The sequence below is a fragment of the Oncorhynchus clarkii genome, chromosome 29 (assembly GCF_045791955.1).
Source record: "Oncorhynchus clarkii lewisi isolate Uvic-CL-2024 chromosome 29, UVic_Ocla_1.0, whole genome shotgun sequence".
Classification (NCBI taxonomy): domain Eukaryota; kingdom Metazoa; phylum Chordata; class Actinopteri; order Salmoniformes; family Salmonidae; genus Oncorhynchus; species Oncorhynchus clarkii.
The window spans coordinates 15,549,696-15,621,784 of record NC_092175.1 but is presented as its reverse complement, the minus strand read 5'-3'; the positions used below and the strand labels follow the sequence as shown (position 1 = coordinate 15,621,784).

The following is a 72,089-nucleotide window of genomic DNA, read 5'->3' as shown; positions in this document are numbered from 1 at the left end:
CTGCTGACATGCTAAACTGAAGGCCCAGTTCTGGCCGCTGCTCAGTAAGGAGCACTGTAATAGGAATGGAATTAAACGGTGTCTCCTCTCCTCCTCCAGAGAGCTGCCTACTGAAAGGCTTTAACTCCAACATCTCAAACCTCCAGAGAAAGCATCTCATGCTCAACCAACTGTCATGTCAGCATACTTCAAAGAGTCAAATAGGCCAAACAAGGCCAAATTACTCAGATTAGCACCAAGATCACAAATCAACTATGATGATTATGGTGAAGACCTATGCAGGGACAAGAAACAACCCATAACATGTTCTTGTTTGCCTTGCCTTATTCTGTCTCATCTTCACTCATGTACCCGGCCCATCTCTTTCAATACTAGCTGCTAATGCAATCTTCCTTCAGCAGCACGAGACAAAAACAAACAAAGGATAAAGACAGCAGACACCATGAACCAGACCAGGAAAACCAAAAACAGAACAGATACATCAGACAGAAGATAAAGAAGAGGACACATGCAGTTATACCAGTGGATCCACCTTTTCAAACCGACAGGTTTTCCTGTGTTTCTGTTTCTGTTACACGTCTGAAAAGCTCAGAAGAGGAAGCAGGTAAGGGGGATCCACAATGGGAGGAAATTCACCATCTTCCCCTTCCCCGCTGACGACCCAGGCCCGTCGCAAAAGCTCTCACTACCAATTGGAAGCCCCATCAGACACCTGCCTCTAAAGCCACCACAAAATGTCTGCCTAATGTGGCTCTAACAACAAAATATGCCCTTCTCTCAGTCTCCACCAGGGGAGCCATTACACAGACAGTCTTATGTGGGCTAAGAGTGGGAAGGTTGTGCAGTGCTTTGGTATTGGAGGATATAGCCTAGCATCAGACTCCATCAGCTGTCCACGGCCACCTCCCCTACAGTCCCCTCGGCCAGAGGATGGCTCCCACCTCTTGGCACCCTGCCACCATCAGGAGCTGAAGAGGACCTATTAGATTGGTTAGATGGAGGCCTCTTGTTTCAATGTGTCCTTCAGGATTAGCCTGGCCAATGCCTGTCAGATTAAAAGGCACCTCAGCCTAGCTGCTAGATTTGAGGGAAGAGCAGAGTCTGACCGACAAACTCAGGAGAGCTTTTGACATGAAACCCTGCTCTGGAGCTCCACCTGACAGAACATTGAGCCAAGGCTGATAATTCACAGTGGAAATCAAGTAAAATAAACTTGAAAAGTAACCCAAACAATGGGATTATTTGTTTTAAGTCTAAGCAAAGGGATGTGTGAATTGTCTAAAACCACTGACACCCCAGTGGACAAAGACACCGGTGTCCTCTGTCAGGCAGATGCATGTATGTCTTGACAATGTAGTGGCCTCTCTGTAGCTCTTGCCACACATAACTCAGTGGATCCACAGACAAATCCATTGGTATTCTGAGCACTCTGCCTTATCCTGCTCTCTCCTCTCGGTTATGAGAGAAATGTCTTCGATTTAGAGATACTTCGATTTATTAATGAAAAAATAAGAAATCGCAATCACATAGACTAAAGTCTTCCAACATCAATCAAACAGAAAGCAATTGAGCTTTTTCAACAGTTACGGGAAAAATTGGTCATGCTTGTCTGAAACACTTGCTCGTCTAAGCCACTCGCACCCAAGAGCAAGCTGATAACTGTCAGAGGCTGAGGCTCCCAAAGAAAAAGGATCTCTGAGGCATTCTCACATGAGACCAGGTAGAAGAGAAGGGGTTCCAGAGACAGATTCCAAGGTGTGTGGTCAACACAGGTATGAGGGGAGAAACCCTTTCATATCCCTTCATAGATTCAAGAAACCTTCTCTAATCGTGCTTCTCTATGTCCTCAGTTCTGCCCCTAGTGGGTGAAAGTTGCTCATTGGAGAGAGAAGGAGGGGGAGGGAAGAGAGAGAGAGAGAGAGGGCCGTCTGCAGATCTCCGCCATTTCGTAACCAGATTGTTTACTGACACAACGTGGCCAACGCTGCATTTTTCCACTAGGTGGGGGACATGTGGCCAGGATTTACGTGGATGGGGGATGGGAGCTCCAAGGCAGATCCACCTATGGGTTCTAATAAATAATTAGCCAACATGAGAAAAGACAAATATATCAGAATCATTACAAAATGTAGGCTACACAATGAAAGCCTGTAACAACAAAAAAAAGGACGTAAAAAAATTATACTGTAAAAAAACAAAACCGACTTCTAAATGTTAATATCAGACACTGTCATTTAAAAATGACTGCATCTGCCCACCATTTCTTTCTAAAATAAATTGAATGGCAGTGAGGTCAGTGCACCCTATAGCTATTAGAACACTAGCTACATGACTAAAGTCTATCTTGGGTTGTGGGTTCTGACGCCAGCCCCCTGAATAAGGCTTGTCTAGCTATTGAAAGGCTGTGAACGATTAGAAAACATCTACTAACATAACCTGGAAAATGTAAACAACAATCTAGCTTCCTCCTATCACAGGTGTTACGACTGCCCAGCGCCCAAGAAAGCAACACCCTAAACAAAAGACGCATTGACAAAAGGGTAAAAAAACAGCTATTGAGCAATGACCATCGACGCCTTGAAGATCGCCTCCTCTTTCCTCGAAGATGGATGATTTGTATCATTAAATTCACAAGATGGCAGCGTGAACAAAAAGTGAGGAATTTGGACTTGTAACAATGTGGGGGAAAAAATAAACTACTGTTGCAAAGCCATTATGGAGTGCAAAATGCAGGTACCATCACACTGGATACTGAAGATGGTGCAGAACAGCACTGAGGCTACGGTATTGTAAGACCTGAGTCTGACTATCGCACAGGATTATCCTGCAGTCATTCATCCTTCTTCTGTTTCTCTCCAGTGTGTATTTTACCATATGGGACATTTTCACTGCAGTACCTCCTTGGCCCTTTCCTGGAGGAGAGGGTAGGGCTGCAAAGAGAAAGAGGAAGGAAGGAGAGAGAGGAGTGAAACGAAGATGGGTCTGAGTCCTGAAGTGCCTGCCGGACAGTAAGGGAGGAACACCATTTGAGAATTCCAAGAAGTCGGACCACTGCCGAGTGCATTCATCTCCAGCCTACTGTAGCATGCTCCTTTCCCTTATGCCAATGCTCCAAACACAGCTAGTGCATTACTAACCACTTCACCATAGGGGAGTAGCAGCTTGCTGCCATATGAAATGATGCAGTCACAGATCACATCAGGCTGAAAAAGCCTTGATTACTGATCAAACTCTCTGTTCAAGCCTGCTGTCATGGACTCTGAAGACTGGCTTCACAGCCCAGAATAGGCTACTGTCCCCTTCCCTGTGGTAAATATGTACTTGCAGTAGGCATCATACCTGCTTTCTCCTGATGGCCTCCATTGAGGAGAGTGGTGGAGAGGGAGAGAGCGTGTGGGTGCTTGAGAGGAGCGGGAGTCTCCAACAGATTGTTCCTTCTCCTTTTCCTCCTCGCATGCAGACATTCAACTCGTTGGTCATGTGACCCAGCAGCTCCCTCGGTCCCTCTCTTCAGAGGTCTTCCACAGAGCATGCGCAGTCAGTTCGAATCAGTGGCTCCTCTTTTTTTCTCTCTCGCGACCTGTGCGCGGATGAATGTGGACAGCCATTTCAGGAACAGCAACAACCAAAAGTGAGAAACGGTCGCTAAGCAAGGGGCCAAAAGAGGAGAGGTGTGTGCGCGCGCGTCAGCTTCTTAAAAACTCAATCAACACTGTTCTCCTTTAAAACAGAGCCCGCGAGAGGCAAAAATGGAACTAGCATGGGAGCGATTCTCAGCCATCTCACCTCTACATTTGCATTCTAATCTTTTAGCAGACGCTCTTATCCAGAGAGATTTACAGTAGTAAGTGCCTACATGTATTACATGTTCATACTGGTCTCCCGTGGGATTTGAACCCACAACCCTGGCGTTGCAAGCACCATGACCTATGAACTGAGCCACAATTGGCCATCAGGCCAAGCCAACTCTTCAACAGATAGGCCTACTGTAATGTACCTGTGGAAATGATGGATGCCAACTTCACTGTATCGGCAAGGAGAGGTCAGAAAAGGCATCTAGCGAACTGTTCTATGACATGACCCTTGAAGCAGACAATCTCAAGTGAATTCTAAATCAAATAAAATGACGAACAAGCCATAGGAGAAAGCTTGGGGGAAGCTAGACTATAACCAAATCAAAAAGACGTCGAAGTATGTGGACTGCCGATGATGTCGCTACCTTTTGGCGCAATCATTTTTCTGTTTGGTTGTAATTCATAACAGAAAAAAAGGATCTAATCCAATCCCATTGCTTCAATAGCTTGTTAAACACTCAGGCAACAGTGACTCGGATCTTGTTTCAGTGGTGGAATCTTTTGGCATAGAACTACGTCAATGCCTACGTCACTACTTTATCCGCTTGAATAAAATACGAAATAGCAGCAAGCAAGATTGATAGCAAACTTTGGTTTTTAATCACAACGCTCTGGCATGTCTGCCTTCTGATTTGTTGGGAGAGTCCCCAGGATAGTTTTTTCTTATCGACATAGGCAGTGACGTAGTTCTTTTAGGCCAAAAGAGTGAATCATTGAAACCAGACTCTAGTCACTGTGTCACTGAGTCGGGGAAACTAGCACACATATCCCAATCATACAGGCCAGGGTCCTTCTCTGATTTGATATGCACACATCCACTATTGTTTTCCCCTCCTCTCCAGAGTGATGCATTTTAATTTGTTGTGGTAAATGAAAACACAAATATGAATTGTTTAACGCCAAGCTGAAGTGGCAAGGGTGTCAAGGGAGGATATGAAAATAGGCTATCAATTTATCAGAGAGAGTTTGATAAGGACACACCAGATCTGGCACATAATCATTTCAGAATGTCAGAGCTATTCTGAGATTCCCTGTTACAATTGGAGGCTTGAATTTCCCTACACATTTTATTAATGACAAACCGCTCTCCAGAAAATGTTACGTTTATTAGCTACATAGGATGGGAACTCAATCGTGCTCATTGCTTCTACAGCCCTGTGTTCACACTGCCCTATTGTCAGGCCCAAAACATGGCACCACAAGGCAGTGAGGCAGTCTACCGAGCATGCTCAGTAGGCATCTCAGCCATTTTGAAGCTATATGAATTAGCTAAGTTGCAGGCAATGGAGTAAGATCTCAGCAGTCCCTTTCCACAAAAAAAAAATCAAACAACGATCTTAAACCCACACCATATTTCGAAATCTTACATCCCACAAAGAAAAATCTGTTTCATGTTTTCTGTTGGACAGGAATCAATGTATTTTCTTATGCCACGATAGAGCCGACGCAGGAAGAAAACGAGAGCAAGAAAGAAAGAAAGAATTCAGCACTAAACAGAAACTGAGGCCATAATAGGAGTTCTGTTAGTCTACTCGCAGCAGTGTATGCTACCACACGCCCACGGAAAGCCGGGGCCCACTGCCAGTGAGACATTTAGTCCTCATCTCTTCTGACTATGGCCACTAAAATTAGTACAACCTATGCACACACACACGATGAGAGGCTACCAGAAGTCACTAGTACTCCACAATAAATTCTCCAAAAACTGGTGTCATGCTAACAGCCTTCAAGAAAAGGGCTTGACAAAGACTTCTACATTCTGACAGTTTCCATCCCACTCTAGTCTGCCACCACCCAGGTTAGTTAACCCCTCAACTCCAACAGAATACCTTTACAATTGGTTGATTCTCAGGATTACAATGTTCAACAGACTGTATTTGTGGACAGCGTACACTAGATTTGTAAACAACATCAATGCTGTTCATTCGGAACTAAGGCCTTTCCCAAATCAACCCGACTAATACAAAAGACAGAATGCCTGATGTCCTCATTAACTAATCCAAAGAGTCAGAGGGGAACACAGGGCTTCCGCTTCCCCGTCCCTGCTGAGCTGAGCTCCTGGGGTGGATATGGATTTGAGGCCCCTCTACATGTACATGGAGCGTTCAGAGGATAGTCCCTCAGTCATTCACAGGAATATGGTTTAGCCAGACACATACTAGGCTATCGCCAGCTGATCAAGTCTTGCTGGGCATCTCGTTCTCTTGATTGATAAACCTGAGCGTTTCTGGTCTACAGGTAAAAGACATGGCCAAGTCTGTGGAACCTTGACACAATTCAATCGATTATCTTAATTAATTAACCAATCAATCATGGGGTTTAGCTTCCAAAAAAATACAGAAATTAAGGAGGCTGTCAATTCCCAAACTATTTAAAAAGACAACAGAGATCCATCTGAGCAAGCCCCATTAGAAGAGAGTCGAGACATAAAAAAAATGGAGATTGTAATAATCCCATCCTTTTCTTTCAAGTTCGCCCCCAGGCAACCATTGAAGTACATGGATAAAGCAGTGAATCACCATCGATGGGGGAGGAGGAAAAGGGAAAGGGCGAAAGTAGAGCTCCACACTCAACATCTAGCTTCCCACACATGCACTGTCCCAGCTCAGGTCACATGACCAACTCTCTGTAGAAAGCTCTGACATGGCATTTACTGGGCATGCTCAGATGGAGCCCTGCTTTTTTTCATGGAGAAGGAAGAGGGAAAAAAACATTGCAGCCATTTCGTGAAACGATATCAAGAGACAACAATGGGCAATGGGAAAACTGTCAAGGGGTTTACCACATTTCAGAATGTGAACGTCTAGTTATAAAATCATCAACATTTACTGGATGATTTCAATCACTGGCATCAACCGGTGACACAGTCCAAAATATTATTTACTGCAAAGGCCTAATCACATCAACAAGATTTACAATATTTTCTTTGTCGAAAATTAGGGAAACAGTTTCTCTGGCCAAGTCTCTGATACTCGGCCTTGCGTACATTTGCAGGTAGCATAAATATTAATCACGTACCTAACAAGAACAGATTATTTTGGTACTGCACCGTACTAAAACAGTAAGCTATTACCTTCTTAGGAACAATGATTTCCCTTTAACAAAGCACAAAAATACTAAATTATACCACCCTACGTCAATCTTAATGCAAGAACCACTTTCCAGTCACAAACTTGAACTCCTCACCCACCAGGGGCCAGCTTCCCAATTCGTCATAAAAAATAAAAAAAATTAAACACTGGATAAGCTGTTCTGAGGTAGGCCTAACACTAACAAGGAGTCCATATGGGTCATTGTCTGTTGTTTTGTACAGTTTAACACTAAGTGAATTTATCGCCCACCAACAACCTGAATGGTGTTGGCAACAGCATTATGATCTGTTCTGACTGCATCTAACTCAAATTACATTGATGAAATTGTTTGCATTGCAATGCAAATCATCTGCAGAACACAGCAGTATTCACTTTCCATTCAAGTATTGCACTGCTGCTGGACTTATTTAATCAGAATAGCCTGAACTAAAGAGGCCTACCCATCAAATAAGTGTTCCACCGAACAGAAGCATCACATGTTTTCCCAACAAGAGTAGGATCTTTGTAGATGATAAGTTGCATGCTCCATCATGACCCAAAAACAAGGAAGATCAGGGTTTTTCCCTTCACAGTCTTCTATCCAATGAGAGAGAGCACAAGATGCATCCCAAATCGGCCAGTTCACCCACTCCTTCACCATTTGAGAGATAAGTCGAATGCACTTCAGCCACCTCACACTGGAACTAGCTAAACCCATATCTACACATATCCTACCTGCACATCGCAAACAATAGGCTACATACATACAGCTTGAGGCCAGGTAGCTATTAAATGATTTACCAGTTGCCTAACAAATTAAAAATAGAGATGAAAGAAATACTGTGATAACTACAACATGAGTGATGCATAGAGAAATAAATAGCAATGATTCCCCTATTCCACTAAAACAGAGTCAGAGGATCAGTGTAAGGTTGCAGTAATGTGGCCCCCACCTTGTTACTCCCCCCTTACCACAGTGCACCATACCTTTGTCAGCAACAGAGATGCCGTGCCTTCAAGGAGCCGAGCTGACGCCATAAAGAGCCGGTCGTTCCTGTTAAGGCCAGAGGCCTAGTTGTCAGCTCTGCCCAGTACCCTGTCTATCCAACAGGAGCAGCAGAGCTCAGCTCAGTGCTGAGCATGCTCACTGATGCCCAACAACTGACAGAGGGAGGGAAGACTGCAGGGAAGAACTAGCGGCTAACGATGAGCAAGAAGTGGAATTTGCCAGTCCAGAGGCATTCACGTTTACCCAGACCACCGCAAGTCAACAGTTCGAACTTCTTGTATCATCAATCCGCTTCTCCTTCCAACATTTTTTACTTCTGTAAAGAACATTTGGGTTGAAGAATAATTTGTTTTATAATTCTCTCCACTAATGCTCTCCTCCAAAATGTCTGCTAATGGCTGCAACAACTACCACAGGGTCAAAATAAAGTCAATTTGGGATAAATTAGGTCAGCCTCAAACAACAAAGCAGGCTCTGGGACTCTTCTTAGAGTGCCATCACTAGGGACTTTAATCACAATTTAGGTCTACACACTCACAATACTAATATTCAAAGCAAAGTCAAAAATAAGGCAACACGTCAGTAAACCATGAACTATCTATTTGATTCAGGGGCCAGTATAAACAAACATTAACAACACCCATTCCTCTGTGTTCCCTGCCAAAGCAAATGCAATGGGCATGATGTGTGTGGTTATTACTGGCATGTGTAGGCTATTGTCTGCAAGAAAAAAAACATATGTTGGCTATGTGGCTCTGGAGCTATAATGAATGGATCTTTGGGTGCAGAAGGCAACAACCTCAGATTAGAAGATTCCTCCCTGTCAACAAACCAGATGCATGTTGTCCCTCACAGAAGTGACATCGGCATCTTCAAACAGATCGAGAGGACTGAGGAGTGGTACTTCTCAATAGAAGGAAGGGAGTGTTGAAGGAGACTGTCCTTAAGTGAAACATAATTCGAACTCCCTGTCGGATAAGAGCGGATTGTCACAAAATTGCAAATGAAATGTACATGAGAGTTCTTGAGTAGATATTACCAGTGGTCTAGTGGAGGGTATATGCAGGTACAGGCCGTATACCCACTTATTCAGTGGGCATTACGTATACTCACTTCTTAATCCCCACTGATATGTATCAAATTAGTGTAGTGGCGGTAAACACTATCAATGTATAGGGCTGATGGAACTGATTGGACAGTTTAGCTTAAAAAGTTGATCAAATTTTATTTATTCACATAATTAGGCGCAGCAATGTACACGTGGCAGTAGACCTACGCTAATGCGCACCACACATGCAAGGGGTTTCATGCAGAGATGGAAATGTCCAATAGAAAGAGGGGGGATTTAAAGATGCTATAACTATCATGGGTTGCTAATATGATTAGGATAATTCCTTTGGCTGCTACACAATGAAAGAAAGTTGAAAGTAAACCAATAGAACACATCCCCATGTCAGAATTATATAATTATTTACATTAATCCAGTGGACATTTTTTTGCAAACTCACTCATGTGCTACAAAAACACTGCTAGCCAAACCGTGCTAGATGCCTCACACTTGAATTAAAGGGTAACTTTAGTAAAATCAACATTTCTTAGATTTTTCCCTAAAAGTGGTCTCCTGATCTGGTTTAAGCATTGGACTTAGAACATACCATTTAGTTTTTCTATAAATAAATAGTGTGACTAGGAACAAAAGCCTGAATTTGGGAGGGAAATCTGAAACCTGTGGATTTCTGGACTCAGTTTATCTGTCTCAATAATAGGTACTACTATTAGCCTACTGCACAGTACATCTTGGGTTGGCCTGACTAAGACCAATATGGGATATATCATTTTAGGTCAGTCAGTGTGTGTCACTGACTTTTTCACACAGTGCATCTTTCCTTCGCTGGGCGTGCCATTGGGTGTTGAATGTACCCACTTCTCCAGGGACCACTTGATATTACCGAAGTCTGTTTACATATTGATCAAATTACATTTCTACGACCCGTGAGTGAGCTAATCATGCGACCTTGTTTGTTGAGTCAACACTGAGGGTGTTGGGAAGTGCGTGCAACAATGTTACCAGCTGCAGTCACTTCTGGCTTCATTTGAACAAATCCGTATGCTTATGCTTGTTACTTTGTTTCGTCCCGCAACGAGCCACTGTCTGCTGTGGACTAAGCAACTTGTTACTGTACTCAAGTTTATTTGGCTACACTGTACATAGCTAGCTAACAAACCCGTATACTTCCCTGTGCATACTACAAGCGTTGCTCTTCTGTGGCGTTACCTTAGCTATCCTTTTAAAATAAACTAGATTCCTTTCATAGTTGTGTTGGATCTCACATGTACTAGCTGGTTAACTGGGGATTAGCAGGAGTTCCAAGCTAGCGAGCTCCATTGTCGAGCTGTAGTCAACTTTTGATGTATCGTGCAGCCAACACCAGCTATGCTAGTCGCTTGATTTGAGAGGGAATTTGAAATTATACACTAACCGGAATAATGCTAGTTACTTCGATAATATACGTTATTGTTTTTCACGTTTATCAACGATAGCTACATCCTTGGACCAGAGCCCTGTTTGGACCCCAATACAGGTATCCAAGTTCGATTCATAAATAACGTTAAGCAGCGCGTTAATATTACAAAAAGCTAACTTGTTAGCTAACGTTAAGCTAAGCAGCTAGCTAGCAGCTCCCTGTATATTGTGGGAAACAGTGTGGGGGGGGAAACAGATTACTCTCGCAATAAAAAATCCCATAAAAAGGGTGTAGGAAAATAATGTCAATAGTTATGCAAGAGTTAAATCAATTGCAATAATGTGAGTTTGTGGTTTGTACAGGTAAAACACTAGCTAGCTGAAGTGCCGGATGGCGACAAGGCCCTGGAACTTGTATGACTGAACAAAGCTGAATGCATCAACATGCACAATTCAGATTCCGGGGCAGCGCATCCTCCTAGCGATACAAGCACATTCAATTGCCCTACCGACACAAAAGCAGGGTTTCAGAATTGACAGTACCGGGCGGGCAGTTTGAAATATACTGAAAGCAGGTCTCACAACATTTATCCTCGTTTAAGTTTTTTGACCTAAAACTACAACATTTGTTGAAACGGGCAAGCCCACAGTCATACAAAAACACACAGCTGCAGGAAACCAATCTTGATGTAAATATGCCCCTCTTGCTTACCTCGGCTTGCACGGAAGCCATGGTTCCTTTTGCCTGACCAGTCTCCGCCCACTTAACTCATTGCGTCATCACATTCATTTCTTTGACGTGCTCAATAGCGGTCTGCTATAATTGAATTCAATATAATCGGTATTAAGTGACGCTTACATTTTACTCAAGCAGGCTACATATCCGTTCTGGGCATTGCATCCTATGTGTGCACTGTATAGTATGAGCGAGAGTTCGCATTTCCACTTGCAAAATGGGACTATAGAATAGTCGTATTGAACTGCTTTAAAAAAAATCAACATCATGAAAGACGATGAAATGTCATTTGTGCAGTCAAAATACAAAAATAATCACTATTTGTTTATCAATGTCATCAGAAATGTATCAAGGCAATTGCATGCGCTATTTCTAGAGGTGCATTAAATTGTGAAATCAAAAAGGTGAAGGATCTCATCTATTTTCATTGTATTGTTCAACCAGAAAATACTACGAAGGTAAGAAACTATGGTCTCTTGGATCCAATAACAACTCAAAGGCAAAGCCTCTCTCTATCTCTCTCACACACACACACACACACAATCTATCTCTGTCTGACTCTCCCTCCATCCCTTGGCAAGTATTTTTTATTTTATTTCACCTTTATTTAACCAGGTAGGCTAATTGAGAACAAGTTATCATTTACAACTACAACCAGGCCAAGATAAAGCAAAGCAATGTTAAACAAACAACAACAGAGTTACACATGGAATAAACAAACATACAGTCAATAACACAATAGAAAAAGTTTATATACAGTGTATGCAAATGAGGAAAGATAAGGGAGGTAAGGCAATGAACAAGCCATAGTGGCGGAATAATTACAGTTTAGCAATTAACCACTGGAGTGATAGATGTGCAGAAGATGAATGTGCAAGTAGAGATACTGGGGTGCAAAGGAGAAAAAGTATGCAAGCAGACACAGAGCAACTGATAACAGATTCGGAATCAGCCATTTCTACAAGGCAACAGAGGAAAATTAAAGCTGCAGTAAACAGTGAGACTGTGAGCCGGAGGTGATATCTCTATGGGCTGGCTACTCGCTACTCTCGCACTTTACCCTGTTGCTGCCATTATCATCATGGCTACTGGCCACAATCTTTAGGCCATGCACCATGCCATTGACAATACAGTATAACAAAGGAAGGCGGCTGCTGTCAGTCACACCAAGGCATGAAGGATGGGATATGTCACAACTCACTTCATGCACTCACCCTTTCTCCTTCTGAGTAGTTGCTAGACCTATTTCCTTGAACTATTCCTATGATCCTGATCAGAAAGTGTCCTATAACACCAAACAGACAGCGTATGACTTGCGGACCAAAGACGATTATGAAGGGGATACAGGGCCGGCTCCAGGCATATTTGTAAAATATTTCATTTATTTAACCTTTATTCAACTAGGCAAGTCAGTTAAGAACAATTTCTTATTTACAATGGTGGCCTACCACGACCAAACCCGGACGACACTGGCCCAGTGGTGCGCCGCCCTATCACGGCCGGTGGTGATACAGCCTGGAATTGAACCAGGGTCTATAGTGGTTGTGCATTACCAGTTTTTCTCTTGTTTGTCAGTCACTGACAGTCACTCAATTAGCCATGTCAGCTAACAATTTTTAGATTGGTAAGTTAGTTATCTAAACTTGAGGTAATCATGGCTGAATACTGACCGGGCACACAGGGCATGTGCCCACGGGCCCTGACTGGCAAAAGATGTAGATTTGTAGAAAATATGCTTTAAAACTGCACAAAAATGATCTCTATCCCATGGAAAAATGGGTAGAATTGCAGGAAATCAGCTTTAAAACTGCAAAAATGTCTCTCTGCCCAATGGCAAAATTAGTAGAATTGCAAAAAACATACTTTAAGTTTTGAGGGAGCATGCAATTGGCATGCTGACTGCAGGAATGTCAACCAGAGCTGTTGCCAGATAATTGAATGTTCATTTCTCTACCACAACATTGTTTTACAGAATTTGGCAGTACGTCCAACCGGCCTCACAACCGCATACCATGTGTATGGCATCGTGTGGGCGAGTGGATGGCTGATGTCAACGTTGTGAACAGAGTGCACCATGGTGGTGGCGGGGTTATGGTGTGGGCAGGCATAAACTACGGACAACGAACCCGATTTGCATTTTATCTATAGGCAATTTGAATGCACAAAAATACCTTGTGACCAAGAAATGCATATCTGTATTCCCAGTCATGTGAAATCCATAGATTCCTCACATTAACTGTAACTCAGTAAAATCTTTGAAATTGTTGCATGTTGTGTTTATATTTTTATTCAGTGTTGACCCCTTCGAGACCTACGCCCTCGACCCCAGTCCCATCATTGATATGATTAGTTGAATATATTAAAATAGAATATATTCAAAACAATATATATACAAAAGTATGTGGACACCCCTTCAAATTAGTTTCCAACAAGTCAAATTTCTGGCCTGCTAGAGCTGCCACAGTCAACTGTAAGTGCTGTTATTGTGAAGTGGAAAAGTCTAGGAGCAACAACGTCTCAGCCGTGAAGTGGTAGGCCACACAAGCTCACAGAATGGGAATGGTTTGTCGAGATCGATGTGGAAGAACATGAGTGGCCTGCACAGAGCCCTGACCTCAACCCCATCAAACACCTTTGGGATGAATTGGAACGCCGACTGTGAGCCAGGCCTAATCGTCCAACATCAGTGCCCGACCTCACTAATGCTCTTGTGGCTGAATGGAAGCAAGTCCCAGAAGCAATGTTACAACATCTAGTGGAAAGCCTTCCCAGAAGAGTGGAGGCTGTTATAGCAGCAAAGGGGGGACCAACTCCAAATGAAGGCCCATGATTTTGAAATGAGATGTTCGATGAGCTGGAGTCCACATACTTTTGGTCATGTAGTGTTTTTACAAAGTATTGGGTTTGCAGTGAGGGAGATGTGACAGTCAAAACCTGCACCATGATTCCACCTAGTGGTGATTTCACAGAACATACCCAGTTCAAGACTGGCAGTATTTCTTGACACTGACAAGGACTTATAACGACACAGACTACTGTCGGGCCAGGACAGAAGGGGTGAATTTCTGAGTTTGTGGCCATGCTGATGTGTCACACTGCCCAATTTATGTGGATAGTGTAGCTCTTGGGCATAATCAGATAATAATGACTGACGATAGGAAACTCGTCCCAGGACATTTGGCACTGTACATTATGTTGCAGGCTAACGTGATCTCACAATTACACAAGAAAGGGGGTTCTCTCACAAAGCACCTATAGAAGAAGCCTACTTTTTTAGCAGATATCCAAAATACGGATTCTTAGTCCACACATTACTTGCCTCACAAGTGATTTGTACTTTTTGGTGTTTGTAAAAAAGAATGTTTTGAAAAGAATGTCAAACGAATATCGACATCAGCTAAATTTACTAGATATAGGCAAAGACACAGAGAGAAATCCTCCACTTTGAGACTCACCACGATTCTGTTATACAGTGCCTTGCGAAAGTATTCGGCCCCCTTGAACTTTGCGACCTTTTGCCACATTTCAGGCTTCAAACATAAAGATATAAAACTGTATTTTTTGTGAAGAATCAACAACAAGTGGGACACAATCATGAAGTGGAACGACATTTATTGGATATTTCAAACTTTTTTAACAAATCAAAAACTGAAAAATTGGGCGTGCAAAATTATTCAGCCCCCCTAAGTTAATACTTTGTAGCGCCACCTTTTGCTGCGATTACAGCTGTAAGTCGCTTGGGGTATGTCTCTATCAGTTTTGCACATCGAGAGAGAGAATTTTTTTCCCATTCCTCCTTGCAAAACAGCTCGAGCTCAGTGAGGTTGGATGGAGAGCATTTGTGAACAGCAGTTTTCAGTTCTTTCCACAGATTCTCGATTGGATTCAGGTCTGGACTTTGACTTGGCCATTCTAACACCTGGATATGTTTATTTTTGAACCATTCCATTGTAGATTTTGCTTTATGTTTTGGATCATTGTCTTGTTGGAAGACAAATCTCCGTCCCAGTCTCAGGTCTTTTGCAGACTCCATCAGGTTTTCTTCCAGAATGGTCCTGAGCTACACTGTAGCTCTCTATCTCCCTCCGGCGTTTTAAAATGACACATAAAGCTTGGAGTACACCTTGTTGTATATCACAAAGTGGTGGCTCTGAGGACATAAGGGAAGGGACTGCCGTTGGCTCACTCCAACCAAAGTGCATGAATTTTGCAGAATGAATATCGGGCGTGTCAAGCAGATCAATTTTGCCCAGTGATGTAAAAATACTTTAAAGTACTACTTAAGTAGTTTTTTGGGGGTATATGTACTTTATTATTTATATTGTTGACAACTTTAACTTTTATTCCACTACATTCCTAAGGAAAATAATGTACTTTTTACTCCTTACATTTTCCCTGACACCCAAAAGCACTCGTTACATTTTCAAAGCCTAGCAGGACAGGAACATTTTCTAAATCACACACTTATCAAGAGAATATCCCTTGTCATCCCAACTGCATCTGATCTGGCAGACTCACTAAACACAAATGCTTCATTTGTAAATGATGTCTGACTGTTGAAGTGTGCTTTTTTTGTACATTTACTTTTGATACTAAAGAATATTTAGCGATTACATTTACTTTTGATATATTTAAAACCAAATACTTGTGTGTGTTTACGGACATATTCAATCGCTCCCTATCCCAGTCTGTTGTCCCCACATGCTTCAAGATGGCTACCATTGTTCCTGTCCCCAAGAAGGCAAAGATAACTGAACTAAATGACTACCGCCCCGTAGCACTCACTTCTGTCATCATGAAGTGCTTTGAGAGACTAGTCAAGGATCATATCACCTCCACCTTACCTGCCACCCTAGACCCTCTTCAGTTTACATACCCCCCCAACAGGTCCACAGACAACGCAATCGCCATCACACTGCACACTGCCCTATCCCATCTGGACAAAAGGAATACCTATGTAAGAATGCTGTTCATTGACTACAGCTCAGCATTCAACATCATAGTACACTCCAAGCTCATTATCAAGCTAGAGGCCCTGGGTCTCAACCCCGCCCTGTACAATTGGTTCCTGGACTTTCTGACTGGTCGCCCCCAGGTGGGAAAGGTAGGAAAAAACATATCCACTTCGATGAACCTCAACACTGGGGCCCCACAAGGGTGCTTTCTCAGCCCCCTCCTGTACTCCCTGCTCACCCACGACTGCGTGGCCATACACGCCTCCAACTCAATCATCAAGTTTGCAAACTACACAACAGTAGTGGGCTTGATTACCAAAAACGATGAGACAGCCTACAGGGAGGAGGTGAGGGCACTCGGAGTGTGGTGTCAGGAAAACAACCTCTCAATCAATGTCAACAAAACAAATGAGATGATCGTGGACTTCAGGAAACGGCAGAGGGACCATCCCCTATCCACATTGAAGGGACAGCAGTGGAGAAGGTGGAAAATGTTAAGTTCCTCGGTGTACACGTCACAGACAAACTGAAATGGTCCACTCACATAGACAGTGTTCTTCAACCTCAGGAGGCTGAAGAAATTTGGCTTGTCACCCAAAACCCTAACAAACTTTTACAGATGCACAATCGAAACCATCCTGTCGGGCTGTATCACAGCCTGGTACGGCAACTGCACCGCCCTCAACCGCAAGACTCTCCAGAGGGTGGTGCGGTCTGCACAACACATCACTGGGGGCAAACTACCTGCCCTCCATGACACCTACAGCTCCTGCTGTCATAGGAAGGCCAAAAGATCATCAAGGACAAATCCAAACCCATTCTACTCCTTCAGTCATAGTCCTATCGAGATCTCATTCCTACATAGGTTCAGAGACCTGTGAGGGCGGAAAAGTTGTTAACAGGATTCCTTGCAAGGCCTTAGCTGTGAAATCAACGAGACCCAAAAAGCTTTCAGCCACACTCACAATGATGCTGATTTTCTCTGATTTCTTCTCCGCTTGTGCTGTACAGTTTATGACCGCTGCAGTAAATTATACAAATTCTACTTTTTCATATGCAATATGTCAGGATCCCTTACTTGACGAGAAGTATTCACTGGTGGCTCTACTACCATTGTTTTTCAATGCCACTTGCCCCTTCAACTCTTCTAACCAACTCCGGGCTCCTGATAGGACAAACGTTGAACAGCCCTTATTCTTGCTAACTCTGGAATTTGGGGTGCATATTCACCACCACATTTGCAGCATTTTACCTCAGCTGGCATATGATACTCTTCCTGTATGCATACACTTGACACATGACCAAATCTTTTGCATTTATGACACTGGAGGTGCTTGGGTACCAAAGCTCTTACAGGGTATCTCACAAAGTCTAACTCTATGTGAGAAGGGAAAGACTCTTCATCAAAGAACAACAGTATGGATGAAGTACCACTCCAGGTACTATCAAAAACTAAAGGTATATAATTTGCATCTACTTCATGCGCCATCCCAGAGATAATCGGTGAAGGTAGCTCGAAGTGGACTTGTGATGTTTTTCTGTGTTTCTTCTGTCCAGAAAAAGAGGGCGCTCATGTCACGTGCCTAGGGACAAGACCTGTGCTCTCCGGAGCAGGATGACGTTGAGGACAGCGTTAACATGGAGCATCTGAAATGGAAGATTCCCTGTGTCTGTGATGCCCGATGTGCGAGTGTGGTGAAACTAAGAATACACTGTCTGTCCTTTTTGAGTTTTGAAGCAGTCTTTACCTGACAAAGTAATGGTAGGATATGTCAGGTATCCTGTCAGAGCTTTTGTGCCAAACCCACTACGGTGTTTAGGATGCCAAGCTTATGGTCATGTTGCAGCAGTGTGTAGGAGGGAGATTTTGAGATGTGGGTCTGCAGGAGGGCAAAACTGTGTGTGTCAATTGTGGGGGTGCCCATGTTGCTGAGAATCTGAAGAGCCTGGTGCGAGAGAGACAGGTTGAGGTTGCCAGGGTTAGAGTAGAACAGAAGGTGTTGTATGCTGAGGCAGTGAAGAGAGTAGAGGATGATGGGTCAAGGGTAAGGGAAGACCCCCATGAAATGGACAAAAATGAATGGCAACTTATTGGCATTGGGCGAACCATATACACAATCGCAAACACCACTCAAATGGACGGCAGTTCATCAAAACCATATTGCAAGCGGAAATCCCAAAGATGGCGAGCATGCTCCACCGTAGATTTTTATATGGCAAATGGTCATAAAGTCAGGTCCCAAGGGTGACATTTTGAAAATCTAAAAATAAAAATACATTTTTTAAAACCTAAGGTCCATCAGGTCCATAAGGTCCATTTGCCATATATGATCATAGGAAGTTGGCTTCCGAACCCAAAAGTCAGTGAACCATGTCCAAATGGCATAAGAAATGTCCAAATGTCATATATAAGTATTGAAAGTACCAAATCAGGATGTTATGTCCATTTGCCATATATGATCATAGGAAGTTGACTTCCAAACCCAAAAGTCAGCGAACCATGTCCAAATGGAATAAGAAATGTCCAAATGGCATATATAAGTATTGAAAGTACCAAATCAGGATGTTATGTCCATTTGCCATATGTGATCATAAGAAGTTGGCTTCCAAACCCAAAAGTCAGTGAACTATGTCCAAATGCCATACATAGGTATTGAAAGTACCAAATCAGGATGTTATATCCATTTGCCATATATGATCATAGGAAGTCGGCTTCCAAACCCAAAAGTCAGTGAACCATGTCCAAATGGCATAAGAAATGTCCAAATGGCATATATAACTATTGAAAGTACCAAATCAGGATGTTATGTCCATTTGCCATATGTGATCATGGGAAGTTGGCTTCCAAACCCAAAAGTCAGTGAACCATGTCGAAATTGTCACATTCTGACCTTAGTTCCTTTGTTTTGTCTTTGTTTTAGTATGGTCAGGGCGTGAGTTGGGGTGGGCAGTCTATGTTTGTTTTTCTATGTTGGTTTCTGTGTTCGGCCCAGTATGGTTCTCAATCAGAGGCAGGTGTCGTTAGTTGTCTCTGATTGAGAATCATACTTAGGTAGCCTTTTTCCACCTGTGTTTGGTGGGTGTTTATTTTATGTCTTCGTGTATGTCGCCAGACAGGACTGTTTCAGTTTTCGGTCGTTCACTTTCTTGTTTTTTTGTATTTCAGTGTTCAGTTTGATTCATTAAATATTACATCATGAACACTTACCACGCTGAAAATTGGTCCTCTGATCCTTCTCGCTGCTCTCCTCCTCTGAAGAGGAGGACGAGATCCGTTACACAAATGGCATAAGCAAAGTCCAAATGGCATTTATACTGACCAAATGATATATCATTATGTTAAGCCCTGAATCAACCTAGAAGGTCTATTTGTCATGTTTGATCATAGGAAGTAAGACTTTCTCATTGATTTTGATTTCAGCCTGTCCATTTAGTGATGGAAAATCCCTAATTAAATACATTGTAAATGGACAAATGTAAACTGTCCATTTGCAATGTCTTACAATGGGCATTTACCATTGTGAATTGGACATGGTCTAATATACTGTAGAAATGCCCAACTGACTGGCTCGTTGAACGGACAAGCAGTGATAGTGGTTACTCTCCATCACTCGTTGGTGCGATGAGAGAGAAATGGGACTCTGTCGTTTTTTTAAAATGTATTTTTTTAAATGTCCAAAATTACCAGGGGTGACCCCCATTGGCAGGACCCGGGTGGGAGGTGCTCCCTGCCTGGCCATGGACCCCTAGCACCTCCCTGAAGACATTTAGAGCCATAATAAAAAATACGCTCCTGGTAAACCGTTCAGATTACCAGTGCACGGCTGTCTATTTGGGGCCAGTCCTCTTCTGGCTGTGCCGGGGGGAGATTATAACAGAACATGGCCAAGATGTTCAAATGTTCTTAAATTACCAGCAGGGTCAAATAAAAATAATCACACTGATTGTGGAGGGTGCAACAGGTCAGCATCTCAGGAGTAAATGTCTGTTTGCTTTTCATAGCCAATCATTCAGTGTATCTCTACCGCTCCTGCTGTCTCTAGAGAGTTGAAAACAGCAGGTCTAGGACAAGGTAGCATGTCCGGTGAACACATCCGGTAAGGGTTCCATAGCCGCAGGCAGAGCAGTTGAAACTGGAGCAGCAGCATGACCAGGTGGACTGGGGACAGCAAGGAGTCATCAGCCCAGGTAGTCCTGAGGCATGGTCCTAGGGATCAGGTCCTCCGAAAGAAAGAAAGAGAATTAGAGAGAGAGCATACTTAAATTCACACAGGACACTGGATAAGACAGGAGAAATACTCCAGATATTAAAGACTGACCCTAACCCCCCTACACATAAACTATTACAGCATAAATACTGGACAGGTGGTGGACCATTCAAATTAAATTGTATTAGTCACATGCGCTGAATACAACAGTTGTAGACCTTACAGTGAAATGCTTACTTACGAGCCCATAACTAACAATGCAGTTTAATATTTAAAAAAATAAATAATACAGATAAGAATTACAAATAAAAGTAACAAGTAATTAAAGAGCAGCAGTAAAATAACAATAGCGAGACTATATACAGGGGGGGACCGGTACAGAGTCAATGTGCGGGGGCACCGGTCAGTTGAGGTAATATGTACATGTAGGTAGAGTTATTAAAGTGAGTATGCATAGATGATAACAACAGAATGTAGCAGAGGTGTAAAAGAGGTGTGGTGGTGTGTGTGGGGGGGAGGCATTTGATTAGGTGTTCAGTAGTCTTATGACTACTGGGGTAGAAGCTGTTTGGAAGCCTCTTGGACATAGACTTGGTGCTCCCGTACCGCTTGCCGTGCGGTAGCAGGAAGAACAGTCTATGACTAGGTTGGCTGGAGTCTTTGACCATTTTTAGGGCCTTCCTCTGACACCACCTGGTATAGAGGTCCTGGATGGCAGGATGCTTGGCCCTAGTGATGTACTGGGTCGTTCGCACTATCCTCTGTAGTGCCCTGCCATACCAGGCAGTGGTGTAACCAGTCAGGATGCTCCCGATGTTGCAGCTGTATAACCTTTTGAGGATCTGAGGACCCATGACAAATCTTTTCAGTCTCCTGAGGGGGGAGTAGGTTTGTGCCCTCTTCACAATTGTCTTGGTGTGCTTGGACCATGTTAGTTTGTTGGTGATGTGGACACCAAGGAACTTGAAGCTCTCAACCTGCTCCACTGCAGCCCCGTCGATGAGAATGGGAGAGTGCTCGGTCCTCTTTTTACTGTAGTCCACAATCATCTCCTTTGTCTTGATCACGTTGAGGGAGAGGTTGTTGTCCTAGCACCACACGGCCAGGTCTCTGACCTCCTCCCTATAGGCTGTCTCGTCGTTGTCTGTGATCAGGCCTACCACTGTTGTGTCAACGGCAAACTTATTTATGGTGTTGGAGTCATGCCTGGTCGTGCAGTCATGAGTGAACAGGGAGTACAGGAGGGGACTGAGCTTGCACCCCTGAGGGGCCCCTCTGTTGAGGATAGAAATTTGGTAAAACAGATTTAAGTTTCCCTGCATTGAAGTCCCCGGCTAATAGGAGTGCCGCCTCTGGGTGAACGTTTTGTTGTTTGCTTATGGCGGAATACAGTTCATTCAATGCTCTCTTCGTGCCAGCCTCTGACTGTGGTGGTATGTAAACAGCTAGGAAGAATACAGATGAAAAGTCTCTAGGTAGGTAGTGTGGTCTACAGTTTGTCATGACTTCCTTAGATATTGTTTACCAGCTGTTATTTACAAAAATACATAGTCCACCACCCCTTGTCTTACCAGACACCGCTGTTCTATCCTGCCGATGCAGCGTATAACCAGCCAGCTGTATGTTGATAGTGTCGTTGTTCAGCCACGTCTCCGTGAAGCATAAGATATTACAGGTTTGAATGTCTCGTTTGTAGTTTAATCTTCCGCGTAGGTCTTCTATTTTATTGTCCAAAGATTGCAGATTTGCTAGCAGAATGGAAGGAAGTAGGGGTTTATTCGATCGCCTTCAAATTCACCCTCCGGACCCTTTTCCTCCACTTCCTCTTCACGCAAATCACAGGGATCTAGGTCTGTTCCCGATAAAGCAATATATTGTTTGGAGAGTAATCACAGTCCTGATGTCCAGAAGTTATTTTCGGTCATAAGAGACGGTAGCGGCAACATTATGTACAAAATAAGTTTAAAAAATAAGTTACAAACAAGGCAAATAATCGAACAAAGAAAACACAATCGGTTGGGGGCATGTAAAACGTCTGCCTTCTTCTCCGGCGCCATCTTACATTCTTGATACACATGGTGAAACTGTTGATCGTGAAATACCCAGCAGGGTACTGATTCTTGACACAAACCGCTGTGCTTGCACCTACTACCATACCGCATTCAAACGCACTTAGTTTTTATTAGTCTTGCCCTTTCACCTTCAAAATGGCACACATACACAATCCATGTCTCAATTATCTCAATGCTTAAAAATCATTATTTAACCTGTCTCCTTCCCCTTTATCTTCACTGATTGAAGTCGATTTAACAAGTGACATTAATAAGGGATCATAGCTTTCATCTGGATTCACCTGGACAGACTATGTCATGGGAAGAGCAGGTGTCCTTAATGTTTTATATACTCAGTGCAATTCACGGTCCCATCGATGTGGATAGGGGTGTGCTTCTCCTGAAGTCCACGATCAGCTCCTAGCTTAATGATAGGACCATTTATTTTATGTCTTCGTGTATGTGATAGGGCAGTCTGCAGTGCGATGGCGATTGCGTCGTCTGTGGATCTATTTGAGCGGTATGCAAATTGAAGTGGGCCTAAGGTGTCAGGTAAGGTGGAGGTGATATGATCCTTAACTAGCCCCTCAAAAGTCTTCAAGATGACAGAAGTGAGTGCTCCCTGATGATTGTCATTTAGTTCAGGTAGCTTTGCTTTCTTGGGTACAGGAACAATGGTGTATATCTTGAAGCAAGTGGGACAGCAGACTACACATTGATTGTGAGGTATTCTAGATCCGGTGAACAAAAGGACACAATCACACCATGAGTAGTTAATCATGAAACATACACCTTTCTTCTTCCCGGAGAATTCTTTATTCCTGTCTGCGCAATGTACTGAGAACCCAGATGGCTGTATGGAGGGGGACAGTATATCTGGAGAGCGCCATGAGTCCGTAAAACAGAGTATGTTACAGTCACTGATGTCTCTTTGGAAGGATAAGTCAGTTAAGGTGTTTTGGATGCTAAGCTTATGGTCATGTTGCAGCAGTGTGTAGGAAGGAGATTCCGAGATGTGCGAATCAAATCAAATGTATTTATATAGCCCTTCTTACATCAGCTGATATCTCAAAGTGCTGTACAGAAACCCAGCCTAAAACCCCAAACAGCAAGCAATGCAGGTGTAGAAGCATGACGCAGAAGTGTGCATGAGGGCATGGAAAAATTGAATGTCTAGTATTGGTGGAAAAAACTGTGTGTCAATTGTGTGGGTACTCATGTTGCTGGAGATCAGAAGTTCCCGGTTTGAGAGAGACAGGTTGCCAGGGTCAGAGTAGAACAGAAGGTGTCGTATTCTGAAGAGAGTAGAGGAGGATGGGTCAAGGGTGAGTAGTAGTCCTAGGCCAATACAGAGTGATAAAAATGTGTGCTTCAGTAATGTTGGCTTCTTAGCATTCATTGTCATGGTTATCAACTGTACCACAGCAATGGAACGTAAATCACAGAGAATAGATGTGGTAGTGGCAGTTGCAGAGAAGTACTTGGGTGTAGAGGTTTTACTGCAGAGTTACAAGGTGTGTTAAACAAAAGTGTCGCATTGTCCTAGGCCGTCGGCCTGGTGTAGGATCAGTTAGGGTCAAAGTAGTGGAATGGGGTGTTTTTTTTTTAATTGTATTTTATTTGTAATTATTATATATATTTTTAAATAGTGCTATTATAGGTGTAAGATTGGTTGGTAGTTAATTTTCATTTCACAAAGTGTAACTTGATCAATAGGTGGCGGCATGCACAAACAAATGTGCGAACGCCCTGATACCGAAGAAGAATTATTCTCCTCCACGCCCCCAACCCAACCCCTGGCTCCTTGGATAGTAGTAACGTTACCAACACGGCGATGACCCACGGACCTTACTATAACTTCTTGAATAACTTATTCATTTCTCGATAGCTTCTATTATAAAACAGTAGTCATAGTGCGGGTCTTCTCATTTTTAGGCTACCATTTGTCATACATTTTCAAGAATCCTTTTGACTTACATGGTAGGTTATTAGAATGTTTTGTCGAAATCAGGTGTCGAGATCCACGGTAGCAAGGGGGTCAGCATTGGATCTGGAAATACGACGACGGGGGCATTTCAACACTCTTACGGACACGGCACAGGTGAGTGGAGAGCAAACGTTTCGCTCCACAAAGTGATCATCCCGGCCTGTGTTATTAATGCGTTATACCATATTTTCCTGTTTTCTCCTGTTGATGCGGTGTATTTGAGTTCTCTATGATCAATTGGATCACAATATATCAGGCTATTTGAAATAAGTAATGTGCTCTGCTCATAACAACTATAATGTAAAGGGGCAACTCGCATTTGAAACAATAACAAAGGGCACCGCCGACCCCTGTTTGGATTTAAAAAAAGGAAGGGATAAGCCTGGAGAAATGTTAGTCTTAAATTCATAGACAGAGCTATTGATGAAAGGACTGACCATCCAATATATCAAAGTTATAGTTCTAATGGGCTAGGTCAGTTGAACTAAGCTCATGAGTCATTTAGAAGTTATATTCTTCAAGAGTCAATGAGTGTATATCATGTATAAGTCCTGAAAAAAATGTACGTAGCAAAAGCAGATTGCCCCTTTAACAATATTGCTTAAATTTCTTTTCCCCCTGAGAAAAAAATGATTGTGGCTTTTGGTGATTGATACAATGACATCACATACTGGAAATGACAAAAATCCTAAATGGTTCTCAGAACTGAAATGACTCATACCTGAGTAATCTAGTTGGAAGGTACATATTGCTTCCTGGCCTTGAAATTATATTGTTTGTCTTGAGTAACAGTAACTCTTTAAGTCACTAATAAGAGGCGATACGATGCTTGAAATAATTTATAGTTCATATACACATTCATTCTCTCGCTCTCCATTCCTCCCTCCCATGGGAAATGAGACACTTTTATTCCGACGTTATGTCATCCCCCCCCCCCCCCCCCAAGATCTTTGCCCTCTACTCTTTATACTTGGCACAGCCAGATTTCTTATCAGACTCATTTAACACTTTTATCAGCTGCATAAAAACATGGAATGTTTTTTCAGACTCACAGAATCAACTGATTACATAATAAAGTCACCAACCAAGACTTAGACCAAGGTGCATCTTCAGGTGAATTGAAGAATAGACGGAGGGGAGAAGGAGATATAGAGAGAAGATGGGAGATGAAGAGCTGAAATCCCAACACACAAACACCCACACACCTGACCTAACGCCAGGGAGTGGGAGGAGAGCAGACCAGACTGTGACTCATATCATTGCTCAAGTGCCGGAAGACCAGACAGCTCCATTTGTCACAGTGAATGATTGATCCATAACTTCTGTTACCTCTCTAACTATGCGGTCAGTCTCCCACAATGACTGTCAGAGAGCAGCTTGGGGTTTTAGCCTGCAGTATATGATGCTGCCATTGGGGAAACCATCCGGTGTCCTCCTGTGTAGTAAGCCTAATATTGACCTAATCATGACTGTCCATGTGTGATGTCCACAAGTTGGTTAAGACATGGGTCTAGGTTAAAAACATTGGTTGAGTTCAAATCTAGCTTTAAGCTAGCTAATTAGCACAGGTAGTCCACTCTGTCTTCCATCTGTTTTCCATAAACAAATGCTGTAACACCTATTAACGTGTGTATCATTTTAACCTGTTAGTTTTTTTATTTATTATTTCTTGCTGATATTAAAGATATGGTCCTTATGCATCTAAAACCGTACCACACGCAATGCGTGTTAATGTTCAGACCGAACATTGCGGCTCTTAACAAAACTCCCCCATACAGAAGACGCCTTCGTCCTATGACTCTTATGTGTAATGTAATGGAACGGAGTCATGATCAAGGGCTAAAATAATCCATGTCCTGTCCTCCTCTGCAGTTGACTGACCTTAGATCAGTAGGCCAGAGTGAGCTAGCTTTACCACCTATTAACATCTCTGCATAGTGCTGCAGTGTAGAGAGCCTTGATAATACTGTGGCAGGTTCCAATATCAGATTGGACAGCATTTTATTGTGTTTTTACTGGCCAGTAACCCACTAGGCAGTCCAAATCCTTTTATACATTATTGGCTCCAACCCTCCCCCTCTGGAGTTGAATGGATTTGACAATGCTGTCTCACTGCATTGTCAATGCCTGAGGTCTGTAAGCATGTGCTCTATGAACTACGAATAGATTGGCCATTGGATGTAGTACAGAACAGTCCAGGAGAGGGCACTGTTACCTAAAATCAACTCAGTCATATTACAGTATAGTACATGCAAATAGTTTAATACTTTGTCTGAACCATGATGAAAACAGCATGCTAACAATAGGTCAGAGCTGAAGATTGTGGTAAGATATCTGTTTATATGACATATGACTATGGCCTGTATATTACATGTTGTCAGGTAAAGGACATCCAGGTATTAGGTTAGTCTCCCCAGATGTGGGACTAGTCTGGGACTTGAAATAACAAGGCATACTAATCCATGTAAAATCCCCGCCTCCACTCCCTGTTGACTGGACCTTCTTTCGTCTCTCTGGCTGACTGTAGCTTTAACTCAAACTAGACTGGACTGTATATTCTGTATTCTAAAACTGGTGGAGTCATTCACAAAGTAGATGGTGGAGCTCTTTGAAGGATCGAGGAACATGAACATCTTTGAAAATAACCAGGTGAGTGTACAGAACAGTGTTGGTACAGAGGCAGTACCAGACCTTTTTACTATAGCTTGGTCGTTGCGTAGGGATGCTTGTAATATATGGTATACATGTGTGAATATACTCAGAAAATCTTTCTCAGGAGTGCCCATGATCACGTATTTAGGATCATGTATTTATGTGTGTACAAGATGGCTAGTGAAGAATCTGATTGATGTATTGGAAGGAATATGGACTCTAGTCGGAATTTGGGCTGTGTAGACATCTGTTTCAAGTTGGGCCTGGATAGGAATTCTTATGTTTCTGCACAGATATGGTAATCAGGGACCTCATGTCAGGTGTGCTATATCCTGGTAGGTAACTGGTAGATGTTCGAGGGAAGATACATCAGACATAACACAGTCCATTTGGACATGCTTGGACAATTATTATTATTATTTTTAAACCTTTTTGGCTCCTGAGTGGAGCAGCGGTCTAAGGCACTGCATCTCCGTGCTAGAGGTGTCACTACAGACACCTTGGTTCAAATCCAGGCTTTATCACAACCGGCTGTGATTGGGAGTACTATAGGGCGGCGCACATTTGGCCCAGTGTATTATATTTACTATATTAACTGACTTGCCTAGTTAAATAAAAATGACTGTCACATGGGGATTTGGTTGTTCAGAGTTAAGTACACTGAACTAAAGGTTAATGGGGCTCCCGAGTGGCGCAGCGGTCTAAGGCACTGCATCTAAGTGCTAGAGGTGTCACTACCAACCCTGGTTCGATCCCGGGATGTATTGCAACCAGCTGTTATTGGGAGTCCCATAGGGCGGTGCACAATTGGCCCAGCGTTGTGCTGGTTAGGGTTTGGCCAGGGTAGGTCGTCATTGTAAAATAAGAATTTGTTCATAACTAACTTGTTTAGTTTAAAAAATAAAATAAAAAATGGGATCTATCCATACTTATAGAAACACAACATACCATTGAGGGTAATGGTCAAAATGCTATAATTAAATCATGTAGCAGCAGCACAAAGCATGATCCTCCAATGACACCCACCATCTCAGATTCTTCTGAAATGGTTTTGGTGGTTAAAATGTAATAAGATTAGCATTCCTGCAACATTATTTTGTTGAAATATAATTAAACTAATTGATTGCACCCAAATTGGCCATTTTTATTTATTTATAGGATTCGTATAATATTCAGTAAATATAATGCACTGAACAAAAATCTAGATGCAAGATGCAACAATTTCAGAGATTTTACTGAGTCACAGTTCATATAAGGAAATCAGTCAATTGAAATAAATAAATTAGGCCCTAATCTATTTGGAATCGTTTCCAGATCCTTGCGACATGGGGCCGTGCATTATCATGCTGAAACATGAGATGATGGCAGTGGATGAATGGCATGACCATGGGCCTCAGGATCTCGTCACGGTATCTCTGTGCATTCAAATTGCCATCGATAAAATGCAATTGTGTTCATTGTCTGTAGCTTATGCCTGCCCATACCATAACCTCACCGCCACCATGACGCACTCTGTTCATAAGGTTGACATCAGCAAACCGCTCGTCCACATGACACCATACACACTGTCTGTCTGCCATCTGTGAAGAGCACACTTTTCCAGTGTGCCAGTGGCCATCGATGTTGAGCATTTTCCCACTGAAGTCGGTTACGACGCTGAACTGCAGTCTGCAAGACCCTGGTGAGGATGAAAAGCACGCAGATGAACTTTCTGACAGTGTGTGCAGAAATTCTTAGGTTGTGCAAACCCACAGTTTCATCAGCTGTCTGGGTGGCTGGTCTCACACGTGCAGGTGAAGAAGCCCGATGTGGTGTGGTTACACTTGGTCGACTGTGGTGAGGCCAGTTGGATGTACTGCCAAATTCATTAATTTCTCTAACAGCTCTGGTGGACATTCCTGCAGTCAGCATGCCAATTTGCACACCCCTTTAAAAAAATAAGAAAAGACATCTGTGGGATTGTGTGACAAAACTACACATTTTAGAGTTCCCTTTTATTGCCCTGGCACAAGGTGCACCTGTGTAATGATCATGCTTTTTAATCAGCCTCTTGATATGCCACACCTGTTAGGTGGATGGATTATCTTGCAGTGACTTTTTCAAATTAAACATGCATGCCGCCTATAGCGAGCGCCAACCACTGGCCGCGCATTCTGAAGGATTGATAGCTTATTAAAGCAATTTAAAAGTAAGTATTACAGCCTACGTTTCTATGCCAGAGGAACTGTTCAATATTGTGTTTATCAATCGACGATTGTGATCTATCTCCTGCCTTGGTATAGGCTGTGAAATTAAATAGGAAATTATGTTGTGCTTCTATCACACAGCAACACCATGCTGTAGCCTTGTATTGTTGTCAAATATTTAAAATAGTGGATGGATGAATGGTAATATTTGTTGTCGGCCTAGGTTATAGTAGCGGAAATACTGTAAGTCATGTCAGAAAAGGAGAGAGGTCCTGCAATTTGATTTATATAATGAAACATATAAGGACTACACGCCCAGTTATGCCATCTCCAACGGCGAATGTACTCAGCTTTTTAAAAAGAAAATGAGGCCCCAGGATTGTGTCTCCTATTTCTGTAGCGTGAGGCAGCTTGATGAACAACTACACACCCTGGACAGGAAGCTAGTCTTTAGAAGGGCCTTACCTCGACTCTATCCCCTTAATGCGGAGTGCAAACAGTGATGCACCGGGTCCCATTTTTACAGTCTATGGTATGACTCGGCCAGGGATCGAACTCCCAACCATTCAATCTCAGGGCGGTTACTGAAATCACAAGGCCACTGAGTGGTAGGGTAGGATAGGATAGGAATTTTAAGTGGGTTGGTGTGTCTCTTTCGGATGTCTGACTGTCCTCTGGTGTTCCTCCTCGTTGTCTGACACTGAAGTGTTTTTTTTGGACATGGTGTTTATTATCTGAGTGGACAGGTTATAGAAGACTGTGAGGAGAGCTCAGAGACTACATCATGACCGAACAGACAGCGTTCTTCTTGACTTGAGTCTTAAGTGCCAAACAACAACAAAGCCAGCACCTCGCCACTGTTTTGGTAAACCGCTGAGGAAAGGGGCTCATGATGCATTTCTAAGTAATATTCTTCAAGAAACAATGGGTACGAGGTTTATGTACACTGATTGTACCAAACATTAATATTTAGTTCCTCAGAGATGCTGACCCATGTTGACTCCCGTGCTTCACACAGTTGTCAAGTTGGCTGAAAGGCCTTTGGGTGGTGGACCATTCTTGATATACACAGCAAACTGTTGAGCATGAGAAACCCAGCAGCGTTGGAGTTCTTGACACACTCATACCGGTGCTCCTGGCACCTACTACCATAGCCCGGTCAAAGGCACTTACATCTTTTGTCTTTCCCATTCACTCTCTGAATGGAACACACACACAATCCATGTCTCAGGGCTTAAAAAACATTCTTTAACCGGTCTCCTCCCCTGCGTATACACTGATTTTGAAGTGGGTTTAACAGGTGACATCAATAAGGGATCATAGCTTTCACCTGGATTCACCTGGCCAGTCTGTCATGGAAAGAGCAGGTGTTTCTAATGTTTTGTAAACTCTGTGTATAATTAAATTAAAAGTCCAAAAATGTATGTGTAATCACACATCACAGTCTGTTTAACCCAAGATTATATTTTGACCGGGTCTATCAGAGTGGACATTCCTGCAGTCAGCATGCCAATTGCATGCTCCCTCAACTTGAGACATCTGTAGCATTGTGTTGTGTGACAAAACGGCACATTTTTTAAATTGGCCTTTTATTGTCCCCAGCACAAGGTGCACCTGTGTAACGATCATGCTGTTTAATCAGCTTCTTGATGTGCCACACCTGTCAGGTGGATGGATTATCTTGGAAAAGGAGAAATGCTCATTGACGTGGATGTAAATGAATAGCACAAAACTTAAGAGAAATAAGCTTTTGGTGCATTTCTGGGATCTTTTATTTCAGCTCATGTAACATGGGACCAACACTTTACATGTTGTGTTTATATTGTTGTTCAGTGTAATAATAATAATGATTATTATTATTTGGTGGGTGCCTATTTGTCCTATTTCACACAAGTACAAGTGTGTATTATACACGTGTGAATTGAACATTTGTTTTTTGCATCTGTTTTTTGCATTTGTTTTTTGCATCTCAGGGAGTGGGGGTCACGGCTAATAAATATAGTACCAAACCTCCTAGTTGGACCAAACCTTTTCCTGACAACAAATTATGCTAAATGTTTAAGGGGGAAACTGCTGAAAATGATATTACAATCCAGCTCTTAGTGGGCTGCAGGATGGCACTGATGCAGCAAGCTGGGACAAGATCACTCCAATGACTTAAATGACATTTTTCTCACATTTTACCTAATAGCAGGAATGGCATCACCTAGTGGTCAGAACCTGGTAATGTCAGGATGTCTGGGACATAAAATCTAACAACTTCAGACAAATTTCTCTGAACAGTTGGGAAAGAACCATCACCTAATTCACTGAGAATATATTGTATAATTTGAATAAACTATACTCGGAGCTGCAGCTCCATACTACTTGTCATACACAGAGAACTAATAATGTATACTTGTTGTTGGGGTGGGATTGGTGGGGGTGTGGGAGGTCTGTGGGAGGATTTTAAATTTTGGGGGGGATTCCTCATATCTTATTAATTGTAAGGGAAAAAGTTTGGACCACATTGGATGTCAGGTACTATATTTATTGAATACTATATGAATCCTATACATTTTAAATGGCCAATTTGGGCCCAATCAATAATCTTAATTTCTCAAGAGATCAGATTATATTCCATCAAAATGTTGCAGGAATGCTTATTTTATCTGTTTCTAACTACAGACACAATTTCAGAACAAACTGAGATGGTGGGTGTCAATCCTCTTTCTTGTGCTGTTTGAAGTGGAAAGCCCAAGCTGCTTGTTTGTCTAGGGTTTCTGGTAAGCAGGACAGAATATATCCTTACTGCCCTCATCCTTCTGACTCGGCCTGGTCCAAGACCTCTGACTTCTGTTGAGTCGGGTAGTGTTGGGAGCTGTTGTTAGATATGGCATTGTTGAATGTGGAGGAAGGGTCACCTAGCTATACACAAACTGATGAGTAAAGTAGAGCCTCTCCTAAGTTTTCTGTAATCTTTCTCTCCCTATTGCTCTTGCTCTCCTCTGTCACTCAACCACTCAGGATGGTGAGGTGCAGCGTCAGATAGACCGCGAGGTGCGGATGCGTGAGGGGGCCAGTAAGCTGCTGGCTGCGTGCTCCCAGAGAGACCAGGCCCTAGAGGCCTCCAAGAGCCTGCTCACCTGCAACACCCGCATACTGGCCCTGCTCAGCCAGCTGCAGAGGATGAGGGAGGCCCAGGTCCTGCAGAGAGTAGGCCACAGGTAGGAGAGAGAGGGGGTGGGTGGGAGCAGTTTGCTGTCATAACAATTTAGTAAATAAATAAAACCACTGTGTTCTCCGCTGCAGGTCCTGTATTGGTGGGTCACTGGATGAGAGGCTGCCCTGCATGGGTCATGTGGCCATCTCAGGTGAGCGTGTACACATGCGCACACAGACACCATTGTAAGATGGCGCCGATAGATGGCAGCTTCGCTTCAAGTCCTTAGGAAACTGTGCAGTATTTTTTGTTGTATGTATTAGTTGTATGTATGTATTATTATATATATCAACTTACCAGCACAACCAACACTACGACCAGGAATACGACTTTCCCGAAGCGGATCCTTTGTCTGCACCTTCCAGGGCATTTGAACTAATTCCAGAGGCCGGCCCAAAATAAAGCCGTCGGAGGAGAGGGTGACGGAGCGGTCTTCTAGTGGGGCTTCGGATGCGCATACACCACCCACGGCTTCCGAGTATATTATTCGCTAATGTCCAGTCCCTAGTTAACAAAGTCGACGGAATTAGGGCAAGAGTTGCTTTCCAAAGAGATATCTGGGATTGTAACATACTCTGTTTCACGGAGACATGGCTAGCTGGGGACATGCTCTCAGAGTCCGTACAGCCAACAGGATTTTCAGTGCATTGCGCCAACAGGAACAAACATCTCTCTGGTAAGAAGTGTGGGTGTAATTGTTACAACATACAATAACTCACGTCCTTTTCTTCACCTGACATAGAATTCCTCACAATCAAATGCTGACTGTGTTATCTCCCTTCTCGGTTATTGTCACAGCCTTGTCCCCCCGCAAGCAGATACCAATACGGCCATCAAGGAACTTCACTGGACTTTATGCAAACTGGAAACCATATATCCTGAGTCTGCATTTATTGTAGCTGGGGATTTTAACAAAGCTAATCTGAGAACAAGGCTATCAGCATATCGATTGCAGTACACGAGCGAGGAACACACGTGACCACTGTTACTCTAACTTCCGCAATGCATACAAGGCCCTCCCCCGCCCTCCTTTTGGCAAATCTGACCATGACTCCATCTGTTAGGTCCACAGACGATGCAATCTCAACCTCACTGCACACTGCCCTAACCCATCTGGACAAGAGGAATACCTACGTGAGAATGCTGTTCACCGACTACAGCTCAGCATTTAACACCATAGTACCGTCCAAACTTGTTATCAAGCTCGAGACCCTGGGTCTCGACCCGCCCTGTGCAACTGGGTACTGGACTTCCTGATGGGCCGCCCCCAGGTGGTGAGGCTAGGTAACAACATCTCCACCCCGCTGATCCTCAACACTGGGGTTCCACAAGGGTGCATTCTCAGCCCTCTCCTGTACTCCCTGTTTACCCACGACTGGGTGGCCATGCACGCCTCCAACTCAATCATCAAGTTTGCTGACGACACTACAGTGGTAGGCTCGATTACCAACTATGACGAGACGGCCTACAAGGAGGAAGTGAGGGCCCTCAGTGTGTGCCAGGAAAATAACCTCACATTCAATGTCAGCAAAACAAAGGAGATGATCGTGGACTTCAGGAAACAGCAGTGGGAGCACCCCCCTATCCACATCAATGGGACAGCAGTGGAGAAGGTGGTAAGTTCCTCGTTGTACATATCACCGACAAACTGAAATGCTCCACTCGCACAGACAGTGTGGTGAAGGCGCAACAGTGCCTCTTTAACCTCAGGAAGCTGAAAAAATGTGGCTTGTCACCGAAAACTCCCACTAACTTTTGCAGGTGCACAATTGAGAGCACCCTGTCGGGCTGTATCATCATCTGGTACGGCAACTGCCCCGCCCACGACCGCAGGGCTCTCCAGAGGGTGGTGCGGTCTGCATAACACATCACCGGGGGCAAACTACCTACCCTCCAGGACACCTGCAACACCCGATGTCATAGGAAGGCAAAAAAGATCATTAAGGACAACAACCACCTGAGCCACTGCCTGTTCACGCCGATTCCATCTAGAACAGTACAGGTGCTTCAAAGCTGGGACATAGAGATTGAAAAACTGTTTCTCATCAGATTGTTTAACAGCCACCACAAGCACAGAGAGGCGGCTGCCAACCTTCTGACTTGATATCATTGGCCACTTTAATAAATGGAACACTAGTCACTTTAATAATGCCTCTTTAAGAATGTTTACATATCTCACATTACTCATCTCATATGTATATACTGTATACTGTATCCTTCACTATCTATTCTTTACTGTCTATTGCATCTTAGCCGCTCTGTCACTGCTCATCCATATATTTTATACTTATATATTCTCATCCCATTCCTTTACTAGATGGTGTATTAGGGTTTGTTGTGGAATTGTTAGATATTACCTGTTAGATACTGCTGCATTGTCAGATCTACAGAAGAAGCATAAGCATTTCGCTACTCTCACAATAACATCTGCTAAGCATGTGTATGTGACAATAACATTTGATTTGACCAACAGATACGGGTCGGAGTCCTATATCTTACAGAAATGTCTCATTCTCTCTCTCTTGCTGACCCTCAATCCACCCATTCTGCTCCTCCTCTTCCACTCCAGACCTGCGTATCCCACTCATGTGGAAAGACTCTGAGTACTTCAAGAGCAAAGGAGGTGAGTCCCATACAACCTTAAATGGCGTTGCCACTAACCCTGTCATGACGACGCATCATGTGGCAATGCCTGGAAACGCACCATTTTTGGGGGATTAAATCGTCGCTCCTGAACATCGGCCCTGAACATCTCGCATCCAGTAACAACATTGGGCAGTAATAGCACTTGATAGCATCTAGCTCCTAACAATAATGTTTGAATTGAATGGAACAGCCTTTGGTCAGAATAGAATGCAAGTGGTGCATATTGAGAGAGTGGAGCCTCTATTGGCTAAGTGTACCCGGCCGGTACGTCATCAGTTCATCAGAGTTTAGTTTGAGCCATTTCTCTCCCACCACTACCAGAGTGGCCTGAGTTCATACATTCCACTGATGGAGTAAATCTAAGGTCTCAATCTATAATCTTGTCTAAACCAGTTACGTGGCTAATCCATGCAGATTATGACTCGTGCATGTGGGGTAAGCACATTCAATTAACCGCCTCCTGTTTGTTTCTAAAAACACTTGTATTATCGTGGCTCCTCTCAGAGCTACATCTGAAATCAGGTCAGATTTAGAGGTCACACCGGTTAATCCTGTAAAGGTGTAGTTATTGGACTCTTATTTAACCTACTACGTTCTCACAATTTTTCTGCCAACTCTGTCCTGTTCTCTTTCTGCTCTCTGCCCATCTTCTTTTCTCTAAAACTCCCACTCTATTCTATTCTATCTTGCTCTTCTCTCTCTCTTGCTCTCGCTCTCTTTCAGAGCTTCATCGCTGTGCTGTGTTCTGTCTGCTCCAGTGTGGCAGAGAGATCTATGACACAGACCTGGTGATGGCGGACAGGACTTTGACTGACATCTGCTTCGAGGACACCATCATATTGCAAGTGACTGCTCGAGTTGCTCTCATTTTGTCTCCGTAATTTATATGACACTATTAGTGCAGGTGATGTAGCATTTTGTCTGTGGTTTTAATATTTGCTTAGAAACGTATAGAGAGCTTCTGTCCTCTTCAGTTTAATTATGTTTGTGTGTAATTCTGTATTTCATTATGTCCATGTTTCTTTGTTAATATTTGTTGCTATATTCATCTGTGTGCGTGTGTTGGTTCTTGTATATGATCCAGTAAGGAGGCGAGCCCGTGCTTTGAGCTCCGTGTGGAGCTGTACAGTACCTGTGTGGTGGAGGACTTCTCTCCGGGCCCAGGGGCACTAGGACCCAGGAGACATAACCGCCTCAGCAGCTCCCTGGGCTGCACCTCTGGGAGGAGGATCAGGGCAGCTCTAGAGTCTGCAGCCTGTGGTACCATACCCAACGTAGAGGGAGGTGATGGAGGAGGAGGGTCTCCACCACCTCTGCTGCCTGCTCTCTGTACAGAGTGAGTGTTGATGTAACAGCTTGCACACGCATGACACACACACAACTGGAATCAAATGCAACGGCGATGCACATAATGTCAACTCAAACTGGCCACACAAGTCGTCAAATACTCACATGCAGTACATTCCGACTAACTGTTGATTGTGTGTGGTTTCTGTTTGCAGGGGGCCAAAGTATCACCTTCTGGCCCACACCACACTGACAATAGCACATGTTCAGGACAGCTTCAGAACACACGACCTGTCCATATCAGCCACAGGTGAGTGGCGACTCCTCTCCTTTGGCTGTTTACTGTCCTTGAATAGCAAAAGCAACAAACTCATCAACCAACATTGTTCCAGAGGACAGTGCATTCTGGCTGCCTCTCTATGGCAGTGTGTGTTGCCGTCTGGCCGCCCAGCCTCTCTGTATGACCCAGCAGGTTATCAGCGGCAGGATCAAGGTGAGTTCACTCTTTGTCATCGCCCTTAGTATCACACCCACCATCATCATTCGCATCATTTGTTTAATCATTCTCAGTTTTAGTATGATCATTAGAGTCGTAATTACAGTGCCTTCGGAAAGTATTCAGTCACCTTGACTTTTTCCACGTTTTGTTTACGTTACAGCCTTATTTCTAAAATGGATTCAATAATTTTTTTTCTCTCAATCTATGCAGAATACGCCGTAATTACAAAATAAAAATAGTTTTTTAGATTTTTTGGTAAATGCATATAAAAACTGAAATATCACATTTACATAAGTATTCAGACTCTTTACTCAGTACTTTGTTGAAGCTGAAAAGCATCCCCACAGCATGATGCTGCCACCATGGTTTCCTCTAGACGTGACGCTTGGCATTCAGACCAAAGAGTTCAATCTTGGTTTCAACAGACCAGAGCATTTTTTTTGGTTCTCATGGTCTGAGTCCTTTAGGTGCCTTTTCGCAAACTCCAAGCGGGCTGTCATGTGCCTTTTTTACTGAAGATTGGCTTCCGTCTGGCCATAAAGGCCTGATTGCTGGAGTGCTGCAGAGATGGTTGTCCTTCTGGAAGGTTCTACCATCTCCACAGAGACTCTCGGAAGAGTCTTGGTGGTTCCAGACTTCTTCCATTTAAGAGTGATGGAGGCCACTGTGTTCTTGGGGACCTTCAGTGCTAAAGAAATGTTTTGGTACCCTCCCCCAGATCTGTGCCTCCACACAATCCTGTCTTGGAGCTTTACGGACAATTCCGTCAACCTCATGGCTTGGTTTTTGCTCTGACATACACTGTGAACTGTGGGACCTTACATAGACAGGTATGTGCCTTTCCAAATCATGTCCAATCAATTGAATTTACCACAGATGGACTCCAATCAAGTTGTAGAAACATCTCAAGGATGAGCAATGGAAACAGGATGCAACTGAGCTCAATATCGAGTCTCATAGCAAAGGGTCTGAATACTTATGTAAATAAGGTATCTGTTTTTTAATTTTTAGACATTTGCAAAAACGTCTAAAAACCTGGCTTTTTTGTCATTATGGGCTATTGTGTGTAGATTGATGAGGAAAACAATTAATTTAATACATTTTAGAATAAGGCTGTACGTAACAAAATGTGAAAAAGTCAAAGGGTCTGAATACTTTCCGAATGCACACTAGTTTAGTCAAAAGCATCGTTATATTCATTCCTACCATTCTCATGATCAGCTTGAGAAGGAGCCTGAGTGCTGGACTGACATCTACGGTGTCCTCAAAGGGACAAGTCTTATCTGTTACCACAGTCAAGAGAGCATGGTTGCCCAAGAGGAGCCGTTATTCACCATCGACATCAACAAGGTTTGTTACTCTTGTAAACACCCAAGACATGTTCACACTGTCATCCATACACATGGCCAAAATGCAGAGACTGAGACACATTTGCATAAATACTGAACTATAATCCCATTTAGCACCCACAAAAGGACAATATTGTTTTTATTAGAGGTTCACCCCCCTTGTGGCAAGCTATAACAGCACAACACCACTCTGTATACAGTCCAGTACATCACTGGGGCTATTCCAGGTGGTGTAAGAGGAAGTCCCTAAAAATGGTCAAAGACTCCAGCCACCCAAGTCATAGACTGTTTTCTCTGCTACCGCACGGCAAGCGGTACCGGAGCGCCAAGTCTGAGACCAAATGGCTCCTTAACGCTTCTACCCCCAAGCCATAAGACTGCTGAACAGTTAATCAAATGGCCACTGGACTATTTGCATTGACCCCCTTGCACAGGCTCGATGTACACTCACTGGACTCTAACCATACACACACACACATGCATATGGACGACACACACACATAATATGTGGAGACCTTCAAATTAGTGGATTTAGCTATTTCAGACCGAGCCGTTGCTGACAGGTGTATAAAATCGAGCACACAGCCATGAAATCTCCATAGACATACATTGGCAGTAGAATGGCCACACTGAAGAGCTCAGTGACTTTCAACATGGGACCGTCATAGGATGCCACTTTTCCAACAAGTCAGTTCGTCAGATTTCTTTTCCTGCTAGAGCTGCCCTAGTCAACTGTAAGTCCTGTTATTGTGAAGTGGAAACGCCTTGACGCAACAACGGCTCAGCCACACAAGCTCACAGAACTGGACCGCCGAGTTCTTAAACGCGTAGCCTGTAAAAATCACCTGCCCCCGGTTACAACACTCATTACCGAGTTCCAAACTTCCTCTGGAAAAAACGGCAGCGCAATAACTGTTCGTCGGGAGCTTCATGAAATGGGTTTCCATGGGCAAGCAGACGCGCACACAAGCCTAGGATCACCATGCGCAATACCAAGCGTTTGGATGGTGTAAAGCTCGCCGCCATTGGACTAGGGAGCAGTGGAAACGCGTTCTCTGGAGTGATGAATCATGCTTTGTCATCTGGCAGTCCAACGGACAAATCTGGGTTTGGCAGATACCAGAAGAATGCTATCTGCCCGACTGCATAGTGCCAACTGTAAAGTTTGGTGGAGAAAGAATAATGGTCTGGGGCTGTTATTCATGGTTCGGTCTAGGTCCCTTAGTTCCAGTGAAGGGACATTTTTAATGCTACAGCATACAATGCTATTCTAGATGATTCTGTTCTTTCAACTTTGTGGCAACAGTTTGGGGAAGGCCCTTTCCTGTTGGTACCAAGTCAATGTGCAGGGGTATGGGTTAGTCAAGATAATTGAGGTATGTGTACATGTAGGTAGGGTTAAAGTGACTACGCATACATAAAAAACATCTCATTCCAACATCATGGACATTAATATGGAGTTGGTCCACCCTTTGCTGCTATAACAGCTTCCACTCTTCTGGGACGGCTTTCCAGTAGATGTTGGAACATTGCTGCTGGGATTTGATTCCATTCAGCCACAAGAACATTAATGAGGTCAGGCACTGATGTTGGACGATTAGGCCTGGCTTGCAGTCGGTGTTCCAATTCATCCCAAAGGTGGGGTTGAGGTCAGGGCTTTGTGCGGGCCAGTCAAGTTCTACCACACTGATCTCGACAAACCATTTCTGTATGGACCTCGCTTTGTGCATTGTCATGCTGAAACAGTACACCTTGTATATAGCCTCGTTGTTATTTTGTGTTTCTATTTTTGCTATTTTTGGTTTATTTATCACATTTAAAAAAAAAAAAAGCATTATTGGTTAAGAGCTCGTAAGTAAGCATTTCACGGTAAGTTATACTATTTGGTGCATGTGACATTGAATTTGATTTCTTTGAAGTCTGCTGCATGATCAGTCCACTAGAGGGCACTGTCGAGGTATAACCCAAAGACACCCCTTGCCTGGAGATTTTTTTATTTTATATCACTTTTATTTAACTAGACATGTCAGTTAAAAAACAAATTCTTATTTAGAATGACAGCCTACCAGTAGGCAAAAGGCCTTCTGCAAGGGAGAGGGGCCTGGGATTAAAACTAAAATAAATATAGGACAACACCAACACTACATAGAGACCTAAGATAACTCAGCATGGCAGCAACAAATGACAACAACATGGTAGCATCACAACATTATGTTTTTTGGGGTCAAGTTTAAGGAGCTCCTTTAGCACCTTGGACTCTGACCGCCTGCAGGAGAGACTTTGTAATGTGGCAGTGGAAAAAGAGGGAGGAGCATCGGGGATAGTCGCATTAGAAGGGGTGGGATTTGAGGAAATGTTGGGTGGGCAATAAGGCATGGTTGAGTCAAATAGGAATACTGACTTAATGAGGTGGTGATTTTAAACTCTGCCAGATCAGTCGAACCAGGGGCTGAACCTGTTTTTTAATTTTCATTATTGGCGCGTATTTGTTAACGATACCACCTGAAAATATCAAAAAAGAAGGTCCAAGTGTCTTCAACAGAGGGGATCAAGCTGATTCTATACCAATTTAAAGAGGCCAGATCATGAAGGAAGGCTTGCTAAAGAACTTTAATGAGCATGTGTCTATAACAAATCGGGACAGGTCGTTTCACTGAGCAGCCATTACGAACACAGGCTGTAAAACAGTGATCACTGGTGTTTTCTGTAAGGACCTATCTGTATTATTTGTGAGGATAACATCAAGGAGAGTAGCCTTTTCTGGGTGTTTGGAGTCTAACCTTGTGGGATTGGTAAGTCCCATTGCTTTAGGACTTGGTCAGGTGGTTTAGCATGTCCCACTTTAGGTCACCTAGCAGGACAAATTCAGACTTAGTGGAAGGGGCCAGGAGAGCGCTTAGGGCATTTGGGGTTCAGGCCGGTGCTGATGGTGGCCGACAACACCCAGCAACAGTCAACAAAGCGTTAGATGGAAGTTTAATGTGTAAAACCAGCAAATCAAATTGTTTGGGGACAGACTTGATGGAGACAACTGAGCACTGAAGGTGTTCCTTGGTAAAGATTGCTACTGAAGGTGTTCCTTGGTAAAGATTGCTACTCCCCTACCTTTGGAAGATTTGTCTTGCAGAAAGAGGTTATAACTAGAAAGGATAACCTCAGTGTTTCAAACACTCTTTCTTAACCACGTCTCAGTAACGACCAACACATCTGGATTGGAGCTGTGAACCCACACTTTCAATTGATACATTTTAGGTAATAACCTTCTAGTGTTGACGTGCAGAAAACCCAAGCTTTTACAAGAGCAGAAATCAGTGAAGCAGATATCAGAGCACAAATCAGTAATGGGGCTAGCAACAGTAGAAGGTCCAGGGTGTACATGCACGTTTCCAGATATAATCAGTAGTAATATAATCAGGACACGGCAGAGGCAGTGTTGATTTCTAACATTTGAATGTGCATCAGATGACAAAAAGATAATATTGTATAGCAATTTCATCAGGTAACATGAATACAAAGCTGGCGAGAGTTGGTTAGAATGGGATGGGAGGCCAAAAGACCGTGTAACCAATAGAGAGTCAGAGTCCTGAATGTGGGAACAAACACAGTCTGCCCCACGGTTGGGTAAACAAGCAAGTTTAAAGTCAGATCTTGCTTTGAGCATTACAGGAACGGAATTCTGTTTGCTTGCTGTTTAACCCCTTCACGTTCATTCTCTCACAATGAAGCCAACTATTTCATGCAATGTGGTTGCTAATCAGCCTGACAGCAGCTACAGTATATGCACATCAGCCATGTGCACATCACAGCAGCTATGTGCACTAGTGGTGCGCGGGTCAGCTGTTTGTTCACCCGCACCTGCCCGCGTTTGCTAATAACCCACAACCGCCTGACTAGATGTAAGAAAGTGAAAACCTAAGGCCCTTACCCGCTAATACAGAAAATGGGCTGTAGGCTACAGTCAGACACGCGGAAGGATTTCTTTGTTATTTGGTTATGCAATTTCTTTTGTCAACTTGTCTATAATTAGATACATGCAGCTTCTCTTCTGTCATTAGCCTATATGTTGCCCTAGAAGACTAAATAAAACCTTGCTCACCAGAATGCCAAACATTTTATTGGTCTCACACACACTCATGGTTAGCAGATGTTAATGTGAGTGTAGCGAAATGCTTGTGTTTCTAGTCCCGACCATGCAGTAATATCTAACTATTTCACAACAACTACCTAATACACACAAGTGTAAAGGAATGATTAAGAATATGTACATATAAATATATGGATGAGCGATGGCCGAACGGCAAGATGCAGTAGATGGTATAGAGTACAGTATATACATATGAGATGAGTAATGTAGGGTATGTAAAGATTTTATTAAGTGGCATTGTTTAAAGTGACTAGTGATACATTTATTACATCCAATTTTTTATTATTAATGTGGCTAGAGATTTGAGTCCGTATGTTGGCAGCAGCCACTCAATGTTAGTGATGGCTGTTTAACAGTCTGACCTTGAGATAGAAGCTGTTTTTCAGTCTCTCGGTCCCTGCTTTGATGCACCTGTACTGACATTGCCTTCTGGATGATAGCGGGGTGAACAGGCAGTAGCTCGGGTGGTTGTTGTCCTTGATGATCTTTTTGGCCTTCCTGCGACATCGGGTGCTGTAGGTGACCTTCTCCACTACTGTCCTGTGGATAGGGGGTGCTCGCACTGCTGTTTCCTGAAGTCCACGATCATCTCCTTTGTTTTGTTGACGTTGAGAGTGAGGTTGTTTTCCTGACACCACACTCCAAGGGCCCTGACCACCTCCTTCTAGGCCGTCTCGTCGTTGTTGGTAATCAAGCCTACCACTAGTGTCGTCTGCAAACTTGATGATTGAGTTGGAGGTGTGCATGGCCACACAGTAATGGGTGAACAGGGAGTACAGGAGAGGGCTGAGAACGCACCCTTGTGGGGCCCCAGTGTTGAGAATCAGTGGGGTGGAGATGTTGTTTCCTACCCTCACCACCTGGGGGCGTCCCGTCAGGAAGTCCAGGACCCAGTTGCACAGGGCGGGATCGAGACCCAGGGTCTCAAGCTTAATGACGAGTTTGGAGGGTGCTAAGGTGGTAAATGCTGAGCTGTAGTTGATTAACAGCATTCTTACATAGGTATTCCTCTTGTCCAGATAGGTTAGTTGACATCGGTAAAGTTTTAAATGTCATATTTGCTTTTTTCACGAAGCAAAGACATTTAGGGAACAGGGATCAAATGCAACAACAACATGCCTGTGCAAAATGTCCAACTGACATCGGTTTGACCGGTTGTGAGAAAATAGAAAGCTGTGAAAATGACCCAACCTATAAATGACCTTGACTAACCTGTACCCCACACATTGACTTGGCACCGGTTCCTTCCGTATATAAACTCTTTGTGTTACTTTTGATGTATTTAAAAAAAACTTTATTTAGTAAATATTTACTTAACTCTATTTCTTGAGCTGCATTGTTGGTTAAAGGGCTTGTAAGTAAGCATTTCACACATGTGACAAATACTATTTGATTTGAACATGCTTCTGTTAAGATTTCAGTGTGGATTGTGTGTGTTTCTCTCCTTCTCAGGAGACCCGCATCCATGTGTCCGAGAGAGGGCCTCTGCACCATACCCAGAGTATATCCATCAGTACACACACCCGAGGTGACGAAGCTGTCACACACACTCTGGTCACACACACACCCCAGGACACACAGCGCTGGATGGAGGCCTTCTGGCAGCACTTCTATGACATGAGTGAGTCATACTGATACGTTTAGTAACATTTGATTGGATTTGATTAAGTTTGATTAAATTCTACTTGGTTATTTATTTGATTCAATTGAAATACTTATCGATTTGATGTATACTAGTGGACACAATCCCTGGTCCTGCATACTCACAGGCTGTGCAGGTTTTTGTTTTGACCCATTACACGCTACTAGCCCACCCTTCTTTAATCCGACAGGGACAGATAGAAGTGACATTTCCAGTTAAATGATGATCATTACTGTTGAATTGTAATGTTAGGTCTTATCATTCTTGTCTTCATAAGGAGGTCATTATATTATATACACATATACATACACAGTTGAAGTCATAAGTTTACATACACTTAGGTTAGAGTCATTAAAACTAGAAATTTATTGTTAACAAACTATAGTTTTAGCAAGTCGGTTAGGACATCTACTTTGTGCCTGACACAAGTAATTTTTCCAACAATTGTTTACAGACCGATTATTTAACTTAACTCAATCACAATTCCAGTGGGTCAGACGTTTACATACACTAAGTTGACTGTGCCTTTAAACAGCATGGAAAATTCCAGAAAATTATGTCATGGCTTTAGAAGCTACTGATAGGCTAATTGACATCATTTGAGTCAATTGGAGGTGTACATGTGGATTTATTTCAAGGCCTACCTTCAAACTCAGTGACTTTGCTTGACATCATGGGAAAATCAAAAGACCTCAGAAAAAAATATTGTAGACCTCCACAAGTCTGGTTCATCCTTGGGAGCAAATGCCTGAAGGTACCACATTCATCTGTACAAACAATAGTATGCAAGTATAAACACCATGGGACCATGCAGCCGTCACACTGCTCAGGAAGGAGATGTGTTCTGTTTCCTAGAGGTGAACGTACTTTGGTGCCGAAAAGTGCAAATCAATCACAGAACAACGGCAAAGGACCTTGTGAAGATGCTGGAGGAAACGGGTACAAAAGTATCTATATCCACAGTAAAACAAGTCCTATAGCCACATAACCACATAACCATCACCAAGGAAGAAACCACTGCTCCAAAACCACTATTAAAAAGCCAGACTATGGTTTGCAACTGCACATGGGGATAAAGATCGTACTTTTTGGAGAAATGTCCTCTGGTCTGATGAAACAAAAATCGAACTGTTTGGCCATAATGACCATCGTTATGTTTGCAGGAAAAAGGGGGAGGCTTGCAAGCCAAAGAACACCATCCCAACCATGAAGCACAGGGATGGCAGCATCATGTTGTGTGGGTGCTTTGCTGCAGGAGGGACTGGTGCACTTCACAAAATAGATGGCATCATGAGGGAGGAAAATTATGTGGATATATTAAAGCAATATCTCAAGACATCAGTCAGGAAGTTAAAGCTTGGTCTCAAATGGGTCTTCCAAATGGACAATGACCCCAAGCGTACTTCCAAAGTTGTGGCAAAATGGCTTAAGGACAACAAGGTTAAGGTTTTGGAGTGGCCATCACAAAGCCCTGACCTCAATCCTATAGAAAATGTGTGGGCAGAACTGAAAAATCGTGTGCGAGCATGGAGGCCTACAAACCTGACTCAGTTACACCAGATCTGTCAGGAGGTATGGGCCAAAATCCACCCAACTTATTGTGGAAGGCTACCCGAAACGTTTGACCGAAATTAAACAATTTACAGGCAATGCTACCAAATACTAATTGAGTGTATGGAAACTTCTGACCCACTGGGAATGTGATGAAAGAAATAATACCTTAAATAAATAATTCTCTCTACTGTTATTCTGACATTTCACATTCTAAAAATATAGTGGTGATCCTAACTGACCTGGGCATTTTTACTAGGATTAAATGTCAGGAATTGTGGAAAAACTAAGTTTAAATGTATTTGGCTAAGGTGTATGTAATCTTCCGACTTCAACTGTATTTACACTACTGTTCAAAAGTTGTTCAAAAGTTTGGGGTCATTTAGAAATGCCCTTGTTATTGAAAGAAAAACATTTTTTTGACCATTTGAAATTATGTCAAATTCATCAGAAATACAGTGTAGACAGGTACTGGCGTGGGAATCTGTGGGAGGCCATTATTCCTCATGGAGAATAACATTCAATGATTTGCTTATCAATCAAGCCATTGGAACCAATTAGGATCAATTTGAAAATCCATCTAGCAACGCTTTGATTGGCAGCTCTAATTTGTTACTCATGTCACCACAGTTATGCACCAGTTGCAGGGAGAGACTGATCCGTTTAAGCCGACAGTGAAACTAAGCTCATGTCTGGCTCTACCCAATTCCTTTGTCTCTATAATACCTGATTTATCTTGTCAGTCTGTGAGGAGACGGAGATGCGACCTGTTTTGCTTTAATCTCCAGCTACACACACACACACACACACACACACACATCTCCTGCTGTGCCGAACCCACCACTGGTGTGCGTGACCAAGAGTGTTATTTTCATGTCATCTGACCATAGCACTGGTTTGAATCCAAGTGGCCACGCACACCAGTGGTAGGTTTGGCGAAAGAAGCATGTACATACAGAAGTGAACCCTGTACCTACTGTAAAATATGGTGGTGGATCTTTGATGTTATGGGGCTATTTTGCTTGCACACGGCACCAGTACCAGGACACTTTTTGCCAACAACCTGGTTGCCTCTGCCAGGAGGCTGAAACTTGGCCACAAGTAGATCTTCCAGCAAAACAATAAGCCTAAGCAGACATCAAAATCCACAAAGAAATGATTACTTGACCCCAAAATCAACATTGCAATGACCATCTCAGTCTCCGGACTTGAACCCCATTTAAAACCTGTGGTTTGAATTGAAGAGGGCCGTCCAAAAGCGCAGACAAAGGGTATTAAGAATCTGTAAGGATTTTGTATGGAGGAAGGATCTAAGATCACTCCGAATGTGTTTCCCAATCTCATTAAACATTTTAGAAAAAGTCTCCGTGCCATTACCCTTGCAACGGGAGGGTGGAAAACAGGGGTGGCAATATTATTTTTAACCTTCATTCATTTTCTTGAAAATATACGAATTGCTAAGCAATCCCTTTGTCCGAGCAATCATTTTATTATATCATATATTTCTAACAATCAATTGAGCATAACATGTCAGTTTTTACTGTACACCGAGCGATTCATTCCCAATGATTTCCCTCAACCTCAAGCAACCGAATGATCTCAGGATCCCACTCCTTGTAGTACACACAATCCAGTTACTCACTCACATTTAACACGATATACAATCCCAGACACTGCACCAAGCGTTTCTTTTCTTTCACTTCCTCTGATTCTAGAAGAATGTCTGTGTGGACGACACTGTGAGAATAGAAAACCTGTCGTTGTGATTTGTCCCTTTTGTGTGAACTGTGTGTGTGTATTTGTAACGATTGAGAAATGCTATTGTTGAGCCTCAGTCAAATTCATAAAGATGAGTCACCAAACACAACACACACACACACTGTTCTGCTGAGAGGGTGAGGTTGGGTAATTAACCTAAATTCCATGTCTATCCTACACACAATTTTCTAAAATTGGCCTGTAGCCGTCAGCAGGTTGATGTTTATTGTCACGAGTCTTGCCCTGGAGGCAGAACTGAGCGGTGTCAGCTGCAAAGTCAAAATGGTCTATATCTAAAAATGAAATATGAAAACAAAAATGTAGCTTTTGGGTTAAGCATGAAGGTTAGCAGTGGAGTTAGGTTTAAATTCAGATTTGATTACTTTGGGTCTGTGCCAGCTAGTAACCACTCTGCAGTGCTGCCTCCAGGGCAAGACTCATGACAATAAATGCCAACATGCTAGCCATGTCTGTAAGTCCTAGTATACAGTACACACCTATGCCTAGTAAACAGACCGTTAGGTATTTTATCAGAGAATACAGTATTAGGGCCCATCGATCAAATAGAGATTGAAAGGTTGAATCCACCTTGGTTATAAATCCGAAAATGACATTGCCTTGCTTGTCACTTCTGTCAGTGCTTTTACCGTGTATTGAATTTATGTTCCCTTGTATGTACTTACGGTGTATTTCATTTTAGGATGGTCTGTTATGGATAGCAATGTTGAATATGTGTCGCTTCACTTGCTTTGTAAGTGTTTGGATGTTTCACAGCCTTTGTAAGTGTTTGGATGTTTCACACCCTTTGTAAGTGTTTGGATGTTTCACACCCTTTGTAAGTGTTTGGATGTTTCATGCACAATAATGTTGTTTATTGTGCAGTAAGATTGTGGAAAATCCAATCCAATTTTATTTGTCACATAGTCTACACCCGTTTACGAAGTAACAGTGAAATGCTTACGGGCACATCCCAAAAATGCAGAGACATAAAAAAGAGGCAGTATAATTGAAAAATAATAACTAGCAAAAAATACACAATGAGTAATGATAACGTGGCTATATACAAGGGGTGCTAGTACCGAGTGGATGTGCAGAGCTACAAGGTAATTGAGGTTGACATTGTATGTACGTACTGTAGGCTGTGATAAAGTGACTAGGCAACAGGATAGATAATTAACAGTAGCAGCAGCAGCGTATGTGATGAGTCAAAATAGTTATTCATTTAACTAACTATTTAACTAACTATTTAGCAGTCTTGGGGCTTTGGGATACAAGCTGTTCAGGGTCCTGTTGGTTCCAGACCTGTTGCATCGGTCTTTGACAATTTTTAGGGCCTTCCTCTGACACTGCCTAGTATGATGTACAGGGCCGTACGAACTACCCTCTGTAGCGTCTTGCGGTCGGGTGGCAAGCAGTTGCCATACCAAGCGGGGATGCAGCAAGTCAAGATGCTCTAAATGGTGCAGCTATAGAACCTTTTGAGTATCTGAGGCCCCATGCCAAATCTTTTCAGACTCCTGAGGGGGTAGAGGCGTTGTCATGCCTTCTTCACGACTGTGTTGGTATGTGTGAACCCTAACAATTCCTTAGTGATTTGGACACCTAGGAACTTAAAAATCTCGACCTGCTCCACTGCAGCCCTGTCGATGTGTGTGGGTGCGTGCTCTGCCCTCCGTTCCTGTAGTCCACGGATCAGCGCCTTTGTCTTGCTGATTTTGATGGAAATGTTGTTCTCCTGGCACACTGCCAGGTCACTGACCTCCTCCCTATAGGCTGTTTCATTGTTGTCTGTGATCTGTTGTCTGTCTTTGACCAACATACCATCAAGCACAAGTTTCCTTTTAGATGGTTGCTTATGGGCTTCACATATTTTGGCATAATGGTGGATAGTAACCTGAAGAACCTCTATCTATTTAGTCAGCCACCAATTGTGCAAGTTCTCCCACTTAAAAAGATGAGAGGCCTGTAATTTTCATCATAGTTACACTTCAACTATGACAGACAAAATTAGGGAAAAAAATCCAGAAAATCACATTGTAGGATTTTTAATGAATTTATTTGCAAATTATGGTGGCCCATTCCTCCATGCAGATCTCCTCTAGAGCAGTGATGTTTTGGGGCTGTTGCTGGGCAACACGGACTTTCAACTCCCTCCAAAGATTTTCTATGGGGTTGAGATCTGGAGACTGGCTAGGCCACTCCAGGACCTTGAAATGCTTCTTACGAAGCCACTCCTTCGTTGCCCAGGCGGTGTGTTTGGGATCATTGTCATGCTGAAAGACCCAGCCACGTTTCATCTTCAATGCCCTTACTGATGGAAGGAGGTTTTCACTCCAAATCTCACAATACATGGCCCCATTCATTCTTTCCTTTACACGGATCAGTCGTCCTGGTCCCTTTGCAGAAAAACAGCCCCAAAGCATGATGTTTCCACCCCATGCTTCACAGTAGGTATGGTGTTCTTTGGATGCAACTCAGCATTCTTTTTCCTCCAAACACGGCGAGTTGAGTTTTTACCACAAAGTTATATTTTGGTTTCATCTGACATTCTCCCAATCTTCTTCTGGATCATCCAAATGCTCTCTAGCAAACTTCAGACGGGCCTGGACATGTACTGACTTAAGCAGGGGGACACGTCTGGCACTGTAGGATTTGAGTCCCTGGCGGCGTAGTGTGTTACTGATGGTAGGCTTTGTTACTCTGGTCCCAGCTCTCTGCAGGTCATTCACTAGGTCCCCCCGTGTGGTTCTGGGATTTTTGGTCACCGTTCTTGTGATCATTTTGACCCCACGGGGTGAGATCTTGCGTAGAGCCCCAGATCGAGGGAGATTATCAGTGGTCTTGTATGTCTTCCATTTCCTAATAATTGCTTCCATAGTTGATTTCTTCAAACCAAGCTGCTTACCTATTGCAGATTCAGTCTTCCCAGCCTGGTGCAGGTCTACAATTTTGTTTCTGGTGTCCTTTGACAGCTCTTTGGTCTTGGCCATAGTGGAGTTTGGAGTGTGACTGTTTGAGGTTGTGGACAGGTGTCTTTTATACTGATAACAAGTTCAAACAGGTACCATTCATACAGGTAACGAGTGGAGGACAGAGGAGCCTCAAGAAGTTACAGGTCTGCGAGAGCCAGAAATCTTGCTTGTTTGTAGGTGACCAAATACTTATTTTCCACCATAATTTGCAAATACATTTATTAAAAATCCTACAATGTGATTTTCTGGATTTTATTTTCTCATTTTGTCTGCCATAGTTGAAGTGTACCTATGATGAAAATTACAGGCCTCTCATCTTTTTAAGTGGGAGAACTTGCACAATTGGTTGCTGACTAAATACTTTTTTGCCCCACTGTATATAATGTTTAACACGTAATGTATAATATGTAGCTTACGGCAGGTTTGAAAAGAATGTGAATTAAGACTACTCTGAATAGTGTCTTAATAATAAAGGAGTCTTTTTGCACCAGGTATGGTTGTTAAACATTTGCCAGATGTAAGTTTAATATGATCCAATGTCTCATTATTATTTTTTATTTTACTCTTTATTATGACTTATTTATTGTATGTTTGTATATATAATAATTTTATTTTTATGCTCGTCTGCTACTGTCACTTTGTCCTATTGCTGTATAAAATAAAAAATATATAAAATAAAAAAAAAAAAAGATATATGGGCCACATGATCCGATTTATAGACTATTGATGATCAAACAAAAAAGCTTGCGCTCTGTTCCGTTCCTCAGGCTACACACGCTGTTCTCATCAGGTGATCATATTTTCACACATCAGACTATTCTCAATTTAATCTGGTCTTTACTAATATGTACAGTAAAATGTATTTCGATTTAGGTAGATAAAGTGCATTCGGAAAGTATTCAGACCCCTTCCTGTTTTCCACATTTTGTTACATTACAGCCTTATTCTAAAATGTATTACATACTTTTTTGCCCTCATCAATCTACAAACTATACCCCATAATGACAAAAAAACAGATACCTAATTTATATAAGCATTCAGACCCTTTACTATGAGACTCGAAATTGAGCTCCTGTACATCCTGTTTCCATTGATCATCCTTGATGTTTCTACAACTTGATTGGAGCTCACCTATTGTACATGCAATTGATTGGACATTATTTGGAAAGGCACACATCTGTCTATATAAGGTCCCACAACTGACAGTGCATGTCAGAGCAAAAACTCAAAGTCATTAGGTCGAAGGAATTGTCTGTAGAGTTCCGAGATAGGACTGTGTCATGGCACAGATCTGGGGAAGAGTACCAAAATATTTCTGCAGCATTAAAGATCCCCAAGGACACAGTAGCCTCCATCATTCTTAAATGGAAGAAGTTTGGAACCACCAACTCTTCCTAGAGCTGGCCGCACAGCCAAACTGAGCAATTGGGGGAGAAGGGCCTTGGTAAGGGAGGTGACCAAGAACCCGATGGTTACTCTTGACAGAGCTCCGGAGTTCCTCTGTGGAGATGGGAGGACCTTCCAGAAGGACAACCATCTCTGAAGCACTCCACAAATCCGGCCTTTGTGGTAGAGTGGCCAGACGGAAACCACTCCTCAGTAAAATGCACACCTAAAGAACTCTCAGACCATGAGAAACAAGATTGACTGTCTGGTCTGATATAACCAAGATTGAACTATTTGGCCTGAATGCTAAGTGTCACGTCTGGAGAAAACCTGGCACCATCCCTACAGTGAAGCGTGGTGGTGGCAACAACATGCTGTGGGGATGTTTTTCAGCAGCAGGGACTGGGAGACTAGTCCGGATCGAGGGAAAGATGAACGGAGCAAAGTACAGAGAGATCCTTGATGAAAACATGCTCCAGAGCGCTCAGGACCTCGGACTGGGATGAAGGTTCACCTTCCAACACGACAACAACCCTATGCAGCGATGCTCCCCATCCAACCAGACACAGCTTGAGAGGATCTGCAGATGAGAATGGGAGAAATTCCCCAAGTATAGGTGTGCCAAGCTTGAAGCGTCATACCCAAGAAGACTCGAGGCAGTTATTGGAGTAAATGGAGTCATTAAAACTTGTTTTTCAACCACTCCACAAATTTCTTGTTAACAAACTATAGTTTTGGGAAGTCGGTTAGGACATCTACTTTGTGCATGACAAGTAATTTTTCCAACAATTGTTTATAGACAGATTATTTAACTTATAATTCACTGTATCACAATTCCAGTTGGTCAGAAGTTTACTACATACACTAAGTTGACTGTGCCTTTAGTCAGTTTGGAAAAGTCCAGAAAATAATGTCATGGTTTTAGAAGCTTCTGGTAGTCTAACTGTGGATGTATTTCAAGGCTTACCTTCAAACGCAGTGCCTCTTTGCTTGAAATCATGGGAAAATCAAAAGAAATCAGCCAAGACCTCAGAAAAAATATTGTAGACCTCCACAAGTCTGGCTCATCCTTGGGAGCAATTTCCAGACGCCTGAAGGTACCACGTTCATCTGTACAAACAATAGTACGCAAGTATAAACACCATGGGACCACGCAGCCGTCATACCGCTCAGGAAGGAGAGGCGTTCTGTCTCCTAGAGATTAATGTACTTTGGTGCGAAAGTTTAAATCAATCCCAGAACAACTTCAAAGGACCTTGTGAAGATGCTGGAGGAAACAGGTACAAAAGTATCAATATCCACATTAAAATGAATCCTATATCGACATAACCTGAAAGGCCGCTCCGCAAGGAAGAAGCCACAGCTCCAAACCGCCATAAAAAAGCCAGACTACGGTTTGCAACTGCACAAGGGGACAAAGATTGTACTTTTTGGAGAAATGTCCTCTGGTCTGATGAAACAAAAATATAACTTGGGAATTTGCAACACAAACAAACATGGAGAGTGAACGTGACACAGAGCACGGAGACCTAAAAGAGGGGCTACTTCGGTAGCATGGACGTGGTTCGGATATGAAAAGTTTGACGCGGACCAGAAAATCGTCCTCTGCAAAATATGACGCAGGCCGGTCCCGACCAACGGGCTCAAACACCACTAACCTCTTACCACCTACGCAAGAATCATGTGAAACAGTACGTAGAGAGTCTACGGATGAGACCCAACAAAGTACAGTCGAGTGCTCAAAACAGACTCAAGACGTTGCAAGAGGCTTTTGCCCGCGGCACACTATATGGCAAAGAATCAGAAAGATGGAAGAGATAACAACTGCCGTTACAACTTACATCTGCAAAGACATGGCCCCAATTTACACGGTGGAGAAACGGGGGTTTCGTGAGTTGGTGCTAACACTTGACCCTAGGTACCATATGCAAATTCATATGTGACACGTATTAATGCCAAAATAACATGCAAAACAGGCATAAGGGATGGATGAATGGTAATATTTGTTGTCGGCCTAGGCTATAGTAGCATAAATACTTAAATATAGTCATGTTCTACACGCCCAGTTATGCGATCTCTTACAAACAGCGAATGTATCTTTTTTTTACATGCTGAGAGAGGCCTGACTTCTGGAATACAGGGGCAATGCATGCACAAGGCCATGCCGATGCATATTAATTAGAAAAACCTGGCTGGAGAATGTGGCTTGATTTGGCATTATACTGAAATTAAATAATCTTGCCATACTACTCACTCTTCTACCTTCTTGGACAAAGGGATGGATTGTGTGGGGTAAAGAACAAGTAAAGAACACGCAAATTAACTATATTTGGGTTAGGGTTACATTTCACCAAGAAGCTGAACATAATAATAGTAACATTTCAATAAATCTATTTTTACAAAGACATGTCGACTTTTCACTCTACAGGTCAGTGGAAACAGTGTTGTAATGACCTGATGAAGATCGAGGTACCCTCTCCCAGGAAATCCCATTTGGTCACAGCGAAGCAGGGGTCGCTTTACCACGAAATAGGTAACTATTCAATAACACACACCACCATCACATAGGTCTATACGCTCACCTACACTTACACAGTTTGAATGATTCTAATATTAGTTTGCAGACCTGCTAGAATTCTCTCTAAATTATTAGACAAATTGGATGCTTTCGCAACTGTCGGGAAATAAGATTGCTCTCAAAGGATTATATTGTTGTCATCAATACTGTAAGTAGTCCTTCTACAACAGCGCAGCAGTGCGACCTCTTAGTAAATAGATATTTTGCGACTCATCTAAACTAACTTTCCCCACACGCTCTAAATAAGTGAAAATAGCATTGATCACCATTACCACAAATTTCGGGCTTTAAGATAAAGGGATAGAATAATCATAAAAACAGATGAAAGTCTCCATATCTCCTCTGTCTACCCTTTAAGGAAGATGGACTGAACAAAACCTGCTCTGACACACACACACACACACACAGACAGCATACATAGAAACACAATGGTGGCATTATCGCCAACACCTGTTATGTATACCACAATGACTCAGATGGATCAAGGCACTATTCAGGAATTTGAGAGCGAGACGGAAATAGAGATTAAAAAAAAACGAGGAGAGGAACCAGATGTGAAAGATGATGGGTAGAGAAGAATGCAGGAAAGAAGAGTTATTGCAAGGAAATGGTCGAGGGGAAAATGGATCAGAATTTCTTTGTTCCTTACGCATGCCTGCGTCGAACCAGAAGAAAGTGATAATAAGTTTGGGGCTATTTTACTTCTTCTCTCCTTTCTTTCACAATAATCCATCTATCCCTTTTTTTATACAACTCTACTATACCTCATCACACACTCCCACTCTACTCATCATCCCCTTCCTCCTTCCTTCCTCTCTTCCTTTTCCCCAGTCACTCCATCTTCCCCAGGTGAGAGTGTGGTAATCCAGGATAACTCTGTGTCTGCTGAAGTGTGGGCCTGATCTCCTCTTACTGTAACCACAGGTAGAGTACCACCAACTGTAACAGCCCCCCCCCCCCCCCACACACACACACACACACACACACACACAGACAGAGGAAACCGGCACTTCAACTTCACAACATGAGTCACAGTGGAAGTGTAAATGATGTCCCCGGAACAATACACAATTTTCACCTGCCATGCCAACCAGTCTTGGCATGGCAACCACAGACTTACTAGAATCAAACCACAAAGGACTAATGGGGTGATTATAGTTGGGACTTGTGCCCATGTGGAATATGTAAGGTAAGGGAACCTGCCAAAGCCAGGCCTCATTAGAACACTCCATTGACACTCAAATCATACTGATATGATCATAAATGTTTCTTCAACTGTCTGATCTGTCAGCCTAGCAGATTGACACTAATCTCTAGAATATTACTACCGCTTTGTGAGACAGCTACTGCACTGGGTAGGTTCATAGTTCAGTTTGAGTTCTACTGTAGGCTTGTGTTCTGCCCTGCTAGTCCTGGAGAGCTTTTATTTCAGCCCAGCGGTAATACCCCTGATTCAGCTAATCAAAGTATTGGTGATCAGTTGATCAGCTGAATCAGTTAGTGTAGAATATTGACCTGTAAACTGGCGTACACTTTTGACCCGCATTGAACCAGGTCAGGTCAGTAGCAGCTGTGGTTTCCTACATTCATCTGACAGGAGCCTTAACAAATAGCTCTACGGTCAACAAACCCTTGACACACTGTCCCTGGGAGACTGTACAACATCAAATGTCAACTGTTCTGTTGGCAGAGTGTTTGACTGACTCAGTCATGGTAAACACTAATTAAGCCAGGGTATAATCCAAGTCAATGTGCCAAACTCTCCAAATATCTCACTGATGAATAGCTGATGGATGTTTATAGAGAAAAGCCAGGGTTGGGTCAAAATGTTTACCAAGTAAAGGTCGACCGATTAATCGGAATGGCCGATTAATTAGGGCCGATTTCAAGTTTTCATAACAATAGGAAATCAGTATTTTTGGACACCGATTTGGCAGATTATTTTTTTTAAATTTACACCTTTATTTAATCTTTATTTAACTAGGCAAGTCAGTTAAGAACACATTCTTATTTTCAATGACGGCCTAGGAACGGTGGGTTAACTTCCTCGTTCAGGGGCAGATTTTCACCTTGTCAGCTAGAGGGATTCAATCTTGCAACCTTACAGTTAACTAGTCCAACGCTCAAACCACCTGCCTCTCATTGCACTGCCTGTTATGCGAATGCAGTAAGCCAAGGTAAGTTTCTAGCTAGCATTAAACGTATCTTATAAAAATCAATCAATCAATCATAATCACTAGTTAACTACACATGGTTGATGATATTACTAGTTTATCTAGCGTGTCCTGCGTTGCATATAATTGATGCGGTGCGTATCGTTGCTCCAATGTGTACCTAACCATGAACATCAATGCCTTTCCTAAAATCAATACACAGAAGTATATATTTTTAAACCTACTTATTTAGCTAAAAGAAATCCAGGTTAGCAGGCAATATTAACCAGGTGAAATTGTGTCACTTCTCTTGCGTTCATTGCATAGTGTATATGCAACAGTTTGGGCCGCATAATTTGCCAGAATTTTACGTAATTATGACATAACATTTAAGGTTGTGTAATGTAACAGGAATATTTAGACTAATGGATGCCACCCCTTAGATAAAATACGGAACGGTTACGTATTTCACTGAAAGAATAAATGTATTGTTTCCGGATTCTACCATATTAATGACCTAAGGCTTGTATTTATGTGTGTTATGTTATAATTAAGTCTAGGATTTGATAGAGCAGTCTGACTGAGCGACGGTAGGCAGCAGCAGGCTCGTAAGCATTCATTCAAACAGCACTTTCGTGCGTTTTGCCAGCAGCTCTTTGTTGTGCGTCAAGCATTGCGCTGTTTATGACTTCAAGCCTATCAACTCCTGAGATTAGGCTTGTGTAACCGATGTGAAATGGCTAGCTAGTTAGCGGGGTGTGCGCTAATAGCGTTTCAAACGTCACTCATTCTGAGACTTGGAGTAGTTATTCCCCTTGCTCTGCATGGGTAACGCTGCTTCGAGGGTGGCTGTTGTCGATGTGTTCCTGGTTCGAGCCCAGGTAGGGGCGAGGAGGGGGACGGAAGCTATACTGTTACACTGGCAATACTGAAGTGCCTATAAGAACATCCAATAGTCAAAGGTTAATGAAATACAAATGGTATAGAGAGAAATAGTCCTATAATTTCTATAATAACTACAACCTAAAACTTCTTACCTGGGAATATTGAAGACTCATGTTAAAAGGAACCACCAGCTTTCATATTTTCTCATGTTCTGAGCAAGGAACTTAAACTTTAGCTTTCTTACATGGCACATATTGCACTTTTACTTTCTTCTCCAACACTTTGTTTTTGCAGTATTTAAACCAAATTGAACATGTTTCATTATTTATTTGAGGCTTAATTGATTTTATTGATGTATTATATTAAGTTAAAATAAGTGTTCATTCAGTATTGTTGTAATTGTCATTATTACAAATACATTTGAAAAAATCTGCCGATTTTAATCGGTATCGGCTTTTTTAGGTCCTCCAATAATCGGTATCGGCGTTGAAAAATCAACCTCTATTACCAAGTCTTAATTATGTCATAGTTCATAGCGTCTGTTGCATTAATGTGTTGTACAGGAGTTGATGTAGTGCATACGAGTGGCTGTGTGTAGGCTGTGCGTTCTTTATATTGCATCATGGAGTTCAATAGTGTCATATGGTGCCTTTATTGTTATGATGGATTAAAGTTAACATATACAAATATTGGATTCAATACACTTCTTAATTCCTTAATCTTGATCGAATCACATTAACTATAGTTCTGAGCTTTGTTTTACTTGTCTGTCATCTGATTATTTATGTACTACCTTGTCCCACACATTACCCCTGAGATGTGCCATCTACTCTGCCTATCTGGCAGATTGCTTGGCATGTTGGCTGTTTCTCAACATCAGTAATCACTGTAACTGGGAGAGTCAAAAGAATGCTGCTGGTCTGAAATCTTACACAAGTACTCCACTGTGTGTGGTAGCAGTTGTGTTGCGCAACGTTCCCATGAAGCCGTTTGGCGAGGTATGCGTTGGGCAGAGTGGGGAGTTGGGCGAGGGCGTGCTTGTGGGTGTATGGAGTGTTTTTGGAGTTGGGGGATTTTTGAGATTGTGATATTCTCAGCTGGATTTAGAGCTCTCAACATGAAGAAATACTAAATAATTTTGTGGAATTGAAACACCACCACTTTCTGAAGTTGAATTTTTAACGAGTCAGCAGACATTCAAATTATCTTACTGCATCACTCAGAGGAGGTTATATGAAATGGGAGCTAAATTTGTACCATCACGAAATATGATAATATTTATTTAACAGTTATAAGACAGGTGACATCTAATAGAAAGCTGTTTATCATTTGATTGTTACTATATTTAGAAAGAATTTCAGTCATTTCAAGCCCTATTGCCCCGCTTTCGTTGAATAGGGGGAAAAAATCATATACAGTGCCTTCAGAAAGTATTCACACCTCTTGACTTTTTGTACATTTTGTTGTGTTACAGCCTGAATTTAAAATTGATCAAATGTAGATGTTTTTGTCACTGGCCCACACACAAAACCCCATAATGTCAACGTGGAATTATGTTTTTAGATTTTATTTGACAAATTAATTAAAACTGAAAAGCTGAAATGACTTCAGTCAATAAGTATTCAACCCCTTTGTTATGGCAAGCCTAAATAAGTTCAGGAGTAAAAATGTGCTTGCCAACTCAAATAATAAGTTGCATGGACTCGCTCTGCGTTCAATAATAGTCTTTAACATTATTTTTTAATGACTACCTCATCTCTGCCCCCAAACATACATACATCTGTACGGTCCCTCAGGCGAGCACTACATTTCAGAAACAGATTCTACCACAAAGACAAGGGAGGTTTTCCAATGTCTCACAAAGAAGGGCACCTATTGGTAGATGGGTAAAACATTTTAAAAAGCATACATTAAATATCCCTTTGAGTATGGTGAAGTTATTCATTACACTTTGGATAGGGTATTAAAAAACACAGAAAAACATAACATCTGCTTTCCACCAGACACTGGGAGATGAATTCAACTTTCAGCAGGACACTAACTTAAAACGCAATGCTAAATCTACACTAGAGTTGCTTACCAAAACGACATTGAATGTTCCTGACTGGCCGAGTTACAGTTTTCACTTAAATCTACTTGAACATCTCTGGAAAGACATGAAAATGGTTTTCTAGCAATGATCAACAACCAATTTGACAGAGCTTGAAGCATTTTGAAAATAATAATGTGCAAATGTTGCACAATCCAAGTGTAGAATGCTCTTTGAGACTTACCCAGAAAGACTCACAGCTGTAATCGCTGCCAAAGTTGCTTCTACAAAGTATTGACTTAGGGGTGTGAATACTTATGGAAATGAGATATTTCTGTATTTAATTTTTATTACATTTGGGTGAGAAAAAAAATCTATTTGATCCATTTTGAATTCAGGCTGTAACACAACGAAATGTGGAACACGTCAAGGGGTAGGTATAGTTTCTGAAGGGACTGTATGTTTAATAAAATAATATATGTTTTCATAATATTTGTACTATGTATTTGAGCTTGTGTCCTCAAATGTGAAGTACACCTCAGCAATGTATAACTATTTTTACCAGAAAGGGGAGTTCCAAAACTGTATAGAACTATGCAGCTTTACTAGTCTACTTAGGTAAAAATCTCAATTTTGAAGTAACGTTCAAGAGTTTAACGTCAGACAGAGATGTTTAGCCTTCTGTTTGTGTTATTCTTTCTTACATGTAATTGAATATTGGCGTGCAGCCACCCTCAGAGCTGCACCTGCTATTGTGATAAAGCATGAACCTGTACTCTCCACAGGGCTGGCGTTATGGGTGGGACTTGGGGGTACTGGCCCGTCCTACCATACCTCCTGCCTGTCCAAATAAAATATTTTAATATTGATAATTTATTTGTCCGAGATGCGCACCGACAGAAAGACGCATCAATCTCTGATAAAGCATCTGAGCGAACAAAACAGTGCCCATGTATCTGATTCTGTCTGGCCCAAAAAAGTATGGCAATGTGCACACACAGGCGGCCCCGTGAAAATAAATTGTCACCCCTATCGATGTCAAATGCCCGTGCAACTGATTTGTTCCGACACCAGCCCTGACTCTCTGTGAAGACCCTTCACAGGTCCCCCTTGGCACGTGCAGCTAGATGAATCAGTTGGCCAGCCAATAGTTCTTCTCGATGGTATAACTATACTGTTACACATTAAATGGAGTAGAATAATAGGATTTTGATATTTTTGTTGGTATAACGGATGTCTTTCTCTTTGTCTCTCTCTCTATCTATATATATTAATTCGGTATAGTTGAAGGACCCTCCATGATTGCCAGGTTGTCCAGGTCAAGGGGGCCAACATCAGGATACTGCATCATCCAAGACAGGATCCACCTCTTACCAAACTCCAGCACCCCCCCACCACCCAATTGTACTCCTGCTCTTGGGAGTGACGTGCAGTGACACCCACCTCTCCCATGACACAGTGTCTCTGTACTGTACCTATCCCTGTCCTGTAATAGCACGAAACAGCCACAAGAGCTAGCCATTCCCCTCCAGGAACACATACAGGAACGCCACAAATTGGGGGCTGCAATCACACACTTTTGCTAATTGTAGCATTCCACACTCTTGCATTATTCTGGTAATGCAGCCTTGACCTTTTCTAGTCCAGGCTCAATGTTTTATAGGACATTTGGCTCTTCTCTTTACTTGTCCAAGTCCAAACCCAATTGGCTTTGAAATGCAGTTAATTGATTTTATAGTTTAAAAATATGTTGGTATGATTTTGGTACTTAGTCTTACTTTTATTCTTTAGCCTTCTCTCTTCCTATTTAAATGAGACCGTTTTGTTTCGGACACAAAAATTCAGGACAAGATAATCAATATGATTGCAATGCGGAGCATGTAACTCAAACTTGAGGATGACAATAAAAACCTAAAAACCTTTATTTGTATGTCTTCATGATTGTTGTCATGAACTGTCATCTCCTTCAGTGGCATGTCAACGCTGTCATTGATGGCTACCCAAATTGTTGTCAATATTCACTGTTCTGCAGTTCATGCATAAACTAATTAAGGACCAGTGCAGTCATAACGTGACTTTCACAGTACCAGTCAAAAGTTTTTGTACAAGAGTGTGCAAAGCTGTCATCAAAGCAAAGGGTGACTACTTTGAAGAATCTCAAATATAAAATATATTTAGAAATGTTTTACACTTTTTTTTGGTTACTACATGATTCCATATGTGTTATTTCATGGTTTTGATGTCTTCACTCTTATTCTACAATGTAGAAAATAATAAAAAATAAAGAAATACCCTGGAATGAGTAGGTGTGTCTAAGCTTGACTGGTACTGTAATTCATAACTATGAGGTTGGAATCATACTGTGGAATTGTGAAAATGGTAATGCCCTTATAGTGTAAGAGCTGTCTGAAAAGACTGAAATTTCAACCTGTTTTGGTGCGATGGAGTTTTGGCCTGCATGGTAACTTTAATAGACTAATAAGAAAGAGTTCCAAACCTCTCTGCTAATAACGGCAAATATTCCATTTTCTCCTACTCACTCAGAACACTCCCAGACAGTCCTGCCAAAATTCTTGCCGGAGAAAAGAAATGTGTTTTTTTTTGACCATTTGAATTGAAAACAATCACTAATGTATTTCATTATTACCTGGAAATGATTTGATACTGAGGATAAAAAAGCTGCATTGGATCTTTAGTATTTACTGTGTTTGACCTAGGGATACTCTTTGCTATATACAGTGCAATCGGAAAGTATTCAGACCCCTTCACTTCTTCCGTACAGCTCAGAGACATGATTGTGTCGAGGCACAGATCTGGGGGGTGGTACCAAAAAATGTCTGCCGCATGGAAGGTCCCCAAGAACACATTGCCCTGTATCTCTTAATTGTAAGAAGTTTGGAGCCACCAAGAGACTTCCTAGAGTTGACCGCCCGGCCAAATTGAGCAATCGGGCGTAAAGGGTCTTGGTCAAGGAGGTGACCAAGAACCCGATGGTCACTCTGACAGAGCCTTCCAGGTGGGGGAGCCTTCCAGAAGGACAACCATCTCTGCAGTGCTCCACCAATCAGGCATTTATAGTAGTGTGGCCAGATAGAAGCCACTCCTCAGTAAAAGGCACGAGGCAGCCTGCTTGGAGTTTGCCTAAAGGACTCTGAACATGAGAAACATGATTGAACTCTTCGGCCTGAATGCCAAGTGTCACGTCTGGAGGAAACCAGGCACCACTCATCACCTGGCCAATACCATCACTACGGTGAAACATGGTAATGGCAGCATTATGTTGTGGGGATGTTTTTCAGGATCGAGGGAAAGATGAATGGAGCAAAGTACACAGATCCTTGATGAAAACCTGCTCAGGACCTCAGACTGGGACTAAGATTCACTTTCCAACAGGACAATGACCCTAAGCACACAGCCAAGACAATGCAAGCGTGGCTTTGGGACAAGTCTCTGAATGTCCTTGAGTGGTCCGGCCAGAGCCCGAACTTGAACCCAATCGAACATCTCTGGAGAGACGCTCCCAATGCAACCTGACAGCTTGAGAGGATCTGCAGAGAATAATGGGAGAAACTCCCCAAAAACAGGTGTGCCAAGCTTGTAATGTCATACCCAAGAAGAATTAAGGCTGTAATTGCTGCCAAAGGTGCTTCAACAAAGTACTGAGTAAAGGGTCTGAATATATGCAAACATTTCTAAAAACCTGTTTTTGCTTTGTCATTATACTGTCGATGTATTATTTGTTTATTTTTTTTGTCCATTTTAGAAGAAGGCTATAACATAACAAAATGTGGAACAATTGAAGGGGTCTGAGTACTTTCCGAAAGCGCCGTACCTGTTGTTAGTGGTATCGTAGTGGATACCAAATTAGCGCTGGAGCATTATATAGTGATTTTGTTTTTTTGAAACAAATACATTTTGAGATTTTTAAACAATCAAGGCCTTTAAACACTTGTTGGACAATACATCAAAATCCCTTTTATCGAGTCTTACAGAGTTGACATATTTCCAGTTAAGTGCATTTTAATATAAAGCTTTTTTTTTAAATTAACTTGTTGCTCCTTTACATGATGTGGTAGCTGATACTTTGGTCAATAAAAATATCAAATAAAAAGCAAATATTTCACATTATGTTAATATTATGGGGAAATGTGGTTTTTGTCCCGGCTTTCAAGAATGTCTATAGTCTAACATTGCGTGTATGTCAGTTGTTTGGGAGTGTGTTAATATGATTGGCATAAGTGTTCTAGGAGGCAGGTTAACCAGTCATTCCTGCTAAAACTGTAAAGTCCTGAGGGGGGGGGTTATTTAAAATACTCTTTGAATAGTTAAGGTTTCAGATGTTTTCTTAAGCTGGGCGGGGATTCTACTGTCCTCGCTTCAGGGGGAAGCTCGTTCCACCATTGGGGTGCTAGGGCAGCGAAGAGCTTGGACTGAGCTGAGCAGGTGCCAAGAAACCAGTGGTGACAGAACAGAGTGCTCGGCTTGGGGTGTAGTGTGTGAGCAAAGCCAGAAGGTAGGGAGGGGCAGTTCCTCTTGCTGCTCTGTAGGCAAGTACCATGGTCTTGCAGTGGATGCAAGCTTCGACTGGAAGCCAGTGGAGTGGGCGGAGGAGCTGGGTGACATGGGCTGGAATTTTCACAATGTTTGGTATCTGAAACTGGTGTACCTTAATATGACCGCATGATTAATATGGATAGACATGGGATTGACTATAAACCGGTCTGTCTTCTTGCAGTCAGAGGACTGTGTGTAGATCTGTGATGCTGTTTGGTAGTATTGCTCAGTAAGACTTACTGGCAATGATGATGTTATGTGCCTAGACCTTACTTCCAGTAATAAGGCTACTCACTTGTTTGTGTGTGCATGCACAACTACACATGTACAGTTGAAGTCAGAACTTTACATACACTTAGGTTGGAGTCATTAAAACTAATTTTTTCAACCACTCCACAAATTTCTTGTTAACTAGTTTTTACAAGTTGTTTAGGACATCTACTTTGCATGACACAAGTCATTTTTCCAACAATTGTTTACATACAGATTATTTCACTTATAATTCACTGAATCACAATTCCAGTGGGTCAGAAGTTTACATACATTAAGTTGACTGTGCCTTTAAACAGCTTGGAAAAATCCAGAAAATTATGTCATGGCTTTAGAAGCTTCTGATAGGCTAATTGACATCATTTGAGTCAATTGGAGAGGTACAAGTGGATGCATTTCAAGGCCTACCTTCAAGCTCAGTGCCTCTTTGCTTGACATCATGGGAAAATCAAAATAAATCAGCCAAGACCTTGTAGACCTCCACAAGTCTGGTTCATCATTGGGAGCAATTTCCAAATGCCTGAAGGTACCACGTTCATCTGTACAAACAATAGTACGCAAGTATAAACACCATGGGACCATGCAGCCGTCATACCGCTCAGGAAGGAGATGCGTTCTGTCTCCTAGAGATGAACGAAAAGTTCAAATCAATCCCAGAACAACAGCAAAAGGACCTTGTGAAGATGCTGGAGGAAACGGGTACAAAAGTATCTATATCCACAGTAAAACGAGTCCAATATCGACATAACCTGAGAGGTTATGTTTTGCCTTGTTTTGTCTGGTTTCCATTTCCATCATTAATTGTTGTGTATTTAACCCTCTGTTCCCCCCATGTCCTTGTGTGGAATTGTTTGTAAGTGTTTGTACGCTATGTCACTGGTGTGTGTTGGGTTTTGTTATTTTTGTATTGCCGTGGGTTTTGTAATTAAACTAGTCCGGCTATTATCGATCTCTGCTCTCCTGTGTCTGACTTCACTGCCACCAGTTCCGCAACCCTTACACACAACTCCAAAACCGCAATAAAAAATGCCAGATTGTACTTTTGGAGAAATGTCCTCTGGTCTGATGAAACAAAAATGGCCATAAAGACCATAAAGACCAAGATGGCGTAGCAGTAGGACGTGTTGTCGTGTCGTGTCCCTTGTATATATTGTTTGTTTTCGTTTTTTTTTTTTTTTTTTTTCTTCGCATATCTTTTAAAACATTTTGCTGAACCTCAACTTCTTCTAAATACTCTCCTGCAACCCGCCTCACCCAACGTAGCTATTTTTCCTAAAGTATTTATATTTATTTTGGATCTGGAACCCCTCAACTGAAGCTAGCCAACTAACTACCAGCTATTCAGTCAGCAAAACATTGCTAGCGGTCTTCAGCTAACCGGTCATCAGCTAACCTTTAGCTCGGAAAGCTCTCGCCAGTTCGAACAACGCGACTCTAACCAGAGCATAACGGACCTATTTTTTATTTTTATTTTTATTTATCATCCCCGGATTCCCACCGCAAACGGAACATTTTGAGCTCCTGGGCTACAATATCCGGACCCACGACCGGTCCATCGATGTCACCGCATGAAGAGGAATAAACAGACTCACCCCATCGCGACGTCCCCCAAAGGCTAACTCTCTAGCCCTTGCTATCTCCTTGCTTGCAAATTCGGCCTGCTAACTGCTAGCTTGTTTAGCCCGGTCCGCTAACTGCTACCGTGTTTAGCACCGACCTACTACTAACTGTTAGCTTGTTAGCACAGACCTGCTAACCGTCTGAATCGCCGCGTCCCAAACACTCACTGAACCCATATTTACTTTCTATCCCTTTTCGATTTTTAATTTGTTTATACCTTCCGGTAACCTGCCTCACCCAATGTGATACGGAACCGCTATTATTTTTAAATTTTTAGAACACACTCAAGAACCTCCAGAAGCTAACCAGCTAACTGGCTACAAGCTATTTAGTCATTGTTAGTTTTCTAACCTGGATAACACTCGCCAGTCCAGCTTCCCTGCCCCATCTACCGCTGCCCCCTGGACACTGATCACTTGGCTACATAGCTGATGCATGCTGGACTGTCCATTAATCACGGTAATTCCATTCTGCTTGTTTATGTTTTATCTGTCGGCCCCAGCCGCACTCAGGCTCTGTGTGTAGTTAATCCGACCCCCCCTCTGCCTAGTCAATCGCCATTCTACCTGCTGTTGTTGTGCTAGCTGATTAGCTGTTGTTGTCTCACCTACTGTTTTAGCTAGCTCTCCCAATTCAACACCTGTGATTACTGTATGCCTCGCTGTATGTCTCTCTCAAATGTCAATATGCCTTGTATACTGTTGTGCAGGTTAGTTATCATTGTTTTAGTTTACAATGGAGCCCCTAGTTCCACTCTTTATACCCCTGATACCTCCTTTGTCCCACCCCCCACACATGCGGTGACCTCACCCATTACAACCAGCATGTCCAGAGATACAACCTCTCTCATCATCACCCAGTGCCTGGGCTTACCTCCGCTGTACCCGCACCCCACCATACCCCTGTTTGCGCATTATGCCCTGAATATATTCTACCACGCCCAGAAACCTGCTCCTCTTATTCTCTGTCCCAAACGCCCTAGGCGACCAGTTTTGATAGCCTTCAGCCGCACCCTCATACTACTCCTTCTCTGTTCCGCGGGTGATGTGGAGGTAAACCCAGGCCCTGCATGTCCCCAGGCACCCTCATTTGTTGACTTCTGTGATCGAAAAAGCCTTGGTTTCATGCATGTCAACATCAGAAGCCTCCTCCCTAAGTTTGTCTTACTCACTGCTCTAGCACACTCTGCTAACCCTGATGTCCTTGCCGTGTCTGAATCCTGGCTCAGGAAGGCCACCAAAAATTCTGAGATTTCCATACCCAACTATAACATCTTCCGTCAAGATAGAACTGCCAAAGGGGGAGGAGTTGCAGTCTACTGCAGAGATAGCCTGCAAAGTAATGTCATACTTTCCAGGTCCATACCCAAACAGTTCGAACTACTAATTTTGAAAATTACTCTCTCCAGAAATAAGTCTCTCACTGTTGCCGCCTGCTACCGACCCCCCTCAGCTCCCAGCTGTGCCCTGGACACCATTTGTGAATTGATAGCCCCCCATCTAGCTTCAGAGTTTGTTCTGTTAGGTGACCTAAACTGGGATATGCTTAACACCCCGGCAGTCCTACAATCTAAGCTAGATGCCCTCAATCTCACTCAAATCATCAAGGAACCCACCAGGTACAACCCTAACTCTGTAAACAAGGGCACCCTCATAGACGTCATCCTGACCAACTGGCCCTCCAAATACACCTCCGCTGTCTTCAACCAGGATCTCAGCGATCACTGCCTCATTGCCTGTATCCGCTGCGGAGCCGCAGTCAAACGACCACCCCTCATCACTGTCAAACGCTCCCTAAAACACTTCTGTGAGCAGGCCTTTCTAATCGACCTGGCCCGGGTATCCTGGAAGGACATTGACCTCATCCCGTCAGTTGAGGATGCCTGGTCTTTCTTTAAAAGTAACTTCCTCACCATTTTAGATAAGCATGCTCCGTTCAAAAAATGCAGAACTAAGAACAGATATAGCCCCTGGTTCACTCCAGACCTGACTGCCCTCGACCAGCACAAAAACATCCTGTGGCGGACTGCAATAACATCGAATAGTCCCCGCGATATGCAACTGTTCAGGGAAGTCAGGAACCAATACACACAGTCAGTCAGGAAAGCTAAAGCCAACTTCTTCAGGCAGAAGTTTGCATCCTGTAGCTCCAACTCCAAAAAGTTCTGGGACACTGTGAAGTCCATGGAGAACAAGAGCACCTCCTCCCAGCTGCCCACTGCACTGAGGCTAGGTAACACGGTCACCACCGATAAATCCATGATAATCGAAAACTTCAACAAGCATTTCTCAACGGCTGGCCATGCCTTCCGCCTGGCTACTCCAACCTCGGCCAACAGCCCCCCCCCCCCCCCCCACAGCTACTCGCCCAAGCCTCTCCAGGTTCTCCTTTACCCAAATCCAGATAGCAGATGTTCTGAAAGAGCTGCAAAACCTGGACCCGTACAAATCAGCTGGGCTTGACAATCTGGACCCTCTATTCCTGAAACTATCCGCCGCCATTGTCGCAACCCCTATTACCAGCCTGTTCAACCTCTCTTTCATATCGTCTGAGATCCCAAGGATTGGAAAGCCGCCGCAGTCATCCCCCTCTTCAAAGGGGGCGACACCCTGGACCCAAACTGTTACAGACCTATATCCATCCTGCCCTGCCTATCTAAGGTCTTCGAAAGCCAAGTCAACAAACAGGTCACTGACCATCTCGAATCCCACCGTACCTTCTCCGCTGTGCAATCTGGTTTCCGAGCCGGTCACGGGTGTACCTCAGCCACGCTCAAGGTACTAAACGATATCATAACCGCCATCAATAAAAGACAGTACTGTGCAGCCGTCTTCATAGACCTTGCCAAGGCTTTCGACTCTGTCAATCACCGTATTCTTATCGGCAGACTCAGTAGCCTCGGTTTTTCGGATGACTACCTTGCCTGGTTCACCAATTACTTTGCAGACAGAGTTCAGTGTGTCAAATCGGAGGGCATGCTGTCCGGTCCTCTGGCAGTCTCTATGGGGGTGCCACAGGGTTCAATTCTCGGGCCGACTCTTTTCTCTGTATATATCAATGATGTTTCTCATGCTGCGGGCGATTCCCTGATCCACCTCTACGCAGACGACACCATTCTATATACTTCCGGCCCGTCCTTGGACACTGTGCTATCTAACCTCCAAACGAGCTTCAATGCCATACAGCACTCCTTCCGTGGCCTCCAACTGCTCTTAAACGCTAGTAAAACCAAATGCATGCTTTTCAACCGTTCGCTGCCTGCACCCGCACGCCTGACCAGCATCACCACCCTGGATGGTTCCGACCTTGAATATGTGGACATCTATAAGTACCTAGGTGTCTGGCTAGACTCTAAACTCTCCTTCCAGACCCATATCAAACATCTCCAATCGAAAATCAAATCAAGAGTCGGCTTTCTATTCCACAACAAAGCCTCCTTCACTCACGCCGCCAAACTTACCCTAGTAAAACTGACTATCCTACCGATCCTCGACTTCGGCGATGTCATCTACAAAATTGCTTCCAACACTCTACTCAGCAAACTGGATGCAGTTTATCACAGTGCCATCCGTTTTGTCACTAAAGCACCTTATACCACCCACCACTGCGACTTGTATGCTCTAGTCGGCTGGCCCTCGCTACATATTCGTCGCCAGACCCACTGGCTCCAGGTCATCCACAAGTCCATGCTAGGTAAAGCTCCGCCTTATCTCAGTTCACTGGTTACGATGGCAACACCCATCCGTAGCACGCGCTCCAGCAGGTGTATCTCACTGATCATCCCTAAAGCCAACACCTCATTTGGCCGCCTTTCGTTCCAGTTCTCTGCTGCCTGTGACTGGAACGAATTGCAAAAATCGCTGAAGTTGGAGACTTTTATCTCCCTCACCAACTTCAAACATCTGCTATCTGAGCAGCTAACCGATCGCTGCAGCTGTACATAGTCTATTGGTAAATAGCCCACCAATTTTCACCTACCTCATCCCCATACTGTTTTTATTTATTTATTTTTCTGCTCTTTTGCACACCAATATCTCTACCTGTACATAACCATCTGATCATTTATCACTCCAGTGTTAATCTGCATAATTGTAATTATTTGCCTACCTTCTCATGCCTTTTGCACACAATGTATATAGACTCCCCTTTTTTCTACTGTGTTATTGACTTGTTAATTGTTTACTCCATGTGTAACTCTGTGTTGTCTGTTCACACTGCTATGCCTTATCTTGGCCAGGTCGCAGTTGCAAATGAGAACTTGTTCTCAACTAGCCTACCTGGTTAAATAAAGGTGAAATAAAAAATAAATAAAATAAATATGTTTGGAGGAAAATGGGGGAGGCTTACAACCCGAAGAACACCATCCCTAACGTGAAGCACAGGGGGTGGCAGCATCATGTTGTGGGTTGATTTGCTGCAGGAGGGACTGGTGCACTTCACAAAATAGATGGAATCATGAGGGAGGAAAATTATGTAGATATATTGAAGCAATATCTATAGACATCAGTCAGGAAGTTAAAGCTTGGTCGCAAATGGATTTTCCAAATGGACAATGACCCCAAGCATACTTCCAAAGTTGTGGCAAAATGGCTTAAGGACAACAAAGTCAAGGTGTTGGGGTGGCCATCACAAAGCCCTGACCTCAATCCCATAGAAAATGTGTGGGCAGAACTGAAACCTGACTCAGTTACACCAGCTCTGTCAAGAGGAATGGGCCAAAATTCACCCAACTTATTGTGGGCAGCTTGTGGAAGGCTACACGAAACATTTGACCCAAGTTAAACAATTCAAAGGCAATGCTACCAAATACTAATTGAGTGTATGTAAACTTCTGACCCTTTGGGTATGTGATGAAATAAATAATAGCTGAAATAAATCATTCTCTCTACTTTTATTCTGACATGTCACATTCTTAAAACAAAGTGGTGATCTTAACTGAGCTAAAACGGGGATTTTTTTACTAGGATTAAATGTCAGGAATTGTGAAAAACTGAGTTTAAATGTATTTGGCTAAGGTGTATGTAAACTTCCAACTTCAACTGTAGCTTGCGTTGGCCATTAATAAACTCAGCAAAGAAAGAAACGTCCTTTTTTAAGAACCCTGCGTTTCAAAGATATTTCTTAAAAATCCAAATAACTTTACAGATCTTCATTGTAAAGGGTTTAAACACTGTTTCGCATGCTTGTTCAATGAACCATACACAATTAATGAACATGCACCAGTGGAACGGTCGTTAAGACACTAGCAGCTTACAGGTAGATAATTAAGGTCACAGTTATGAAAACGTAGGACACTAAAGAGGCCTTTCTACTGACACCAAAGGAAAGATGCCCAGGGTCCCTGCTCGTCTGCGTCAACGTGCCTTAGGCATGCTGCAAGGAGGCATGAGGACTGCAGATGTGGCTAGGGCAATAAATTGCAATGTCCGTACTGTGAGACGCCTAAGACAGCGCTACAGGGAGACAGGACGGACAGCTGATCGACCTCGCAGTGGCAGACCGAGTGTAACAACACCTGCACAGGATCAGGATGGCAACAACAACTACCCGATTCACACCAGGAATGCACAATCCCTCCATCAGTGCTCAGACTGTCCGCAATAGGCTGAGAGAGGATGGACTGAGGGCTTGTAGGCCTGTTGTAAGGCAGGTCCTCATCAGACATCACCGGCAACAACGTTGCCTATGGGCACAAACCCACCATCACTGGACCAGACAGGACTGGCAAAAAGTGCTCATCACAGACGAGTCGCGGTTTTGTCTCACCAGGGGTGATGGTCGGATTCATGTTTATCGTCGAATGAATGAGCGTTACACCGAGGCCTGTACTCTGGAGCTTGATCGATTTGGAGGTGGCGAGTCCGTCATGGTCTGGGTCAGTGTGTCACAGCATCATCGGACTGAGCTTGTTGTCATTGCAGGCAATCTCAACACTGTGCATTACAGGGAAGACGACATCCTCCCTCATGTGTTACCCTTCCTGCAGGCTCATCCTGACATGACTCTCCAACATGACAATGCCACCAGCCATATTGCTCGTTCTGTGCGTGATTTCCTGCAAGAGGAATGTCAGTGTTCTGCCATGGCCAGCGAAGAGCCCGGATCTCAATCCCATTGAGCACATCTGGGACCTGTTGGATCGGAGCATGAGGGCTAGGGCCATTCCCCCCAGATATGTCCGGGAACTTGCAGGTGCCTTGGTGGAAGAGTGGGGTAACATCTCACAGCAAGAACTGGCAAATCTCATGCAGTCCATGAAGAGGAGATGCACTGCAGTACGCATTTTTGCTTGCTGCCGTATAGTTACATTAGAAGTGCCCATCCAAGAAGGTTTAAGGTCATTGGCCACAGATAAAAGGACGTCAAATCATGTTATATCTACAGTAGCTTT

General features: G+C 43.0%; 2 protein-coding genes across 12 annotated transcripts in view; one reads left to right on the top strand and one right to left on the bottom strand.

Annotated features, from left to right (window-relative positions):
- Nucleotides 1-11,161, bottom strand: part of LOC139387919 (histone-lysine N-methyltransferase EHMT1-like) — a 29,343-nt gene extending 18,182 nt beyond the window's left edge. For 4 of the 9 annotated variants that reach the window (XM_071134296.1, XM_071134297.1, XM_071134298.1 and 1 more), the window contains exon 1: nucleotides 11,111-11,161. In XM_071134296.1, the coding sequence (XP_070990397.1) occupies nucleotides 11,111-11,131 (21 nt within the window). In that variant the 5' untranslated portion in view covers nucleotides 11,132-11,161. Of the gene's footprint in view, nucleotides 1-3,339; nucleotides 3,478-7,912; nucleotides 8,097-11,110 lie in introns of those variants that run through there. The other 5 variants (XM_071134290.1, XM_071134292.1, XM_071134295.1 and 2 more) reach the window with 4 other exon arrangements.
- Nucleotides 11,162-24,149: 12,988 nt separating this feature from the next.
- Nucleotides 24,150-63,365, top strand: LOC139388593 (rhotekin-like). 3 transcript variants are annotated; one of them, XM_071135346.1, is made up of 13 exons: nucleotides 24,150-24,449; nucleotides 32,180-32,379; nucleotides 32,465-32,526; nucleotides 34,945-34,998; nucleotides 35,745-35,862; nucleotides 36,106-36,357; nucleotides 36,524-36,618; nucleotides 36,701-36,801; nucleotides 38,029-38,157; nucleotides 43,753-43,921; nucleotides 54,038-54,142; nucleotides 55,019-55,111; nucleotides 60,539-63,365. In XM_071135346.1, exons 1-12 carry the CDS (start codon nucleotides 24,342-24,344, stop codon nucleotides 55,087-55,089), a joined length of 1,464 nt encoding a protein of 487 aa, XP_070991447.1. In that variant the 5' UTR covers nucleotides 24,150-24,341; the 3' UTR covers nucleotides 55,090-55,111; nucleotides 60,539-63,365. The 3 variants fall into 3 exon arrangements, 2 of the variants coding, with proteins under 2 accessions (XP_070991447.1, XP_070991449.1); XM_071135348.1 differs by lacking the exon at nucleotides 24,150-24,449 and adding an exon at nucleotides 26,864-26,984 and having other exon boundaries at nucleotides 60,539-61,452; XR_011629300.1 differs by lacking the exon at nucleotides 60,539-63,365 and having other exon boundaries at nucleotides 24,213-24,449; nucleotides 38,078-38,157; nucleotides 55,019-55,052.
- Nucleotides 63,366-72,089: the final 8,724 nt, after the last annotated feature.

What these genes read in the sequence shown, in the direction of transcription:
- LOC139388593 (XM_071135346.1), top strand. Translation starts at nt 24,342, where the DNA reads ATGTTTTGTCGAAATCAGGTGTCGAGATCCACGGTAGCAAGGGGGTCA. An exon ending in TTCGAGGACACCATCATATT is followed by an intron (nt 35,863 to 36,105) that starts GCAAGTGACTGC and finishes TATATGATCCAG; the next exon opens with TAAGGAGGCGAGCCCGTGCT. An exon ending in GCAGCACTTCTATGACATGA is followed by an intron (nt 43,922 to 54,037) that starts GTGAGTCATACT and finishes TTCACTCTACAG; the next exon opens with GTCAGTGGAAACAGTGTTGT.